Source organism: Malania oleifera, chromosome 8, assembly GCF_029873635.1.
Source record: "Malania oleifera isolate guangnan ecotype guangnan chromosome 8, ASM2987363v1, whole genome shotgun sequence".
NCBI lineage: Eukaryota > Viridiplantae > Streptophyta > Magnoliopsida > Santalales > Ximeniaceae > Malania > Malania oleifera.
Genome location: NC_080424.1, coordinates 74,488,636 through 74,560,724, shown reverse-complemented (window position 1 = coordinate 74,560,724; position 72,089 = coordinate 74,488,636). Strand labels below are relative to the sequence as shown.

The 72,089-nt window shown below is 33.9% G+C and overlaps 2 protein-coding genes and 1 non-coding gene across 3 annotated transcripts; 2 read left to right on the top strand and 1 right to left on the bottom strand.

The window, feature by feature from the left end:
- The first annotated feature begins 23,214 nt into the window (after nucleotides 1–23,214).
- LOC131161761 (LIM domain-containing protein WLIM1-like) lies at nucleotides 23,215–25,638 on the top strand. The gene is made up of 5 exons (XM_058117718.1): nucleotides 23,215–23,599; nucleotides 24,374–24,470; nucleotides 24,590–24,633; nucleotides 24,849–24,938; nucleotides 25,125–25,638. The coding sequence occupies exons 1-5, from the start codon at nucleotides 23,465–23,467 to the stop codon at nucleotides 25,350–25,352; spliced, it is 594 nt and encodes a 197-aa protein (XP_057973701.1). The 5' UTR covers nucleotides 23,215–23,464; the 3' UTR covers nucleotides 25,353–25,638.
- A 3,953-nt stretch (nucleotides 25,639–29,591) lies between these two features.
- On the bottom strand, nucleotides 29,592–36,804 carry LOC131161760 (F-box protein At3g12350). The gene is made up of 2 exons (XM_058117717.1): nucleotides 35,537–36,804; nucleotides 29,592–30,171 (listed from the first exon to the last, which is right to left on the bottom strand). Exons 1-2 carry the CDS (start codon nucleotides 36,509–36,511, stop codon nucleotides 29,701–29,703), a joined length of 1,446 nt encoding a protein of 481 aa, XP_057973700.1. The 5' UTR covers nucleotides 36,512–36,804; the 3' UTR covers nucleotides 29,592–29,700.
- A 96-nt stretch (nucleotides 36,805–36,900) lies between these two features.
- Nucleotides 36,901–36,973, top strand: TRNAR-UCU (transfer RNA arginine (anticodon UCU)). Its single transcript has one exon. It is a non-coding gene; the product is annotated as a tRNA-Arg (tRNA).
- The last annotated feature ends 35,116 nt before the right edge of the window (nucleotides 36,974–72,089 follow it).

Here is a 72,089-nt window from a genome sequence, read left to right as displayed (position 1 = left end):
AGAATATTTTTTGAGAATATTGCTTGCATTTCTCCCAGTTATTTCTTTGATAAAAATTTTTGGGAGAATTTATTTATTGCACAAATATTTTATTGAGTTTAACTCCTAGATTCTCCAAGTATTTCTCACTTGCATAAATCTTTGTTGGAGAACATAATATACATTTTTCATACACATTCTAGTTGTGCAAAAATCATTGAAAGAGCAAAACCCTAAGTTCTCCCATATTATTATTGAAATATATTTTTGGAGAAAACTTTTTATTTGGGTTTAAATATAATTAATCACCCTTACTCCCCTGAGCATTATTTCACATCATTGGAGTGCGTATTTGTATGACCTTAGTGTGTACATCCATGCTTATATTTAGAAGCTTCTTTATATGTACAATTTTTTTTTTAATGTAACGGTTGGGTTCAATCCGTCAATTGAATTGGGGAGTCTTAGCCCCGTAAGTGAGACCAGTTCGATTTAACCCGGAATTGAACTGAGGAGTTTCAGCCTTATAAGTGAAACTAGTTTGGCTCACCCTAGTAATTGAGCTAGGGTTTTCCTCGCCCTGTAAGGAGAGGATGTAAAAGGCTTTTGCTCTGCCCGGTTAAGTGAGAAGGTTTAGTGGTTTCCTTGGGAGTATGCCCAAGGTGGGGACGTAGGCTGGTTCTGGCCGAACATTGATAACAAATCGTGTCTCTCTCTCCCTATTTCATTTAAATTACTGCACTTTAAATTCGGTATGTGGATGCCTATTTATTTACTGTTATATTTAGTTGCATGCACACACTAACATTGAATGAGATACATGCATATGTATGAACCAATAGTTTAATCATTTTACATACACGCGTTTTATATTGAATGGGATATGATATGTGGTGAATCAGCGAAATGTTTTAAATTAGCCAAAAAGTTTTAAATGCCCAATTCACCCCCCTTCTTGGGATCACACCAATTCCAACAAGATCTCCACTAATATGATAAATAAATAAAATAAAATAAAAAATGCAACGTAATTTAGCTTAACTAGAGAATTTTGCTTGAAATGGGACATTTGAACTTGTCATCTAAAAACTTAAGTTTGTAAACCAAGTTTCATGAATTATCTTAAAATTTTTTGGTTAGTTTTCGAATCTTGTCTTTGGCCTAGCAAACAACAAAATATAAAAAAACATAAATAAAACTATATATTTCTTATTTTCTTATTTTATGGGAGAAGACCTTTCAAATCTAGTAATGTATATAGGCTAATGTCGTCTAAGATCTCTTAAACGTATCTTCTTTTAACTTATAAAAAAAGTGTACTATTGGAATTGGTGTAATCCCTAGAGAGGGGTGAATTGGGCTTTTAAAAATATTTTGACTAAATTAAGCATTTACGCCGTTTCGCCACATATCATATCCTATTTTAATTATGGTCATGTATATAAAACTGAATAAGCAATATGTGTAGACATACACGTGTATCTCATTTGAAATAAATGCGTGCATGCAATTAGTTATAATCATAAATGAACAAGCATACACATGATGAATTTAAAGCGCAAGAATTAAATGAGATAAGGAGAGAGAGACACGATATTTGTTATCGAGGTTCGGACAAACCAGCCTACGTCCCCGCCTTGTGCATACCCTCCAAGGATTTTACTAACCCTACTCACTTAACAGGTGGAGTAGAAACCATTTACAAACTCCTCTCCTTACTAGGCGAGGAATACTCCATGTCACATTACAAGACTAACCCCAACCTACACACCTCTCCTTACAGGGCGAGAAATACCCCAACTCAATTACCAAAGTGAGCTGAACTAGTCTCTCTTGCGGGGCGGAGACTCCCCAGTTCAATTACAGGCTAAACTCAATCGGTCTCCCTTACGGGGCAGAGACTCCCCAGTTTAATTTACCGGCTGAACCCAACTAGTCTTCCTTATGGGACAGAGACTCCCCAATTCAATTTACGGGTTAAACCCAACCAATACATTAAACATTTTGTACATAAAAAGATGCTTCTAAATACAAGCAGAGACGTACAACATTAAAGCTCTAATATGCACTCTATGATGATATGAAATATGTTCAATAGAATATGAGCGTTTTTCTCAAAATAATCTTTTCAATCTTTGAAGAAAATGTATAAAATAAATACTTCAAAGATTTGGACCCTAACAAAAATATTCTCCCAAAAAATACTTTTCAAAGAATAGCCGAAGAACCTTGGGTTTGCTCTTTAAATAGTTTTTTTACAAGTAAAATATATATGCATATATATATATATATATATATATCTGTGATAAATATGTTCTCCAATAAAGATTTTTGCAATAACAAATATTTGGAGAAGCTAGGGTTTATGTTCAAAAATATTTTTGCAATAAATAATTTCTCCCAAGAATATTTATCAAGAAAATAATCAGGAGAAACCTTAAAAACTACTCTAAAAATTGATTTTCAAAGATAAGGAATAGATGAAAGATATATGCTTTGAATAAACATTGAATGCCCAAAAAGAAAAGTGCTCTCTTTCAAAAATTGTTTGTCAAAAATAGAGAGTGAAAGAGATAAGAGAGATTAAAATATTTTGCCCCAAAGAAATGATTTTTGTAATAAAAATAGTTTGGGGGAACTTTGATTAACAAAATATTTTGAGAAGATTTTAACATTAATCAAAGTTACTAATTTTGGCTTATGAAGGGGTATATATAGAGTTTCAGAGAATTTTTATTTTTAAATTTATTTAATTAAAAATTAAACGTGTTTAAGCTCTTAAAAATACCTAAACCCGAGAGGTTTGGTCGACCGATACTTGGTGTTGATTGGCTGAACACTCACAAGAAATTTGAATTTAAAAGTGAGTTTGGTCGGCTGTGGGCAACGCTGGTCGACCGAGCCAAGGCGATTTCCAAACCTTCGTAGGTTCGATCAACTGAGGCTTAATGCTGGTCTAGAAATTCTTGAGGTTCAGGAGGCCGAGGCAAATTTGAACTGAAAGTTCAGTTGGCCGAGACAGGTGGAAAAAGTCAAGTCCAAGGTTTGGTCGACCGTGGAAGGTGAGTTCAAAAATGGTTGGTCGATCGGGCTAAGTCAAACCTTGACTTTTCCAAGGTTCGGTTGACTAAGTTGTTTACAGCATGAAGGGTCGGTCGATCTAGGACATTAAAAACCTAAGTTTAAGCCCTATTTTGACCTTAAAACATTTAAAACCTTTTGTATGATATAAGTAATTTTGAAAAAGGTTTTGGTATGAACGGTTAAGTCCCTAAGGTCAATCTATGGTCGTATGAGCTTAGCAATTCATATCATGTAGATGCATGCATTATTACAGATCAAAGATAAAAATTAAAATGCATTACAAATGAAAACATGTCTTCTTCTTCTTCTTCTTCTTCTTCTTCTTCTTTTTCTTTACTCTTTTGTCTTCATGGAATATGCCAGGAGTATGTGAGTTTTAAGTTCATTCTAACTGCCATTTTCCGTTCCCTTATGTGTGTATTCGAAGTATAAACATGTTCAAACACTTAACAACACACATAAGAGATTTGTGCTTTGTCAACATCAAAATAAGGATCAGATTCAAAAAATCAACATGTACCCTATATTGCTTATGACTAATTGTGTACATTAGATGATCAACTCTGTTTATTGATGAGTAAATTTAAACAACTAATTTTGATAAATATATACATAAGAAATTAAATTGTAAGGATAAAATGCGAAGGAAATAGACAATTAGTGTTATATAGAAAGGGGATGGGCTTGGATAGTATATAATTACTTATAAATTTTAACACAATTATATCAAAGATCATGAGAAATAATCACTTTGATTATGTTATACCATCCTGTTCATTTTTCTTTTGTAGATATATATATATATATATATATATATATATATATATATATATATAATTTCAATTGAAAGACAAATAAAAATACACTAAGTTTAGAATTGAATTCTTAGTAGAAAATTAGTAGTGAGTTAATTCCTAAAGGCTTGAGCATCACTTTATCTCTCCTCTCCTGAAAAAACATAAATACCATTCACTAATGCATTATAAAGGTCTCTTTAAGAGCATGGAAAACTCCCACATCAAAAAATTGACTTAGGATGAATGATTTATATACATAGTGAAATTTAATAATTGATGACTTAATATTTTTGACTAAGTTGATAGTTTTCTTTAAATGACTCTTTCAATGTTAATGAGTGATATTATAATATTATAATGTTAATGAGTGGTTACTTACCCTTGAGGACCTTTTTAGGTTAAGTTGGCTCAAGTATAGCTTAGAACTTGAGCCTTACAATAATTTCCAAAGGCTTTTTTTTTTTTTTTAAAGGTCAAGTCTACCTTTCAGTTTTGGAAGGAGCATGGAAAACTATATGAAATGGTTGGTGTTGGTTTTTTGAGTCCAATCCCTATTTTGATATTGAAAAAGTATTTGTATCTTATGTATGCACTTAGTGTGTCAATAGGTTTACATTTCAACATGGACATAAGATACGAGAAAATGGAAGCCTAATGGACTTAAAGATTATGCATTTCAGGTGAATTCCATGCAAAAGAGCAAAGAAGAAAGAAGGCTTTTGTTCATTTCAATTGTAAATTGCATTTAGGTTTTATAATTTGGTCTACAATAAATGCATACATCCTACATGATATGACTTAATGCTCAGATAGGCCATAGACAGACCTTAAGGCAGACTTCAATCGACCTTCGATCAACTAACGTTGGATTTTTGGGGTACTACAATAACCCTGGTCGACCGACCCATTTCAGTTATAAACACCTCGGTCGAACAAACACTCTGTTGGCTAAAAAGTCAAAATGTTGACTAAGCCTCAAGCGACCGAACGAAATTGAACTAATTGTCCACGGTCGACTAAACCTTAAAGTTGACTTTTTCAACCTGCCTTGGCTACCCAAACTTATAGTTTTAAATCACCCCGGGTGACCAAACCATTCATCGGGCGATCGAAACCACAAAAGTTTGGAAAATTGCCTGACTCAGACGATCGGTCGTTGCCCACGGTCAACCAAACCCAAAAATTCACTTTTACTCTTCGTGAGTGTTTGGATGACCGACCCTAAGGACTGGGTGACCGAACCTCTCGGGTTGCGGTATTTTTAAATGCTAAAATGGGTTTAAAATTAATTAAACATTTTAATAATACCCAATGTGTCCCTAACGGTCAAAAATTTTCAGACTCTATATATACCCCTTTCATAACTTAGATTAGTAACTTTGATTAGCAAATATTTTCTCTCAAATATTTTTAACTTCTTGTTAATCAAAGTTCTCCCAACTTATTTTTTTATTGCAAAAACTATTTCTTAGGACAAATCTTTTACTCTCCAAAACTCTCTTTCATTTATTATTGTAGATCATTTTTACAAGAGAGTATTTTATTTGGGCTTTTATTTTCTTTGATAAGCCCACACTCTCATCTTTTTATTTATTCTCGAAAATCATTCTTGAGAGAGTTTTCTTGATGTTTCTCCACTTGTTTCATCTTCATGAATTTTTTTTTTTTTGGAAAAACTTATTTTTAGCTTGCCAATATTTTTGCACACTATTTCTCAAACTAAAGATCATTCATATTCTTTTATGCAAAAATTTCTTTGAAAACAAACCCTAGGTTCTCCTGATTTTTATTGAAATATATTTTTGGAGAAAATTTCTTATTAGCGTTTAAATCTATTTAAGCACCCTTACTCTACTGAACATATTTCATATCATTAGAGAGTGCATTTGTTAGAGATTAAACGTGTACATCTTTACTTGTATTTTCAGAAACATATTATATGTACAAAAATATTTTTATTGTATCGATTGGGTTTAGCCCGGAATTGAACTGGGGAGTCTCAGCCCTGTAAGTAATACTAGGTCAGTTTAGTCCAAAAATAGAATTGGGGAGTCTTAGCCCCAGGCCCAGCCTTGTAATTGAGTTGGGATTTTCTTCACCCTGTAAGGAGAGGTTGTAATGACTTCTGTTCCACTCGTTTAAGTGAGCAGGGTTAGTGGAATCTTTGGGGGGTATGCCCAAGGTGGGGACGTAGGCTAGTTTGGCCAAACCTCGAGAACAAATATCATGTGTCTCTCTCTCTTTATCTTATTTACTTTCTGCACCTTAATTTCCATATATGTATGCTTATTTGAAAACTTAATTCACCCCCCCCCCTCTTGGGATCACACCAATTCCAACAATTGGTATCAGAGCTCGGTTGCAATAAGCTTAACTACTATTTGCATAAAATTGCAACGACTCATATTTCAGTGTATCCCTGTTTTGATGGTCAAGTCTTTGCAAATCCTCCCCTTGTTTTATTTTGTAGATTTTACAGTTTGAAATTTGAAAATGATTTTTGTAAAATCAATTGATTGGAGGATTTGGAAAGTGTTTGTCAAAGTTTTTCATATCCCATTGTAAATATTTTTAAAATGCAAAGTTCTCATTTTGGAAAATGAAATGAATTTGCATGACATGGTTTAATGCATATCATATGAGTGCCATGCATATCTCATATTGTGCCTTAGTAACTAATGCTTTTACAAAGTGTATATTTTTTAAGTGCTAAGGTTTTTGGGAACATTAAGAATTTTGAAAAACCGAGTGAGAGAGGAACGCCACCTTGAGCTCTAACGACTAAGAAGGAGTAAACTGATATGGTATATCTTCCTCCTCCTACTTTGTAGCTGATTCATATATTGATTCTTGTGCTATATCTTTTATTAACTTTATTTGTGAGTCATATGATGAATCTAGTGTTGAATTTATGTCATGATTTGTATGATATATCTTGAGTTAAATTTTTGTATGAATCATGATATTTTCTTTTATTGCATGATGTCTTATGAGATTTATCTCAAAGAAATTTTTATATGCTCATAAGATTTTAGGATACAATATAAAAGGGGTCTTAATGCTTTAAATGTCTAAATAGTGTTTTGTGCTTAAAATTTAAATTTTAGAATACACTATGGTTTTATTAAGAACCATACAAAAGCATGCCAATATGAAAACTAAAGTGATATGTCCAATCTATGCTTAATGTATATTATTATGATTGGTTTTTTTGGAAAATGCATGCTTGAGTGAATCCCCTTCATATGGACAAATTTTTTTAAATTGTTAAATATTTCTTAATGCTATATATGCTTAGAGTATAAATACTTTAAATGTAGCATACCTTTGTCCATCATTGAACTTAAAAGGTTTAAACATTTTCAAATGCATCTGTAGCTCATCCCTTGTTAGATATTATAGATTAGAGCTAAGCATAAAATGATGAAAATTAAGAGCATAAGTTAATAATGCTTAGGCTATTTAATTGAGGGGGAGTTCTTTAAAATTCATCCAATGAACATTTTCAATCTATGCTTATACTTTTTGGATGATCTTTATGAGCTGAATGCTACTATCCATTGATTGATAAATGCTTAATTGTTTGATGGATAGTCAATTTTTTATCATTGCACTGAATTCTTGATATCCATTCTACTTAATAACATATTATCTAATAAATGGATAATTTTCTTTTTAAACTGCTATGAGTTGAATGCTTATGTCCATTCTTATTTAAATGATTATATTTTCTGATGAATGGATAATTTTTTAAATAAATGCATATATCCATCCTTCACTTTAAGTTCAATTATATATGATGGATAACTTATTTGTACTTAATGCCACTATCCATTACTTGTCTAATGATTATATCTTTGTATGGATAGTCTATATTTTATTTGATATATTGATTATACTACTGAATGCATGCATATATTGAATGCCTCCTGCATGGCTGATGTAGTGATGTGAATTGCATGTTTGTAGTGGATATAGGTTCTCGCATACTTAAACTGAATAGCATCTGCATGATATAGATTATTGTGAACTGCCTGGTTGAATCTATTAGGTTTTAGTGCATAAAATTTTGGGAAATGTCCTATTTACAGACGACATGCTGCCGAAATTTCGTTAGACTTTCCTAACGTAATCAAAGACCGTGAATCATGCACTAAGATCAATGAAATAAAATGCATGCTACGATATTTTTGAAAGGATGAGTGAATCATAGAAGAATATTAAGTTTTCATCCTTAGTAGAAGATGCATGCACATAAACATATAGGGAAGACTGCACTAGTCGCATAATAAAATGCTTTAATTAATAACTAGTGTAGTTACGTTAAAATGGGTGCTTATACTGTCTGGTATACTTAGTGAAATTAATTTTTCATTAGTATAAGCAACACATTTACCTTCCTATGATGCACAGTAATTACATAGGTTAGATATTTTTTAAGACATGTACACATTTTTTGTGTTTTAAGATGAACTAGTTCATGGACACCATTTGGTCTCATCATGTCATAACATTCAAGTCCATGTAACTGGACAATTTGCATGACTTAGGGGGAGCTTTATAATTTGTACACACTCATTGTGTAGTTTGAGTTGTGTCACCTTTTTGAACCCCTTTTGCATAATCTTGAGTAATAGCCTTGACTGGCTATCTTGTTTTAAATTGAAATGCAATATGTCATGCACATAAGCTAAATGATCAATATTGCTACATACTGAAATCCCTTGAAAAAGGATGAATATTTGATGAGTTTCTTTTAATGACTATCATCCTTGAACTATAATGCAAGTGCGTGTGCATGTAAATATACAGGGGGACGTTAAGATAAGACCCACATTTAGGGAAAATGAATATAAGCTTAACGTCTGTTATTGGCTTTTTGAGTCTGATCTCTGTTTTAATGCTAACAAACACAAATATCTCTTATGTGTGTGTTTAAGTGCTGAACATATATAATTTAGGTCACACATATGATCAAGAGAACATGGAAGCCAAGACAAGGCTTAAAGCTCAAATTTGACGTATTCCATGAAGAGAAGAGCAAAGAAAAAAGAAGACATTTTTTTATTTCAATTGTAATTGCATTTGGTTTTCATACTTTGGTCTGTAATAATGCATGCATCTACATGATATGGATTGAATGCTTAGATGACCGTAGACTAACTTTAGGGATCACTTTCGATCAACCTTTAGTCGATCGACGCCAGATTTTTGGGTTAGCTCAAAAAGGCCTTAGAAAAGACCCTAGGTCCTTACACTTGCACTTAGGAAAGTCCCCATTATCATATATGCTATCAGGGGAAATCGATTTTAAAAAACATGACTTAGGTGTTAAAATATTAAGGATTCAGGTGACCGAACCTTGGCGTTGAAAATGTCTCGGCTAACCGAATATAGGAAAAGTCAGAACGTTGACCTGACTTTGGGCGACCGAACTGAAATAAACTTAGTGTTCATGGTCGATCAAACTCCTATTAAGGACTTTTCCAATAACTCGGGTGCCCAAACATTTACGTTCCAAATACCCTCGGGTGATCGAATGTTGAAGTTTGACAGACAAAACTTCTGATAAGGCGACCGAACCTCGAGCAGATTGGAAAATCGCCTAGTTCAACCACCCGAACCTATCCTCAGGCACCCAAACATGAAAAATAAACTTTTTTTCATGTGTTTGTTCGGGCGACCGAACCCAAGGTCCAGGCAACTGAATCTCTCGAATTTCCAATTTTTTTACCGGGATAATTAGGGTTGAAACTCAATTAAAACATTTCCAAAATTCCTAATAGGTCCCGAACGGTCATATTTTGTTGAAAAACTATAAATACCTTTTTCATAACTTAGATTAGCAACTTTGATTAGCCAACTTTTCTCTCTAGTTTTATCCTAATCAAAGTTCCCCCTACATACGTTTTTATTACCAAACTCTTCTCTTGGGGCAAATCTATTACTCTCCAAAACTCTCTTTCATTTATCTATAAATCATTTTTACAAGAGAATATCTTTATTTTAGGGCATTTATTTTTGCATCCATGCTATCACAGAAAAAAATTTATGTTGCAAAAAATTATTTGAAAAACCAAAACCCTAGGTTCTCCTATTTCTCATTGAAAATATTTATGGAGAAATATTCTATAAGGTTCAGATCTTTGAGCATTTTATCATGCACATCATTTTCTCAAAGATGAAAACACTGTTTTTAGAAAAACACCCTTACTCCACTGAGCATCATTTTATATCATTGGAGTGTGCATTTTAGAGCTTTAATATTGTACCTCTATGCTTGTATTTTGAAGCATTATTTTGTACAAAAATTATTTTTATTGTACCGGTTGGGTTCAGCCCGAAATTGAATTAGGAAGTCTCAGCCCCGTAAGTAAGACCGGTTCGGTTCAGCCTAGAAATTGAACTAGAGAGTCTCAGCCCCATAAGTGAGACCGGTTCGGTTTATTTCAGAAATTGAACTGAGGTTTTCCTTGTCCTATAAGGAGAGGATGTAAACAGCTTCTACTCCGCCCTTTTAAGTGAAGAGGGATAGTGCAATCCTTGGGAGTATGCCCAAGGCAGGGACGTAGGCTAGTTTGGCCAAACCTCGATAAAAAATCTGTGTGTCACTTTCTCTCTCTCTCTCTCTCTCTCTCTCTCTCTCTCTCTCTCTCTCTCTCTCTCTCTCTCTCTCTCTCTCTCTATGTCATTTATGTTTCTACACTTACATTTTTGCACGTGTATGCTTTTATTTATTGTTATAATTATTTGCATGCACACCTTTATTTTAAATGAGATATGTTCTATGTGTATGTCTACACTTATCACTTTATTAATTTACATACACGTTTATATTATGAATGAGATATAAACTATGGTGAGTCGGTGTAAATGTTTAAATTAGCCGAAATGTTTTTTAAAACCCAACTCACCCTCCCCTCTTGGGATCACATCAATTCCAACATCTATAATATCTTGCATGCTAAGTTTTGTTATGAAGGATGAACATGTAATGGATGTGCTTAAATGAGATTCATCCTTGAACATAAATACACTTATGTGTGCTTGAGACTATACCGGGGGACATAAGCTCCATCCTTAAGATAAGGATTATAACTCACCTGCCCTATGGACTCACACTATTATTGTTTCTAATTTTTGAGTCCAAATCCTTTTGAGGTACCATGAACATCATACCATGTCTTCATTGAATTATCTTTGATATAGATTGTTCTTGGTATGCATGAACACCGTGCATGAATTAGTGTTTGATCTTTAGCGTATGTATGTTCTAGGAAATATCTTATTGGTGGGACACAAATCGTTTAACATGTATTCAGTAAAATCGGTTTAGAATGAAAATAGTACTTATATTGTTCAAATTCTTAATGACTTTTCACAATCAATATCACTATAAGTAATTAACAAAATCTAAGTAGATATTCAAATTGGTAGGGGGATCACCTAGAAATTATTTTTCTATCTTACTGCGCTCACAACATTTTTAGCTTAGATTTGGTTTCTGAATTCATTGTGGCTTGTGCTTAATTGTAATGTCTTTATTGAATATTATAAATGAAAATATTTTGTTTGCCACAATGTCTTAGGTCTTGCCATATGATCCCTGTTCGTAAATTTTGTAGTATCTTTGGGATCTATGTGGTTAGCTTTTTCTGGTCATATTATGGATTGCACTTAAATGCCAAACTAGGAAAACTTTTACTTACTTGAACTTCATTTAAAGTTTCTTTTTCAGCAAGCATCGCCCCCTGTCTTTATCGAAAATCATAAGAGGATATATTTATATATACATTTTTTAAAAAGCAAGAATTGAACTTATATTGAATATATTTTATGTCTTACTTGTGTGTTTAAATGTTTTCATGACTTGTGCTATTCTATGTTAAAATTTTGTGTCGTGAATTTTCAAATTTTTAAAAGGTGTTGCACAACTGATTCATTGATCTTACATGAAATGCATATGAACTAGTTAGACTGCTTTTATGCTCAAACCTACATTTGCTATCATATGCCATGTGTATTGAACTCAATTCTTTTAAATGACCAGTTAAACTATTTTGTGTGCGATATTGCCAAATGTTGTTAAACAGTTTTAAATTTTTTTGTTGGCCTTAGAAGGCTTAAAATCTCATTTTGATGATAACAAATCAGAGGAACTTAACATATTTGGTTAAATGATGATATTTCAGGACTCAAGTATGTGAATACAAGATCAAGTGCTCAGAAGGATCATTGAAAACTTATACTTCAAAGAAAGATGATCAAATGAAGCTTAAAGAATATTAAGGCATGAATTCAAAGAGATCCAAAGATAGCTCAAGCAACATCAACATGAGTAAAGTGCGTAGAAATCTAAAGCTGACTCAAGCTCAAGTCAAAATAGGACACAAAGCAATATACCATGGAAGACTTCAAGCTTAGAGTTTTAGGCTTTAAGACCATGTTGTAAGTACTTCATATTAAAATATCTTATGGAAATATGTTGAAGCTTTTTAGGGGTTAATTATGGACTTTGATACCTTATTTAAAATCACGAAAAAAGTTTTATAAGTAATCAAAGCAAGAGAGCAAAAAGAACTTTTGAAAACTAAATTGAAAAACCAGAAAAGTGACTGCCCAGATGACTGAAGTGCAATTCTAGACGACTAAAGAATTGCCTCAAAAAACTGAAGTGTAACTTCAGTCTACTGAAGAATTTTCTCTGAAGACTAAAGAATAAGTTTAGTTTGTTGAAGAATTTCCTTTTGGAATACAGAAGAGGCAGTACACTCAGAAAACTGAACCCTTCACCCCAGTCGACTAACCCTGTATCCAGTTATATTTTTCAGAGTTTTAAAAGTACTTCAAAAGAATGAACTTGACACTTCAGTCTACTAAACATTGTTAACGGTTAGAAATTTTAAATGTTTAAAATTCAAACTAAGGTTTCTTGTGCCCCAAATTTTATGAAAACTTGGGAAATGCTCCAAGTAATCTTGCGCAACACAAAAATACTTTTATTAGCCTTGGTTTTAGCAAATCAAACATGCCAAGTAATTGAAAATCTATTTCAAAGATGAAAGTACTCTTGCTCTCTCAAAGATCTCTCTTGCTCTCACTCTTGCAAAACTGATTTGCTGAGAATTCTAAAGTGCTGAATCTTCCTTATTTGAGTTCTAAGCTACTGATTGCTAATCCTCATCTAAGAGAATAAACTTGGTGAAATCACTCTTGAACTTCAATCTTATTTCCTTTGATATTTGAATATTGAAGTATATTGTGCTTTAAATTGTACTAATCTACTCTTGTGAGAGTGTTATTGTACAAAGGGATTATTTCTTGTTTCCTTGTAGTGAATTGACAGTTCAGGTTGTTGGATCGTTGTACTAAGCGTGGGGTATCGCTCGTACTAATCTAACCTATTGAAGAAGTGACTAAGCATGGGGTATCACTTGGAGAGGGGGCTTTACCCTTAAGGAGGGATTTGTAAAGGTTAGCTCCAACCGAAAAGGAGTGTTCTAGTGGAATCCTTAGGTGGTATTGGCCTAAGGCGAGGACATAGGCTAGGGATAAGCTGAACGTTGTAAAAATCTCGGTGTCTCTCTTACTCTTCTCTTTATTTTTAGCGTATATATACATTGTGTTGTGTGTATGCAAAGTGCAGGTTGTTGAAATAAAAAATTGAGATTAAAGAAAACTCTTAATTAAGAAAGTACGTTTTGATTAAACTTTTGTGGAAACCCAAAAGGGATTACGTTGTTTAATCATTTGCGGAAATCTTAATTAAGAGAGTGCAAAAAAAATTCATTAACCACATGACTTACATATATTCACAAGGTTAGATACAACCAAATACCTTGAGTTATTGGAAAAGCTGAGAATTTCCAAAAATCTATCTTGATTGGGTATTTTGTTATTGATTACTTTAGTTGTTGATTGGTTGTTGGATTGTTCAAGGTTTGTTTACTTGTAGTGTTGGTTTGTGGATTGATAATTCAATTAAGATTTTATTGTATGTTTGATAAATTAACAAAAAGTTAAGAATTCATAAAAAGAACTAAAATTTTTAATAACCCAATTCACCCCCCCCCCCCCTCCCTTCTTGGGACTACACCTTAACTCTCATTTCTTTGTGCCCAAATCTTATGCTAAAAAGAGGAGAGTTTTTCCAAGAAAAATAAAAATTATTTTTAGAAGGGGAGTTCTCTTTTCTAAGCCTGCTTTAAATGATAAAATTATTTTACTTAACCCTTTTTACTAATGCCAAAAGGGGGAGAATTTTAATGAGCAAAATGTTAATGACCAAAAGGGGGGGTTTTAGGGGCAAATTTCTGAGCAGTTGTGCTTTAATGCAAAACTTAAATGCATATGTTTTGAAATGTCTTCTTTCGTGAATATGCTTAAGCTTTATTGTTTATATTTTTTCATTATGCATATTCTTAGGGAGAGCCTTTTCAAGCTATACCCATTTTACTATAATGCGTTTGTCATCATCAAAAAAGGGGAGATTGTTGGCTTTTTGAGTTTGATCCTATTTTGATGCTGACAAAGCATCTGTATCTTATGTGTGCACTTAGTGTGTCAACAGGTTTACATTTCAGCATGGACATAAGATACGAGAAGATGGAATATATTTAGTAAAATCGGTTAAGAATGAAAATAGTAGTTATAATATTCAAACTCTTAATGAATTTTCACAATCAATATCAGTATAAGTAATTAACAGAATCTAAGCACGTATTCAAATTGGTAGGGGGATCACCTAGAAATTATTTTTCTATCTTACTGCGCTCACAACATTTTTAGCTTAGATTTGGTTTCTGAATTCATTGTGGCTTGTGCTTAATTGTAATGTCTTTATTGAATATTATAAATGAAAATATTTTGTTTGCCACAATGTCTTAGGTCTTGCCATATGATCCCTGTTCGTAAATTTTGTAGTATCTTTGGGATTTATGTGGTTAGCTTTTTCTGGTCATATTATGGATTGCACTTAAATGCCAAACCAAGAAAACTTTTGCTTACTTGAACTTCATTTAAAGTTTCTTTTTCAGCAAGCATCGCCCCCTGTCTTTATCGAAAATCATAAGAGGATATATTTTTATACATATATATATATATATATAAATATATATACATTTTTAAAAAAGCAAGAATTGAACTTATATTGAATATATTTTATGTCTTACGTGTGTGTTGAAATGTCTTCATGACTTGTGCTATTCTATGTTAAAATTTTGTGTAGTGAATTTTCAAATTTTTAAAAGGTGTTGCACAACTGATTCATTGATCTTACATGAAATGCATATGAACTAGTTAGACCGCTTTTATGTTCAAACTTATATTTACTATCATATGCCATGTGTGTTGAACTCAAATTTTTAAATGACCATCTAAACTGTTTTGTGTGCGATATTGTCAAATGTTGTTAAACAGCTTTAAAATTTCTTTATGCCCAAATCTTATACCAAAAAAAGAGAGAGTTTTTCCAAGAAAAATAAAAATTATTTTTAGAAGGGGAGTTCTCTTTGCTAAGCCTACTTTAAATGATAAAATTATTTTACTTAACTCTTTTTGCTGATGTCAAAAGAGGGAGAATTTTAATGAGCAAAATGTTAATGACCAAAAGGGGGAAGTTTTTAGGGGCAAATTTCTAAGCAGTTGTGCTTTAATGCAAAACTTAAATGCATGTGTTTTTGAAATGTCTTCTTTCGTGAATATGCTTAAGTTTTATTGTTTATATGTTTTCATTATGCATATTCTTAAGGGGAGTCTTTTCAAGCTGTACCTATTTTACTCTGATGCGTTTGTCATCATCAAAAATGGGGAGATTGTTGACTTTTTTAGTCAAATCCCTATTTTGATGCTGACAAAGCATCTATATCTTATATATGCACTTAGTGTGTCAACAAGTTTACATTTCAGTACGGGCATAAAATACAAGAAGATTGAATATATTCAATAGAATAGGTTAAGAATGAAAATAGTACTTGTACTATTCAAACTCTTAATGAATTTTCATAATCAATATCAGTATAAGCAATTAACAGAATCTAAGCAGGTATTCAAATTGGTAGGGGGAGCACCTAGAAATTATTTTTCTATCTTACTGTGCTCACAACATTTCTAGCTTAGATTTGGTTTTTGATTTCATTGTGGCTTGTGCTTAATTGTAATGTTATTATTGAATATTATAAATGAAAATATTTTATTTACCACAATGTCTTAGGTCTTGCCATATGATCTCTGTTCGTAAATTTTCTAGTATCTTTGGAATTTATGTGGATGGCTTTTTCTGGTCATATTATGGATTGCACTCAAATGCCAAATCAGAAGAACTTTTGCTTGCTTGAACTTGACCTAAAGTTTCTTTTTCAACAAGCATCGCCCCCTATCTTTATCAAAAATCATAAGGGGATATCTATATATATATATATATACATTTTAAAAAAAGCAAGAATTGGATATATATACATTTAAAAAAAAGCAAGAATTGGACTTATATTAAATATATTTTATGTCTTGCTTGTGTGTTGAAATGTCTTTATGATTTGTGCTATTCTATGTTAAAATTTTGTGTCATGAATTTTCAAATTTTTAAAGGATGTTGCACAACTAGTTCATTGATCTTACATGAAATGCATACGAACTAGTTAAACCGCTTTTATGCTCAAACCTACATTTGCTATCATATGTCATGTGCATTGAACACAAATCTTTTAAATGACCAGTTAAACTGTTTTGTGTGCGATATTGTAAATGTTGTTAAATAGTTTTAAAATTTCTTCATGCCCAAATCTTATGGCAAAAAGAGAGAGAGTTTTCCCGAGAAAAAATAAAACTTATTTTTAGAAGGGGAGTTCTCTTTGCTAAGCCTGCTTTAAATGATAAAATTATTTTACTTAGCTTAGCCTTTTTTGCTGATGTCAAAAGGGGGAAAATTTTAATAAGCAAAATGTTAATAACCAAAAGAGGAAAGTTTTTAGGGGCAAATTTCTGAGGAGTTGTGCTTTAATGCAAAACTTAAATGCATATGTTTTGAAATGTATTCTTTCGTGAATATGCTTAAGCTTTATTGTTTACATTTTTCATTATGCATATTATTAGGGGGAGCCTTTTCAGACTGTACCCATTTTGTTCTAATGTGTTTGTCATCATAAAAATGGGAAGATTGTTGGCTTTTTGAGTCCGATCCCTATTTTGATCCTGACAAAACATCTGTATCTTATGTGTGCACTTAGTGTGTCAATAGGTTTACATTTCAGCAAGGACATAAGATATGAGAAAATGGAATATATTCAGTAAAATCGGTTAAGAATGAAAATAGTACTTATAATGTTCAAACTCTTAATGAATTTTCACAATCAATGTCAGTATAAGTAATTAATAGAATCTAAGCACGTATTCAGATTGGTAGGGGGATCACCTAGAAATTATTTTTTATGTTATTGTGCTCAAAACATTTCTAACTTAGATTTGGTTTTTGAATTCATTGTGGCTTGTGCTTAATTGTAATGTCTTTATTGAATATTATAAATGAAAATATTTTGTTTGCCACGGTGTCTTAGGTCTTTCCATATGATCCCTATTCGTAAATTTTCTAGTATCTTTGGGATCCATGTGGTTAGCTTTTTCTAGTCATATTATGGATTGCACTTAAATGTCAAACCGGAAAAACTTTTGCTTGCTTGAACTTCATTTAAAGTTTCTTTTTCAGCAAGCATCGCCACCTGTCTTTATTGAAAATCATAAGGAGATATATTTTATACATACAAACATACATATACTATATATATATATATATATATGTATGTATGTATATATATTTAAACAAGCAAGAATTGAACTTATATTGAATATATTTTATGTCTTGCTTGTGTGTTGAAATGTCTTCATAACTTGTGCTATTCTATGTTAAAATTTTGTGTCATGAATTTTCTAATTTTTAGAAGGTGTTGCACAAGTGGTTCATTGATCTTACATGGAATGCATATGAACTAGTTAAACTGCTTTTATGCTCAAACCTACATTTGCTACCATATGCCGTGTGTGTTGAACTCAAATCTTTTAAATGACTAGTTAAACTGTTTTGTGTGCGATATTGCCAAATTTTGTTAAACAAGTTTAAAATTTCTTTATGCCCAAATCTTATGCCAAAAAGATGGAGAGTTTTTCCAAGAAAAATAAAATTTATTTTTAAAAAGGGAGTTCTCTTTGCTAAGCCTACTTTAAATGATAAAATTATTTTACTTAACTTAACCCTTTTTGCTGATGCCAAAAGGGGGTGAATTTTAATGAGAAAAATGTTAATGACCAAAAAGGGGATGTAGAGATCCGAGAAAATATAATAATAAAAATAATTGAAAAAGGAGGAAATTCGGCTTCACCAAACCATCGATGGTTTGGTGAGGGGAGCAAAATACCGTCGACTGCTTTCTTTTTACTGAAAATAGGTAACAGATAAAATAGTAAAAAAGGATGGGTTGAAGCCCAAACCATCGGCGGTTTTGTGAGAGGTACAAAAAACTGTCGACGATTTTCTCTGCAATGAGAGTTATAAGAAAGTCTCAAGAGCTCATTTCTTTTAACAAAACAAAATTTTCTCTTTCTCTCTCTTGGAACCCTACGACTCTCTTTCCCTTCTCTCTTCGATTTCGGCTTCATTTTAGCCCAAATCAATGATCAGGAACCACCATGAGGATCTTGGAAGGATTCTCTACAACTTAAGCGAAGCAAATTTTCAATTTGGGGTTCCGGGGCACCACTCCAAAATTGAGGTAAGGGTGTTAAATATTAGTTTTAATTATTAAATTGGAACATTTGGGGCCTAGGGAATATTAAATGATAATATTCTAGAAGTCGAGTTGATTGATTTGGGGTTAATGCAATTTCATATTTTTGAATTGTAAACACCGAGGAGCGTAAGATTTAGGGTGTTAGTGGACCTCTCAATAAGTCAGGTAAGGGGAATAAATTATAACAGTATTTTTTGAAATTACTGGTTAAATGAATATGTGAAAAGGAAAATATGATATATTTACCTTCGAATATTATGATATGAATATTAGATGAAATTGTGTAACATATGAGTAATATTGAAATGTGATGTTTGTGATATGAAATATGATTATAGAAATGTTTTCTATAATGAATGGGGAAATATGGGAATATGTTATGTATTATTGGGAAATGTGGAAATTTCCGGAATGAGATATATACTATTATGAGAATGGAATGGGTATTGGAAAGATGAGAAAGAAACAGAAAATGATGTGAATAGTGAAATGTGATATATACTATTGTGATGAAATATGATTACTAGAAATGTGAATATGAAAATGTAAATATTGCAATGTAAATACTGCAATGAAAATGTTGAAATGTGAATACTGAAATGCGAGTATGAAAATGTGAATATTGCAACGTGAATGCTGTAATATGAATGTGAAATGCGAATACTGGAATGGTGAATATAGAAATGTGGAAAATTGGAATGCGAATACTGCAATTATGAATAGTGGAATGTGAATGAAAAATGTGAATGATGAAATGTGGAAATGAGAACCCTGATAGACGATTGTTGATATTGAGCCCGGTACCATTGCTAGTGGTGATTCCGTGCAATCACACGGACTCATGAAGCGTGTGGTGTGATAGTCGAATGAGCTAGGGAGAAGGGTAGTTTTGCCCCCTGGGTCTAGACCTGGGTTTATGGTAGGTCATTTATACTACAGACGAATATATGGATTGTTTATTTTGATCTAACCGAGTAGGCCAACCGCGATTAGATCCAGCCTTCAAGCTGTACAACCTTGACCATGGGTGGAAGCATGGCATGGAGAATATCCTCAAGGCAGCCATGAGTTACGGACACGGATGTACTAGTTACTGAGGACACTCATGTGCTAGATAATGAAAAAAAATTGAAAGTGAAAAGAAAGAGTGTGAGTTTAATAGCATAAATAATTACGGCGAAGTAAACTCTCCACTTGAGGGCTTACTGAGTAAGGTGAGTGCTCTGATAAGTATCAATTGTAGCCGAACCCATGTTAATCGGGTAAGGTTACAAATGATATCAAATCATAGGGGAGCTACATATATAAGCGTGTAATCTCCTTTATCCTCGAAAACTTTCGCTGATAAACATGGATTGCATATGAATGAGATTGAAAAAGGGAATTTAAGCTTTTAAAAGCTTGTGTTGTATATCTATATGATTATAAATGCGGAATTGGTGTATTTTTCTCAGAAGGTATTATCACTTAAATGAATATATGTTATGATATAATGAAACTCATACTGCCACGCACTATAAATAATTTATTCTGTATTACTGAGATGTGTCTCGCCCAAATATCTAAATATTTCAGGGGACTGTGACAGGCCTGGAGATAAAGCTCCGAGATAGAGGGGAGCTAATACCCCGATTAGATGCTGTGAGTGTTTTTGAGCTGGGATGTATGTTTCCCATAGAGTTTGATTAATTTTTGGGAGTATGTTGGAATTGTATATATGTATGGATGTTTAGTACTCTGAGTATTTGTATTCTGAATGGTTTATAAAGGATGACTTCCGCTGTTAGGGTTGTTTGCATGACATTTTACCCGGTATCCCACTTTAGGTCGGGTTATGTTGATACGGTATCAAAGATTCTTACATGGCTAATGTGATGGTTGAGTATATATGCATATGTTTTACTTATATTATATAAAAAAATATGGTATGAAAACTCGGGGCGTTATAGGGGAAGGTTTTAGGGGCAAATTTCTGAGCAGTTGTGCTTTAATACAAAACTTAAATGCATATGCTTTGAAATGTCTTCTTTCGTGAATATGTTTAAGTTTTATTGTTTATATTTTTCATTATGCATATTCTTAGGGGTAGCCTTTCAGGTTGTACCCATTTTGCTCTAATGCGTTTGTCATCATCAAAAAGGGGGGGATTGTTGGCTTTTTAAGTCTGATCTCTATTTCGATGCTGACAAAGCATATTTATCTTATGTGTGCACTTAGTGTGTCAACAGGTTTACATTTCAGCACGGACATAAGATACGAGAAAATGGAAGCCTAATGGACTTAAATATTATGCATTTCAGGCAAATTCCATGCAGAAGAGCAAAGAAGAAAGAAGACATTTGTTCATTTCAATTGAAATTGCATTTAGGTTTTATATTTTGGTCTGTAATAAATGTATACATCCTGCATGATATGACTTAATGTTCAGATAGGCCATAGAAAGACCTTATGGCAGATTTCGGTCGACCTTTGATCGACCGACGTTGAATTTTTGGGGTACTTTAATAGCCCCGATTGACCGACCTATTTCAGTTTTAAATACCTCAGTCGACCAATCACTTTGTTGGCCAAGAAGTCAAAATGTTGACTAAGCCTCGGGCGACTGAACGAAATTGAACTAATTGTTCATGGTCAACCGAACCTTAAAGCTGACTTTTTCTACTTGCCCTGTCCGCCCGAACTTATAGTTCTAAATCACCCCAAGCAACCGAATTGTGAGGTTCGGCAAACCGAACCATTCACCAAGCGGCCAACATTACGAAAGTTTGGAAAATCGCCTGACTTAGTTGACTAGTCGTTGCCTATGATCAACTGAACCCAAAAATTCACTTTTACTCTTTGTGAGTGTTCGGGCGACCGATCCTAAGGACTAGGCGACCAAACCTCTCAGGTTGCAGTATTTTTAAATACTAAGACAGGTTTAAAAATTAATTAAACTTTTTAATAATACCCAACGTGTCCCTGACGGTCAAAAATTTCTCATACTCTATATATACCCCTTTTATAGCTTAGATTAGTAATTTTGATTAATAAATATTTTCTCTCAAATATTTTTAACCTGTTGTTAATCAAAGTTCCCTCAACTTATTTTTTTTATTGCAAACACTATTTCTTGGGGTAAATTTTTTACTCTCTAAAACTCTCTTTCATTTGTTCTTATAAATCATTTTTACAAGAGAGTATTTTATTTGGGCTTTTATTTGTTTTGATAAGCAGACACTCTCATCTTTTTATTTATTCTTGAAAATCATTCTTGAGAGAGTTTGCTTGATGTTTCTCCACTTATTTCATCTTCATGAATTTTTTTTTTTTTTTGAAAAAACTCATTTTTATCTTGCCAATATTTTTGCACACTATTCTCAAACTAAAGATCATACATATCCTTTTGTGTAAAAATCTATTTGAAAACAAACCCTAGGTTCTCCTTATTTTCATTGAAATATATTTTTGGAGAAAATTTCTTATTATAGTTTAAATCTATTTAAGCACTCTTACTCTACTGAACATATTTCATATCATTAGAGAGTGCATTTGTTAGAATTTAAACTTGTACATTTTTACTTGTATTTTCAGAAGCATATTATATATACAAAAATATTTTTATTGTATTAGTTTGGTTCAGCCCGAAATTGAACTAGGGAGTCTCAGCCCCATAGGTGAGACCTATTCGGTTCAATTCGAAAATTGAATTAGGCAGTCCCAGTCCCGTAAGTGAGACAAGTACAAGTTTGGTTCAACCTTATAATTGAGTTGGAGTTTTCCTCGCCCCGTAAGGAGAGGTTTTAACGATTTTTGCTATGCCCGTTTAAGTAAGCAGGGTTAGTGGAATCCTTAGGGGGTATGCCCGAGGCAGAGACGTAAGCTAGTTTGGCCGAATTTCGATAACAAATATCGTGTATCTCTCTCTCTTTATCTCATTTACTTTCTACACCTTAATTTTCATATGTGTATGTTTATTTATTTACTGTTATAATTATTTACATGCACACATTTACGTTAAATGAGATATGTTGCACGTGTATGTTTAAACGTATAGTTTCATCATTTTTCATATATGTTATTATACTGAATGTGATATGAACTGTGGTGAATCTATATAAATGTTTAAACTAGTCAAAATATTTTAAAATTTTAATTCACCCCCTTCTTGAGATTACACAAATTCCAATAGTTGGTGCTACAATAAAGTTGTTACACATATGGCTTAATTTTTAGGTTTAAAAATTGAGAGGAAATGGTCCTCCGACGAAGACTTAAACTTATGGCATGTGAGTAAATCCTATACGGGTCAAACTAGTACACCTCATAAAAATGACCAACACTTAGATTTATGTGGTAAAAAGCTTTTCTATTACCTTTTTGCCATTCCTAAGTTCTTTTATGAATAAAAGCAACCAATTCCAACTCATCTAGTGACAAAAATAGTAGAGCAATGATTCTTAGATATAGGCATTTGTATTTTTACTTTTAAAATTAGTGGCTTTCCACGGCCAGAGGACGGGGAAAAATTATCAAAGCCAAGGAACAGGCCACGGGAAAAAATTATCTTTTCAAAGGTGGTTACGTGCTTCAAATTTGGACAACATGATTGTCAAATGCCACCCTTTTTTAATTATCTACAGCTCTGCTTTCGGTCTCCGCAATCCCCTGCAGCCCCACATCCCCCCCTTATCTCTACCACCTCCTCCTCAGCTCCCCTTCATTCCCATTTCCTTCTGCAGAAAAATTTACAGAGAGCTGAAACCAGCAGACACTCTGTTTTGTGATTTGTAATTTGGGATTTGGGGTTCGGCAAGAGTCTCTGTTCACTTGTTGAGAACTTGAGCCATGGCATTTGCAGGAACCACCCAGAAATGCATGGCCTGCGACAAAACTGTCTACCTTGTGGACAAGCTAACAGCGGATAACAGAGTCTACCACAAAGCCTGCTTCCGCTGTCATCACTGCAGAGGAACCCTCAAGGTATACGTGGATGCCATCTTCAACCATAAAGTCCATATCTCCGTGTCAGGATTTTTATTTTTTTGGTCTTCTTTTCTGGGTTCTCTTTGCATTTAAAGTGTAGCTGTTTTTATGACACACAATGATCTATTTAAGCTTGGAGATGAGGAAATTGTTCTTGCATTTACATGTTCTTCTTGTGGGTAATCGGATTTCGACAGGACAAGAGGCAAGTTGTCTGCATTAAAGCCATAAATGGTGTAGATTACACTCTATTCATTTTCTGAGTGCTCTTAGAATCCATATATTTGCTCATCTTGGGCCACATTTCATTGTCCAGAGTTTGGTGGGTGCAAGAATTTTTTTCAAGCTCAGGGATTAGGAGTCTGCAAAATTCTCAACAACTAAAAACTATTCTTTTCAAACAAGGAATTCTGGTTCTGGATTTGATAATGTAGGATTACAGATCACTTGATGAGATTTAGTTTTGGTATATTAAAAAAATCTCATCCGCCCGGCAGAACCATTTCAATTGATTTGGAACGGGGCCTCTTCATGAGATCCTCATGAAGTTCTTCCTTCTCTTTTTCTTCTTTCAGCTTGATATAAAGATTTCTTGTGCGCTGCGGAAAGTTGTCAAATGCTGATCCATTTCTCTGTGTTGTTCAAATTTCAAATCTAGAGCCAATGTTTGAAAGTTCATACCAACCAAATTAAGCAGATCTGTCACTCATGAGCTGTCTATTTCATTTATAAAAAATGCCATTCAACTAACTTTATTTTTGTTTTCTGCAGCTGGGCAACTACAATTCCTTTGAGGGGGTTCTGTACTGCAGGCCACACTTTGACCAACTCTTCAAGAGGACTGGCAGTCTGGAAAAGAGCTTTGAAGGTAACAAAGATTCCACTTCAGATGCAAATCCAGACAAGCCATAAAAAAAATGATGAAATCCCTTCTCTTGTTGGATTGAGCTGACAAGTCACAAATTTTTTTCATCAATTTTCTTTCAGGGACCCCAAAAATTGTTAAGCCAGAGAAACCTGCTGACAGTGAGGTAATATCCCTGAAATCAGGGTTGTGGGAGCGTGGTTTTCGGGTCTTATGTTTGTTTGGATTTGGACGAAACTCAATAAGATTCTCAATAGTGAATATGATTTTTATTTGTATTGTGTTTCGTTCAAATTGACAAAAATCCTAATCCAAGACTCGAAATCCGAGTTCCGTGATTTTGTAAGCATGCTGCTAATTTTGGTTATGGGCTTTGGACAGAAACCCATCGCAAATAAAGTCTCAAACATGTTTGGAGGAACCAGAGAAAAATGTGTTGGCTGTAACAAGACAGTGTATCCAACTGAAAGGGTAGGTTGCAACGATCTCTGAACTCAGCTTCCCACCAATCTAATACATTTGCAATCTTCGATACAGACAGACAAAGCACAGACACAATTATTTATTATATAGCATAAAACACACACACACATACACACACACACACACACAGAGTTGCAAGAATGCTAATAACATTATATTATCTTTTGCTAAAAGGTAACTGTGAATGGGACTGCTTACCACAAGAGCTGTTTCAAGTGCACTCATGGAGGGTGTGTGATAAGCCCATCCAACTATATAGCACACGAGGGCAAACTTTATTGCAAACACCACCACACCCAACTGATAAGGGAGAAGGGCAATCTAAGCCAGCTTGAGGGCGACCATGGGAAGGATCCAGTGAATGGGAAAGCTAATGCCAGAGAAGTTGCTGCTGAATCCTGAACTGCCGAAAGAACTATATATGTCTTTTGCATATCAGTTTTATCTGATGTTTCTTCTGACCACATTCACTTCTATGTTGCTGCCTCCCATGGGGTGTACTTCTCTTCCTGCACTTTGAAATGATTTTTCGCTGAGACGAAACTAGTGATGCTTCCAGTTCATGTGTGTGAGCATTTAGTTGTATTCTCCAAATTCTATATATGGTGATTTTGAAGCTAGCATAAGATATTGAAACCTATTTGATTATTGTTTAAATTGATTTTTGTACTAGTAATCCTTGGATCAAGAGAGAGTTGTCTTGTGGTTCTATTGACTCATGGCTTTACGGTTTTATCCTTTAAAGGTACCTTATATTGCCGCAGTGAACCCCGACCACATAAGCTAGAGTTTTTTCTCGCTTCTCAACCAACGTGGGATTTCTAGCCCTCCTTCCATGCATTGTCGATGCATTAGAGAATTAGTTTGTCAAATTGGCTGGGCACCCCAAACAATGGCTCCTACGGGATGGATCTCTACTGTCGAGATAGTTGAATGCTTAGCCAAGAAATATATGTCCTGCAAAAGAAAAGCAAGGGGGTGATTGGATCAGACCTCTAATAAAATCCTTTAATGCTCAACTCAATAGGGTTATCTAAGGTAGGAAGAAAGCACAAAAAATCTAGGATTCCGCTCTTGAGTGCTCCTTTATACCTTTATGGGAGAATGTTCACAACTGTTCTCTCGTCTAATCCCTATTTTTCATCTGCCTACACAGTTTATGTGCCCATCCTTGTTGATCATGGAGAGGTCATGCCATATTCTCTCCCAAACTATTTTGGCCTATTAATGAAAATGTTTGGGTTCAACTCACAATATTGACTTGATCTATAATCTAGGTGGCCATGCCCTTTTTCTGCTTTTGCCTCCACCAAATGTAAGTTGAAACAAGTTGAACTCAAACTATAAATCCAAAATTTTGACATGTAATTGCAAATTAAAATAAAAGAAGATAAAAACATTGATAAATAAACTTTTCTAGTGTAAGGTGTTAGGCTTTTGTGAAATCTAGTTGCATTCAATCTGAATGATGACTTGACTTTTTTTTTAGTGAAAGATTTCTGTCTTAAGGCTCAATCCATGGAGCGAAGGATTGGGTCATGAGGCCCAAGCCGCAGCGCTCATGGACTAAGCGGCTCAAGCCGTACTTGTGGGAAAATTTTTTTGGCCTGTTTTGTAGCCCATTCGAAATCCTGTGCGTAGCATATAAAATGATTGTTTTTGGGTGATTAGGGTAAGCGATCACACTTCGCAAGAGAGCGAGAGAGAGAGAGAGAGCATTGTACCGCCGCACTCTGTATTTTTTTCTTCCTGATAATAGTGAAATTCCTTACAACTCTGTGGACGTAGGAAAAATTGCTGAACCACGTAAATATTGTCTTGTGCGTGTGATTGATTTTTCTTTGGCATGTATTCTTTCTCTATTTTGTTTCTCACAGGTTTCTGGAATTTGTTGTTAATTCCCAACATCAAGGAATTGAATTAATAAAAATTACAAGACAATAAGAGTTTAGTCTGGATTAAATGAATTTTAATATTTAATTTTAGTATGAATAGAATGGTATTTTAGTTGTTTATATTGAATTTGGGTTTTCTTAAGAAGTATTAAGACATTAAAACTTTACCAAATTTGAATTTGTGAAACTGATGTTCCAAGAAAGTTCTTATTGCGACTAATTGATGTCAAGCTAGGATGATTAGTCAACAAGCCCTAAAACTATATGAACATATAACTAAACTAGAAATTAGTTGAAGAAGGATGCAAAAAATGACCCTCCTATACTTAAATATTTAGTAACTAGAAATTGAGGAAACAATGCAAAATTAGTTGGGATCTATCATGCATACCTTGTCATCAAGTGGCTTTAATCTAATTTAGTTCTTATGAAAAGGCACAAATTTTAAAAGTGAGGTGATCAAGATGGGGATGGATTTCCAAGTATAGTTGATGCATGTGATTATTGCTTATTAACCTTTAAGGTTTGCTTTGTTAAAAAGGCGTACCTGATGTTTCTTTAATAAGTCCCTTTGACTAGCTTAGTTAGAAAATTGGGAACTATTTGCACTTGAGTTGAATTTTAGTCTTTACTGGACATTTGAGTTCCATAAATATAAAATTTCAAATTTCCTTCCCATATGAAATTTAAAGCTCCTTATTTTTCTTCTTATACACTCTCTAACTCTAGTTTCTCTCACATTTTCCTCAAAGCACAAAGTTTTTCAAACTTGATTTGATATTTTTTGCTAGGATTGATCATCTCTTCTACTCTACTATGTATATTTCCATTCACTTTATATATTTTCTTTATTCTCTACCTTCTACTTTCATCTCTTGAGGAGGTCATTCCGTTGCTTTGTCTTCTCAACTTGCATTCTTCCATTTTTATGTTTCTTAGTCTTATAGATTCTTATTGAAAATAAATAAACCATGTATTTATGAGTATGGAGAGGCTAGTTCTGAGTAGCCCTCTAGGCTAGCCTCCAACCATACATAAGGAGGCCAAGAAAGAGGCAATCTCATCCTTTGTCAAGGGAACCATTGGCAGTAAAGTGGTAGCTCCTACCAACCAGTGGGATGCTTAGCAACACAACAAGCCACCACTTTTTTCTCATCATGCTTAGCAATGGGAGGTAATCAAGTTTGCTTTATGTGAAGAAGAAAGATTACAGCAAGTAGGTTTATTTTTGACAAATTTATGACTCCTTCATGATCATTGATTAGTTCCTTTTACAACTTTTGCCTATTTTTACCATGCTAACAAGTCATTAGAAGTGAGATTGTTTTACTATTTTGCAAAAATATTTGATTTGAAAGGAGAGGGCATAAAAGAAGGATAGAGAAAAAATGACTACCTAGGCACTCTAGAAAAGGATTCTAGTGTAATTAAGTTGCATGCCCCCTATTTTAACCATGTCACGAAGAGACAAGGGCCATGGACTTCGATAGTAGTTTTGGGTTTGCCAGCTCAAAAGAAAGACTAGTTTACAATGACCAATGCCCTTCCCCACATAACCCAACTGCTACTAATAACATCTTCCTATTATAGTGGATTTGTGGACTAGTAGCTCCGTCTTATAAAGCCACACCAATGTCAAGGCTGCCCTTTAGGCTTTAAGAGGTTCGTTTTGCCTAGGGACATGGAATCTAGATTGACAACAAAATCTTTGGCATCCAAGTATTATATATTTTGATTAATGTAGGTTTTCTATGTTATTAATTGATCAACCTTGTTCAATGAGCTTACTGATCTAGCATTTTGCTCCATAAAGTTATGTGAGGGAGGAGACACTAGCTACTTGGCCTTCAAATGGGAAAAGATAAAGAGCAGGCTAAACTAAAGGGTGAAAGACATTGAAGCCCGAGCTCATGTTGCCCAACTTGCGTAAATAATGCAAAGTCTAATCCACTTGAATGAGAAACTCAATAAGGAAGAAGCCACGTTGAAAGCCACAAAGGAGGTTCTGATGAGAAGGTAAAGGTAGCAAAGTCCAAACATAGGCCTTTGCACAAGAAGTTATTGCCAAAGGTGCGGTGGCTGAGAAGCTCTTCTCCAACTAGAAGATGGACTTAGCGAGCGTGGGGACTTTCACCTTTAGTGATACCTTTGAATTGTGCTTAACTAGATGGACTCCAAACTTATAAAGACTTTGCCCTGCCTGAACTACGACCTAGTGCACAGCAATGGTGTTGTTGAAAGGGAACATCCAAATAGACCTTGAGCCATTTGGATAAATAAGAAAGCCCTCTAAACAAATTGCAAGAAGACATACCAAATGATTTGAAATTGTGGCAAAAAAATTCAAGATACACCTATTTCTTCAGTAAACCAACAGTACACTGTCACCATTAATTGTTTTGTTATCCAAAACCTTTTTCAAGATTATTGATTCAATATTGTTTTTAAAAAACAGCTAATTATGTGTCAACATCCCAAGTAATGTGACGAATAGGCTATGGCAATTAATATTTTCCTAATTACTAAAACAATCTATAATGAGTAAACATGTACATAAAGCCACGAGCTGAAACAAGAAACAAGAAACTCATGTTTCATTTTAGAGACAACTCTCTTGCTTCCTCCCTGCTGTTCAAAAATACGCAACATAATCAAAAAATGAGGAAAGATACATATTCTCGGCATCTAATTGAACTTAGCAACCAATATAGACAGTGAACAACAATAAAAATAGAAGATATAAAAATGAAGGAATGGGTGAAGCTTGTGATTAATATGGTACACAATGCCATGTTGGATTGATGGCATCCAGCTACACAGCTGATTTATACATAAGACAATTCCCAACTAGAAATTCAGTCAGAATAAAGTACTGAAGTATCAAGAAGGCAACCATTTTGGGCAATATGCTTCAGGTCTATGATGAAATTGTCCCGCAGAAAACCAAACCCAAATGTCCCATTTCTGTACTGCCAAATCCTTCCCTCCACATGCCAAGGATTTGCAGTTCCTGCCAAATCTGGAATAACCAGATCATAACTTGAATTAATGTAGAGAATGCCTGAGACCTCTTCATTTTCTGTCAAAGCAGACCCACCATCAATGCAATTTGCAGCTTCAAGTGGCTGAAGATGTATGCGACTTTCATACAGATATACTTCTTCGCGAGAAAAAGGAGACTCGAGAAAAGTCGAGTCAGATGTCCAAAAAACTGGAGAATAGCCAGAAAATGGTTTATACGAGTCCCCCACCCTTCGACAAGCAATGCCCCCAATGTCATCATATGCGACAAGATAAAAGTCCAAGTTCATGCCTTCACAGATGCCCTGCAGTTGGGAGCAAGAGAATGCATCAACTCACTGATAATGATCTTCCAGCATCCACAAGCTATACTGGCATATTAGCCACCCAGTTTTATAGTTTAAAAGCTAGCACCTAATAACAATGCAAATTCCGGAAGAAAAAATTGAGAAGTTGATGCCAGAAATATCTTAACCATGCATAGCAGCATCTGGGCCCACCGATGATGGATCCCCACTAGTCATGAATGGTACTATATTACAACTTGATGCATCCATCGTCTGGAGAGGATCCAGAAGGAAATGAGAAAACAAAGCCAACTCCAAAATCAAGCAGAAACTGGAAATTAAAGTATAGAAAGAGATGCAGCTCTTCCTGTCTTCCAGTGGATATGAGGGAGCAATAGCAAAGCATAGTGACTAGATTATGAAGTGCAAGGTTCATGCATTCAGCTCTCAAATTGGCAGACTGGACGCACATTTCTACGATCCTTAACCTGTAAAATTCAGAGGCTATTTCCAGGCTACCTGCACATTCAATTAGATGCACTGTTGATAAATCTTACCCAACCCGGATTTTGACAGAGAAGTCTGAAAAACTACTGAAGCACGAATATTACTATTCTCGATTTAATCTTCCTTCTGCGAACATTGTATTTCGCATTCATGCATGACACTCAAAGACAAACAGAAGGACATACACATGCCATGCAGATACACAAGCACTGGATTTTGCAATCAATTAACAAACACTGCATGCCTGTTCAAAGTTCCAATCAGTAGAATATAACAAACAACAAAACCAAGCCTTAAGTCATACTAGGTGGGGTCGGTTATAAGAACCTTTTTCCGCCAATTTATGTTATCATAGACCATTTCTTTTGACAAATTCAAGGCTATTAAATCCTTACTCTCCTTCCAATTTATTTTAGGTTCACCCCTACCCCTTCTACTGCCCCTCCACCGTAATAACTCACTTTCCTCACTGGAGCACTATGTGGCCTACATTACAAGTGTCTATACCATCTGAGTCATCCCTCTCTTATCTTATCTTCTATAGAAGCTACACCTAATTTACCACAAATATGTTCATTCCTTAATTTATCTTTTAGTGTTATACCACTAATCCATCTAAACATTCTCATCTCGGGAACTTTTACTTTTTGGATATTATGTTTTTTCGTCGCCCAACATTCTGATTCATATAGCATAATTGGTCTTATAGCCGTCCTATATAACTTCCTTTTAATTTTAAGGGTATTCTACGATCACAAAGCACACTTGAAGCACTTCTCCATTTTACCCAACCTACTTTTAACACTATGCATTACATCATATTCAATTTCTCCTTCAGCTTGCATAATGGATCCAAGGTATCGAAATCTATAGAAATTATGATGTATTTCCAAAAGGGGGGTGAATTGGGTTATTAGAATTTTAATTGCAGAATTTTTATCTACTTTAACCCTTAGTTATTTTCAACTTCAACTATTACACAAACAATATATCCATGCAGCGACCGTACTATACCAATCCGGAGTCCTAGATATGAATATGAATTTGTATATGAAATCCAAACTTATAATACAAAATCAAACTTCAAGAGATTCAGTTAATCAATTTGTAGAGTTTGATTTTCAGAAAAATTCTCAATGATATATTCATGAAAACAAATTCAGTGATTCAACCTTGAATATTTTGCAACTGATGCTTCAATAATATAATCAATATCAAAATCCAATTTTCAGCAATGGACAATGTTTTCCTTAAAAATAATTTCAGTAAAATAACTTATTTTACTTCAGCACTTAAGCATTAATCAGAAAATCAATTACCACTATTTTACCTCAGCTTATTCACTCAAGAATTCAGAATTGTGTATGCTTGTCTGAATTTTCAATTTAACAACTCAATCAAAATAAGTATGGATTCAGTCACAACCAAAAATTATGTTCAGCAAGTTCGAATATTCAGCAAGTTCACAATATTCAGCAAGATTCCTCTTTTCAGCAAGTTCTCAAATATTCAGCACATCATCAAATATTCAGTGAGTACTCAATGAGATTAAAACATGCATGCAGGTTATATCTTGCAGAAATTAAAAGAGTAAGGGAAGAAGAGCTGAACACCGAATTTTTACAAGATTCGGCCACAGCCTACGTCCTTGCCTCAAGCAACCCACCTTGAGGATTCCTTTACCACTTCGTTACCAGGTGAAGCAAACCTCTCTCCATTCAAGGTGGAGCTCGCCTCTCTACAGAGAACAATCCTCTCACTAGGCAACGATTCAAAATCCCTGAATCGTCAAAAACAACACAAACAAAGCAAGATTGCTTGTACAAAAGAATACTCCTCAATAGAGCAGATTAGTACACGTTAGAATCACAATACTTCAAATAAATCAATATAGAAGTTGAAACTCAAAAGTATATCACCAGAAATCTGATTAGAGAAAGTGAGTTTCAGAATCAAATCAAATTTTCGTGAGTTTTTCAGCAAGCACACAGCAGCCTCTTCAGAAAAGTATTTTAGCAGTATAACCAAAAAGTTTGAATTGAATATGTGTCGTGCCGTATTCTAATGTGTGATAATATAAAGTTTAAATAGTGCATTAGGGTTTCAAAAAGTTTCCCTCAAGTTTTCTCTCAATTTGGAAACCAATCATGCAAGTTTTGGAAACAATATCAGCGCTATTAATCGTTTAAACATACACATCAATCGAACACATCAATCGATTGGACACAAAGGGTCAGTCGCCTGTGCTCTGTTAAAAATAATGCATTCTAAAAGTCAGAATTGGATCAGTTGACTGGTCTCGATAGGTCAAACGCCTATTCCTATTCTTTTTGCATATTTTCGAAGTCAGTAGAACTTCAATCGCCTAATGACATATCATCAGTCACCTGACCTTTCAGCAACACTTAGTTTTTCAATGTTTTGGTTCCAAACTTAAATTCATACTTTGGAAAACTTAATTTGGACTTCGAGAAAATATTTTCCATGTAAAGAACCAGGTCTCTACGTCCATGATATATCCTAGGAGCTTCAATCATTAGTATTGAAATTTGAAGTACTTACATGAGACTTTTACAATATGGATCTATTTAAGTTCCTAAGTCCTCATGTGATGAAGCTTCCAATATCCTTCTGAGCTTTAAGCAAATTTTCAAGAATCTTCATATCCTTTATGACTTGAAACTTTATATCCATTATGGCTCATAGCTTTAAGTGTAACTTTAATTCAAACTCTTTAAGCATGCTTACTTGATTTCATAAGAATCACTTAAGCCCTGAAACTTAACTTAAAACAAACATGTTGAGTAACCTTGATTTGTTATCATCAAAATGAGATTAAGTCTTGTTAGACCAACATCTATAAGTGCTATTTATTTCTTTATCATCAAGTTTAATTTTGTCTCCAATATTCCTCCTACTATTACTAAAATTACATTTCATATATTCTGTCTTTTTTCTACTTATCCTAAAGCCTAGATTTCAAAGTTTCTCTCCGTAATTCTAACTCAATCTCTACTCCGCCTCTAGTTTCATCAATTAATATAATATCATCTGCAAACAAAATACACTATGGAACCTCATTTTGAATACTCTTAGTCAGTTAGTCCATCACTAAAGCAAAAAAATAAGGGCTCAAAGCAAATTTTTGAGGTACAACTATGGTGATACCATACAACTTCCTATCATATGCTTTCTCTAGGTCAATAAATACCATATGCAAATCCTTCTTCTATTTCCAAAATTTTTGCATTAATCTTCTTAAAAGATATATAGCTTATGTGGTAGATCTCCCAAACATAAAACCAAATTGATTTTCTGAGACCTTCGTTTCTAACCTTAATTTTTGTTAAACTACCATTTCCCATAGTTTCATCGTATGATTTTTGTTAAACTACCATTTCCCATAGTTTCATCGTATGACTCATGAGTTTAATTCCACGATAGTTATTACAATTTTGAATATCTCCCTTATTTTTGTATATAGGTATTAAAGCGTTTTTCCTCCATTCATTTAACATTTTCTTAGTTTTTATAATTGTATTAAATAAATTAGTTATCCATATAATTCCGTTATCATCTGCATTTCCAAACTTCAATTGGGATGTTATCCAGTCCTATAACTTTCCCATTTTTCATCTTTTTTAGTGCAAACTTAATTTTGTTAACACTAATTTTGCGAATAAATTTCATATTTTTAGTCTTTTCCTCATTTGTCAAATCTAAGTTTAAGTCTTCTATTTAGTTTTCAATAAACAACTTACTAAAGTAACTTCGCCATCTTTCTTTAATGTCTTTGTCCTTAACCAAGACAATATCATCCTTATTATTTTATACACTTTACATTTTCTACGTCCTTACTCTTCTTTTTTCCAACTTTAGCAAGTTTAAATATATCTCTTCCCTCTTCTTTTGTATTTAATCTATCATCCAATCAGTAAAATGCTTGATTGAAAAAGGCAAAAACAGGTGTCGCAGAAATATGATCAAAATAAATAACTCATAAGAAGCTCGCAGAGAATCAACAAAATAATTAGCAGCACAGCAATAGAAAATTAGAAATATTATAGACATTGGGAGCAGATAAAATGTGAAAAATTAAATGGTGAGAAAAAACACAGCTCCAGTTAACTACCGTTTCTGGTTAGCAGTAATATTCAGTAGTTTTCTCGACCAAACAATCGTGCAAAAAAAGATCATATTATCGAATGGTATGTTTTTCTTTCTTTTTTCTTCTTTAGCAAGAGTTAAAAGACACTTTGGTCACCGTACTTCTTAAAAATACCAAGTTAATTTGTATCAACAGAATTTTTCAGTTGATTTTTAAATGCTGCTAATGAAATTGCTGAGATAGGAGAAAAAGGATCAGTTGCTCATCGTGTGCAGACGCAGCACATAACTCAAATATTAACACCTACATTCAAAGGGTTATTGGTTTACAAAATTTTACAAAAAGATGGGAACACTAAATTATTTATTATTTGAATCTTTTTAACAATTTTGCAATCTCTTAGATAAGTGTCTACCTTAGCAAGTTCATTGTCCCTAGTAAGTTCATGTACGATAGGTGCCTACCACAGCAATTTCCTTAACAGCATTAGAAAGGAAGGAAGGAAAATTCAACCGGCACAGATTAAGTAGTGGTGTGTAAATTGGTACAAGAAAAAACACAGTAGACAACTTGATATTTGCTTAAAATACAGTGACCAAAAGTCTGTTTAGCTCTTTTTGGCAATGCATCAAACAGTTTTTTCACTGTCTCAAATTTTTCTGCACTTAGGTATAATAACCTTCTCAATAAGTATACAAAACTAACATTATTAAGTCCATAAGGATATACAAAAATCAAAGAAGATTTTAAAGTTAAACAAAAAATCACCTTCCATAGGCCCTGCAAGGGTCGCGAAGGTGTGGGAGAACAATTTTCGATCTTCACATAATGCTCCAGCTCCCATTTCCTACTCCATTGCCTTTCCTTCTCCCGCTTCCTCTGCCTCCTCGATGCTCTCTCACTGCCTGGACTCGTCCTGTTCGCAAAGTGCTGATAAATCTCAGACATAAGTCGGTCCGGCAAACTTCCAGGCGATCCACTCTCTACCCCAATCACATCTTCCCCAATGCCCCCATCCTCTCCCCGCAGACTTGCTGAGCTCGAACTCCTCTGAAACCCAGCTCTTCTTTGCTCGGGGGAACACGAAAAACCAAAGCTTCGAGTCTCTTCGACAACCAGATGACTCTTCCCCATAAAGCTAACGCTAACAGGAACCAAATCCGCGTCAAAAAACTCCAACTGGTCTGAATTCACAAAATCCCCAGACAAGTCGATTCGACAATCGGGGTCGAGATAATTCACCACTTCGCCGTGCGCCGAGAGACTCATCCACAAAAATGGTGCCTTTATCACCTGATACGTGCCAGACTTGGATGGCGAAACTTTGGAACCAGTGACGAAGGATGGACCCCACTCGAAGAACACCAAGGGCGGAGGTGGAGGCGAAGTGACGCCGCCGGGCAGACTTCCTTGGCCGCTCCGGCGCCAGAAGCCCATCAAATTCTCCCACTCGTCGAGGGTTCTGTAGAGCTGCTTGTAGGCGATCTTACCGCCACCCCATTTCCTGATCTGGGTCTTGCAACCCCATCGCCGGTCGCACATGGCGTACCAGAGCTTGCTGTCGCTGCGACAGAGTGTCACGAATCGCTTCGAGGTGCAGGCGAAGGCGGAGACGTCCGAGGGCGAAAGGAATGAGAGGATGCACAGCAGAACGTCCTCAGGAAAATAAGAAAACGAGAGTGAATAATCAGAAGAGAAGACTTGTTCCTGAATTGGGAGATTTGAGTGTTGGAGATTCTCCATTTTTCTGGAGCTTCGAACCGCAGAATTCTAGGGTTTGAAGAGGAATAGATGGAGAGTCTGAACCTGTGGATGTGGAAAATGAAGGTGGGGGAGATGGGTTTGGTGGATTTTTTGGGGGGGGAGAGGGGGGAGGGAGGGAGGAATAACCTGTTGAATGGGACACGGCTGATGAAGAAATGGTTGGAGGCTACATGGAAGCTTCAGAGGTCAGAGCAGTTCTCCGCTACAGAGATAGGGGTGCAACTGTAATTTGATCATTTTTGATCGAGTGTGTAGAGGGGTAGGAATGCAATGGTACGATGTGTATCACATATCACATTGGGGAACTAGACAGGTTATACAATGTAAATGATACTTTATAAGATGACAGTGGAAGAATGGAGCGTCATGCGCCCGTGGCCTAATGGATAAGGCGTCTGACTTCTAATCAGGCGATTGTGGGTTCGAGTCCCACCGGGCGTGTTTGATTTGGTTTTTTCATTTTTAAGATTCTGGTTTTGGGTACAATTTTGTATTTAAATAAATAGTTTTAAAATATGTTATCATTCATTCTCACATAATTTAGAATCTGAATTCATTTTGAATATATATGTATATATCATATGCCTTTTTTTTTTCCAGGTTAAATTTATTGTGATAAATTAAGTGATTTTTAAGAAGACAAAGTTTATAGAACATCACCCAACCATGATAAGGATAATATTAACCATCTCAAATTATGTATAAATATTTAGGTCGAAGCTATAAAATTATGAACAAATATTAAAATGGGCATAGGCCATTAAATTGCCTAAATGGAGGAGACAGACTTAGAAGTGAGCATTCGGTTGATTTGGTTAATTAACCGAATTAATCAAAAAAATTAGGTTAAAAGGTTTCATTAACCAAACTAACTAAAATTCCATATTTAACCAAACTCAAAACCAATCAAACTAAATTTTGGTTAAATTGGTTAACCTATTTAATATTTCAATATATATATATATAGTATATATAAAATTTAAAAATATATAATATATAAAAAATAAATAAAATTTTAGTATATATAATATATGAAATATTTTAATGTATAATATATATAATTATTTATTATTAGTTTATACTATTTGGTTTATTTGGTTAATTGAACCCAAAAATTGAACAAAAAAACTGAAAATTGAAATTCAACGAAATGAAAATCGAACCAAATCAAATAAAATTTTAGTCGAACCAAATTGATCAAATTTGCTTGATTAAATCAATTTTAACCGAATTATGCTCATCCCTAGACAGACCACTAAGCTGAAGCTTCAATTTATAATAAATTTTCATAGAAAGCAACCATACTTCTACACTCACATAGGTAAATTTGTTAAGTGTGTAATTACAATTAACACACCATCTAACAAAATATATGAATTTATTAAAAAATAAGTGAACTTAATCCAACAACCATTCTAGTTGCACTATTCTAACACCATAGAGATTATCAAATTAAGTAATAGTGCTTGTCAAATTATCTAATGACTTGTTGTTATCCATTGAACCTAATTTATAGGATTTATAATCACATAAGTTAAGTTACCATCATTACTAGTTTATTCGAAGGGCTAAAAACACGTCCTCCTAGATGTTTTTCATTATTTTTTTTTCCCCTTAACTTTCTAACTAGTCCTTTAGTTAAGAAGTTCATTAAATAGCAGTTATTTCTCAATTTTTATATTTCAACCATATTTGGGCTACATACCTCCACATTTTTTAGATCACTCTCTAATGATAGTCTAATTTGATTATTCAACCAATTAGTTAGCTCACAGATTCACTATCTAATGTCAATATTACAGCTATAAGTCTTCTATTCACTTTTACAATGCCTCACATTTTTACACATCTATGTGTATTAATTATCATACTCCAATTAATTTTTTTGTGTCATTTATGACTTATGAAATTAGGTGACTTCATCACCACACTAGTGCTCCCAAGCAAAAGTTGTGTCTCATTTGTGCCTATATTACTTTGTAAAAATATTAATAATAATTACAAAACATATTAATTTAGTTGCATATGTTAGCGTTGAAGGAGTCCATGGGTAGACTTTACACACATGGTGAGCACCAACTTGACCCAAAAGGTTAAGCTTATTAGGTCTTGGATTAAACCATGCATATAAGCAATCATCTTACACTCTATTTTTCCAATATAGGACAAACTCAAAAGTAGAATTCTCAACAATATATGTAACGACCCGAAAAATAATGATATTTAAATATTAAGAGAGAGGAAAATGAAAACAGAAACGGAAGGAGGCAGTGGGCTTCGCGTTCGTCAAAAACTTTGCATTTTGGGGAAAAATAATCCAAAAGATTTTCCACAGGGTTCATCGACGAATATAGGGGATTCGTCGACGAGCGCATAAGGGAACTCGTCGACGAAGCTACACCTCGCCGACGAGAAAATACCGAGAGAGGTTTTTGATCAGTCTGAATTTCGTCAACAATGAGTGGATTTCGTCGACAAAATTATTGACGGACTCGTCGACGAGATGAAGTGGCTCGTCGATGAATTCAGTCCTATAAATAGCTAAAACTCATATTTTTATCCATTTTTAACGCCGCTCTCTCCTCTCTCTCTCTCTCTCTCTCTCTCTCTCTCTCTCTCTCTCTCTCTCTTTACGTCTCTCTCTCACTTCTCTCTTTGTTTCCGGGCCTGTTCCTCGTTGGATCGAAGATCTGAGGCTACCACGACGCTCTTGGAAAAGTTCTCTACAAATCTGCCAGAGCTTATCGTTGGAAAAGTTGGGTTGGATTTCGTCCCAATCTCAGGGTAAGGCATTTTATTCAGTATTTGTCTTTTCCTCAGTTATAAGAAATGTTGTAAGTAAGAAAATACTGATATTTTGTTTTGGGGAATTTTCTTTTTAGGATGTTGAGTTAGGAACCCTGCGGGTATAGAGTCAGAATTTTATAGGAATTTTTCAGAATTAAGGTAAGGGAAATATGCTATGTTAGGAACTTTATTTATGTTATCAGAAATTTTATATATATATTCATGTATGCCAGATATTATACAAAATGTGAATTTTCAAAGTATGTGTGGCCTAAGTACATGATATTGATATGCAGTTTTTCAGTATTTCAAGTGATACGGATATTGTTAGATAATTGCAGATTTTATATAGACAGAATTTGAATACATATACAGTTTTATTCAGATGATTGCACAGACAGATATGAATATATATACTAGTATACAGATATTTATTCATAACAGTATATTCAGTGTATATAGATAGTTGTGTTTTCCTAAATGCCATAACACTCAGATTATAAAGAAAGAAAGATTTCAGACAGATTATACAGAAAGAAAGTACAGATAGATTACACAGTTATAGCATCAAGATGCTATAGATATTACAGTATTTACAGTACAACAATATAGTGTTATGGTTATTTTGGAAATATAATGAAAACAGTATAAAGAGTATAGTATGTATATATATAGTATCAGATCCCTGTGGAAAGATTTCAGACAGATACAGTATAGATATAGATTACAAAGCACGGTACTGTTGCTAAATACAGATAGATTGCAACCACATATCTCAGATAGTATGTGGGTACCATCGACCGTGCTCGGAGAGTATGCAGCTCCCCGGTTCACTGGGTGGAGGGGGCCGATTTGATGAGGTAGCAGCCAGTCCCGAGCTTAGGAGTGTATGCAGTTTGGCCGAACTGGAGTAGTGTAGAGAATCTTGACTTATCTGGAGGGCTAACCAGATGAAGTCCAGCCTACGGGCCGCACAACCCTGTCATGAGGGGTCAAATCATGACATACAGAGTCTCAGGGATAAAATACAGTTATGTATATGTATACAGTTTTACAGTATATGATGAGTATAGTATGATATTATCAGTATGAAAAGTAAAAAGTACAGATGATACAGTTATATTTTAAATTGTGAAAGAAAGATATGTTTTACAAATTGTTTATTGCATTACAGTTTAGTTACTATTTAAAAAGTGTTCTTAACTTAATTGCCACACACTAGTAATAACATATTTCCACTTACTGATCGTTGACTCACCCCATTACTTTAATATTTTTCAGGTGAGCCAGTTAGGCGAACAGATTAGGCTTGCGGATAGAGAGTAGTTTGATTACCCTGGTGATAGGGTGAGTTTCGACAGAGTTGTGTGTGTTTTTATTTGGGTAGATGATGCTGGAAGGGTTATTTTTTTGTATGGCTCTGGTTTGTATATACTGGATTCTGGTATTGTATGTATATATGTGAATGGTTGTATGATATGTGTTACGGCTGCTTAGGTATAGATGTAGATACACAAATATATATATATGACAAGATTTTGAGGATGTTACAATATCACCCTCATTTATGCTCTATTTTCCTAATGCGGGACAAACTCACAAGTAAAACTCTCAATGATCTCCATGGGTGAATTTTATACATATGGTAAGCATCAACTTGACTCAAAAGCCTAAGCCTATTGGGTTTTGGATTCAACCATGCATATAAGCAACCATCTTACACTCTATTTTCCTAATGTAGGACAAACTTACAAGTAAAATTCTCAACAATCTCCCCCTCACTTATACTCTATTTTTCCAATGTATGACAAACTCACAAGTGGAATTCTCAACAATCTCCTCTTCACTTGTGAGTTCCAACCATTCCCCCTTAAACAAAAATTGCCTCCCTCATGGGAGTAAGTCCAATTCTCCAATAGTTGCTCAATTGGGTCTTAGCTCAATGTCTTATGTGTCATGGATTAGCCTCGGTCACACACTTGATCCTTTAACTATTAGCATGTTAGGAGAATTAATTTTATACATCAACTTTACAATGTCGCTCGCCCAAAATTACGAACCGTTGACTCTGGTACCAACGGTTAGCACTGAAGGAGTCAACGGGTGGACTTGATACACACGATGAACACTAACTTAACCCAAAAGCTTGAGTCTATGGGGTCTTGGGCTCAACTATGCATATAAGTACCCATCTTACTCTCTATTTTTTTCCAATGTGGCACAAAATGACAAGTAGAATTCTCAACAACATATATATACACCATCATTTATTTCACATATGAATAAAATATTTTTTTATTGGTAAATTTAAATTATATTGATAAAAAAATTGATATGTACAGAAACTCAAAGCATACCCGAGAGAAGGAAGACCAATGCTCCCCATCAAACAAAAACAATGCAAATACACTAAACCTGGGCATACCTAGGGGCACTAGGCCTTCAAAAACTAATATAGAAAACTAACGACATCAAAAGTAAGTAAACTCATGTAAAGCACAATATAAAGGTACCTTTTGAAAAACTCTAACCATCACTGAAAAGAAAATCCAGAGGTTGAAAAGGAAGGTGTATTCCCAAGAGGGGATGAATTGGGTTTTTAAAATTTCTTTATACCTTCTTTAATTGATTCTTTCTCAACTTGTTTTAAGTTCAGCAACCACACATACAAGATTGATTTTCAATCACAAGTTCAGCGGAAATTTATTTGAATATCCTTTTCAACAATTTAATTCAATCCAACCAAGATAATTCATAATATATAATGAATTCAGCAATGCTTCAAAGACTTAGCATTTGAGTAACTCAAAGTAGAGTTTAAGAATATAACTGATAAAATCCCTGCATTAGTGAACTTGATTTCTCATTATGAAACATAATGTAAATTTCCAACACTCTTCCAAAAACTCAGATTTTAAATAAATTTTCAATTAATAAGTCTTGAGTGTTAACCAATCAACGTACTCCCTTATGGTTTCCGCAATTTGTATTTGATCAACCAATGTACTCCCTTTTTGGTTTCCACAATCCCAAAGTCAAATTAATCTTTGGTTTATTTAATATCCAATCCACGTAATTATTTTGATATGAAAATTAAAATCCAACCACGCAGTTTATATGAACGGAAAATTAAATGAGAGTAGGGAAGAGAGTTCCACTATACCACTCCTTTACGGGTAGGAGCAACCTTACACACTCCTTTGCGGGCAAGAGCAGCATTTACAATCTCTCCTTCAATTGGCTAGAGTTTGCCTCTCCAAACGATAACCCACGCTTGGTTCAACAACAATTCAAAGACCTGAACCGTCTACAAAACAAGAAACAAATTTGGTGTACAATGACACTCTTAACAAGAGCTTATTAGTACAATAATTAAGCACTACAATATACTTCAATTCAAAATAACAATTGAAAGAATTTGAAACCTTAGAAGTATATCACCTTTCTTTCTAGATTGAAAGAATTCAAAGTAGGCTCAAAAATTTTGTGAGAGATTCTTAGCAAAACTCAGTAAGGAACTTCAGAAAGTTTGAGAGCAAGAGAGCTTTGAGAGTATTGAGAGCAAGAGAGCCTTGAATGTTGTGTATTTGCTTGGTGTCTTGAATCCTTAGCCTTGGGGAGTATTTATAGATGTTTAAATAAGAGTATTTCTTGTTCCCCAAGTGACTTGGAGTGTTTCCCAAGTTTTCATAACATTTAGAATTCAAAAAAAAAAAAAAAAACAAATTTGGAAACTTCCCGTTATATTTAAAATTTGAAATTTCGAAGAGTCAGTCAACTAGGAAGAAAAAGTTAATCGCCTAGACTCATTAAAACACTGAAAATTTCAAAGTCGGCAAGGAGTCAGTTGACTGGGAATAAAGAGTTAGTCGCTTGGGTCCTCTCAGGTTGTTTCAAAATCAGTTTATTTATTTGTCAGTCGTCTGGATTGAATTTGTCAGTCGCCTGGAAAGACCAAAAATGTAATTTTTTTTTATTTTCTTTTCAATTTCTTTTTGCTCTTTTGCTTTCCCCAAAATAATTTAAGACTTTTGAAAAATATTTTTTGGGGTTTTTCAAAATTTGGTCTCTAAGTTAATGAGTTTCCTAATGAGCTTCAAATTCAATCAAAATTATCATTTGAATGAAGTACTTACATAGAGACTCTCTTTAAGATTTAATTCTATTCTAAGCTTGGAGTTTTCATGCTTCTTATTTGTGTAGTCCATCTTGCCTCTAAACTTGAATTCTCTAAGCTTCCATCAATTCTCTAAGCTTTTATCAAGGTGTCTTTGGAATATGTTCTTTGAGCTTTCATTTCTTTTTCATGTATTCTTGCAATGAACTTTGTGATAACTTTGAACTTGAACTTAAACACCTGTTTCCTGAAGTATCATCACTTTCAACAAAACATGTTAAATTGCCTTTTATTTATTATCATCAAAACAAGATTAGTAAGTCATGTTAGGCCAACAGGAGCCATAACTATCGTCGGAAATGAGTAAACCAATGACGCCCCGATTTCATACCATTTTTTTTTTCATTTTTGTCTCCAATAAATAATAAATATTAATCAAACATCTGCCATGTCAAAAACTCTGATACCATTCTAACATAACCTAACCCGAAATGGGTACTGGGTAAACAGTATATCTCATACAAACAAACCAAACAACGAAAGTCAATATTTACAAACCATTCAAAATACAAATAACTAGAGTTCTATACATCCATACATATCCCAAAAATCTATAACATACCCTAGGGGATTACACAAACATATCCCCAACACAAAAAACTTACCTCGTCTACCAGGGTACCAGCTCCCCTCTATCTCGGAGCTCTATCTACTAATCTGTCGCAATTTCCTAAAATGTTTAGATGTTTGGGTGAGACATCTCTCAATAAGACAGAATAAATTATTTACAGTGTGTGGCAGTATGAGTTTAGTTATATCATAATATACTTATTTAAGTGATTACATCATCTGAGAAAATATACCGATATGTACTCATGATCATATAGATAATAAATATAATTTCATAAGCTATGTTATCATTTCTTATACTTACACATATACAACCAATATTTTGTAATGCCCTGAACCCACCACGCGAGGCCTGGGTGCCATGTGTTCTATTACCTTTACCTGGCTCTATATTAGTTACGCAACGGAAATAATAACAATTCTTCCATATTATACCAGAGTTTCTACATATATATATATATATATACATTTCAAAAACATAACCAAACATCCAGTATTCACAACATTTACAATTCTGAAAACATAAATATATTACAAACCCAAAAATTATAACCAAAGTTTATACCCTCGCTCTATTTCAAAAATGCTACACGAGCCTCGAGCTCACTAGGCTCGATCACGCTAAGGTACTGAAAAAGATAAAATTCTATATCGGGTGAGACATATCTCAGTAAGTCAAAATAGATTAACACCAATGTGCGGCTATCATGAGGTTTGTGTACATATATATATAATATCCATTTATAAACATATCACAATTATGAAAACATTCTTCATCCCTACTCATATACATGCAGTGTATTTTAATAAAACGAGAGTTCCTAAGGATTGAGGTGATTACCCACCCATACAAATAGCACCCCTCTGCTCTGATACCTTATGCAACTCATGGCTACAACTGAAGCATATCAGGGCACTTATCTTACTTAGTAAGCCCTCAGGTGGATAATTTATCTCACACTCACACACACATTCAAACAAAAGTTTACTGGTAGAAGTTCCCGAGAATAAGGACGATTACCCACCCATACAAGTAGCTTTCCTCTACCCTAATATGTTATGTAACCCGATATGGCTACATCTGATACTTATCAGGGCACTCGCCTTTCTCAGTAAACCCTCAAGCGGAGTGTATACTTCGCCCCAATATACATATAAATATGATACTACAATATACAATTCATTCTTACTAACTCCATATCTGTTATCTCTGTATAATACAACTTTTCATGTTCTCAATAGTTCATATTACAGAGTTGACTTTCATAGTTCACATTACTTGAATCTCATATATAGTCCACATTACGTGGATCTCGTGTAAATTTCACATTACGTGGATCTCATGTAAAGTCCACCTTACATGGATCTCATGTATAGTCCACCTCACATGGATCTCATGTCATATACATAATCTATAACAGTTCACATCACCTGAATCTCATGTCATATACATTCTCTGTAACAATTCACATCACGTGAATCTCATCGCATATTTAACAATACACATGCAATACATATTCTTATCCCATTTCAGTACTCCCAACATCTCATAAATATACATATCATAATTCATCACAGTATTTACATTTTACTCATGCCACACTATTTAAATAGTCCGTATAATTATATCATTTAAAATAACAAAAGTCAACCCATGTTCATCATTCAGTTTACTCAAAATACACATTTAATATTCTTCACATATATCTAGAAAATTCATTACCTTCCAGATTTCATTTTCACAAATAATATCTACACAACCCTAGGCTCAAAATCGTAGTTCAAACGGTTGGCATTTCTTTTAAAACTCTCTTGATAATCATATACATTTATATACTCTTATATTTTCCATTTAAACAGTTAAATCCATAGAAACTACTGGCTTAATCTATTCCCCTTACCTGGTTTCCTGAATTACATCGGCAGGAACCCCAAAATGATACCTACGGTGCTTACTCAAATCCTCATTCCTAGTTTAATCAGATAAACCCAAAATAACCTATTATTTCAACACTTTCTCAATCCATAAACCTCAAATAAATGTTTAAAAACTCAAAAATTAGGAATCCAAGCCCTTACCTCAACTTTGGAGTCTTTCCTGAAAAAGCCAGTTTAGAAATCTGCTCTGCTAGATGTGTAGAGAATCTTCCCTAAAACACTGTAGCAGTTTCCGTTTGTTGATTCGGGCTGAATCCAGGACGGAATCTTAGAGAGAAGGTAGGGGAAACTGTTTTAGAAAGAGAAAAATGAAAGCGAATGATTTCTTCGCTTAGAAGCTTCCTTAAATCTTTTTATACACAATGTTGCCACGTGGCTTCGTTGATGAGAAGATAAGATTCGTCGACGAACCACAGAAGGTAATTCGTCGACGAGAGGATACATTCGTTGATGATACTTAAAATCTTAAATTCATTCACTCGGGATCTTTTCGTCGACGAGGGAGTGAACTTCGTCGACCATCCCTAGAAGAACACTCGTCGACGAAGACAAAAGATTCGTCAACGACGTCTGCTGTTCTTTCTTTCAAAATTTTTCATTTTCCCCCTTATTATTTATTTATCTACTCTATTTATTATCTTTCCTAATTATTTTAATAGTTATAATTTTTTGGGTCTTTACATATTTATCAACAAAAGTTCCCGAAGATAGGGGAGATTACACACATATACATGTAGCACTCCTCTGCTTTGTTGTTGTTTGTAACCTTACCTGATTAACTCGGGTGCGGCTACAACTGATCTTATCAGGGCACTCACCTTACTCAGTAGGCCCTCAGGTGGAGAGTTTTACTTCGCCCTAATTATTTATGCAATTAAACTCACACTCTTCCATTTCTCATTTTCATTTCACAAACTAGCTCGTGAGTGTCCACCAACAAATACACATTCTGTCTATAACTCATGGCTAGCCTGAGGATATTCACATCGTCATGCTTCCCCCCATGACCGAGTTGTGCAGCCCGAAGGCTGGACCTAACCGCGGTTGGCCTACCCGGTTAGATCAAAACAAAGAAACTATCTATTTGTAGTACGATTGGCCTACCCACTCCTGGTTCGGACGCCAGGTGGCAAAACTACCCTTCTCACTGGCTCAATCGACTGTCACGCCACACTCTCCACGAGACTGTGTGGTTGCACTAACACCTCGCTAACAACGGTACCTTACTCTCTATCCAACTCCAGTCCATCAGGGTTCTCATTTCCACATTTCAATATTTGCATTTTAGTAATCACATTTCAGTATTCACATTTCAGTGTGTTGGTACATTTCATCACATCAGAAATATTCTCACCATTTTCTGTTTCATTCTCATCATATCAGTACACATTCCATCTCATAATAGCATATATCTCATTTCACGTATCTCAACATTTCTTAATAAAACATATTGATATTTCTTATTTCCTTGTTTATCATAGAAAACATTTCTATGATATATATATATATCCTATTCCATCATTTTCCAGTAAAATACCCATTAGCATATCACAATTCATCGTTCTCAATAAAACAATTTTGTATTCTACTTTTCATCATTTCCCATATTTCAAATCTCATATCATCACCATTCAGTATATAAAACATAATTGGTTTCCATTATCTTCATTTCTGCATAAAACATTTCAACATATATATCAAAGTCTCTTTATTCTTAGTGCAAATCACATAACCTAGTTTCAAACACATTTCCAGTATAAATCATATGCCACACAATTTTATTTGATATTCGTATCATAATAATTTCAAGAAAAATATCATATTTTCTTTTTCACATATTTATCCAACCAGTAATTTTTAAAAATAACTGTTATAATTTATTCCCCTTACCTGCTTACTAAAAGGCCTACTAAAATTCCTAAATCCACGCCTGTGGCATTCGGAACTCAAAATTCTGAAATCACATTTTCCCCAATTCAATTAACTTAACCCCAGAATTATAATTATTTTAACATTTTCTAGGCCTACACACTCCCAATACTAATTAAACTTTAAAAATAATTAATGAATATAATTCCACTATTCTTAACCTAGCCTTGGAGTGCTACCTAGAAAACTCAAATTAAAAATTTGTTCCGATTAAAATGACGAGGATTGGAGTTAGGACCCTGTGATGGTATCCGATTGTCAATTTGACTAAAGATTTAAGGAAAAATTAAGGAGAGAGATTACCTTATTCTAGGAGTGGTGCTTACGAAGCTCCTATGACAAATCCACTCCGGTTAAAATGTCGGTGGTGGAAAATGAAACTCAAGGGTATTTTTCATTCTCCAATCAGTGCATATTTGGCTGAGAAAATCAATGAGAGAGAGGGAAGACGTGAGGAGAGAGAAGAGAGACGAAGATTATACATCAGGAAGATAAGATTACAAAGAGGCGTCTCTCTCCCTGTATTAATAATAATAATTTATTATTTAATTAATTAAATATATATTTTTTATTTTGTTTACATTTCCATGCATATTATTTTTGGGGTCGTTACAAAACTGTCCACGGAATGCATGTAACTTTCGCTGGATTTTATGACGTCAACGATGGAAATCCACGAAAACATGTCCAAAATTAGCTCAAAGCCGACGCCAGAAAACCAAAAAATCATCGCTAGAAAAACTAGAGAACCATTGCTAGAAAACCAGAAAAATCATTGTCGGAAAACCAGCCACCATTGCCGGAAAAGCACTTTTAATAACCCCCACAACTAAAGATAATCAATTTACGAGCCTTGTGAAAATCATATAATCGTATAATTGAAAAAAAATATTTTTATTTATTAGTGAAATAGAATAACAAAATATTAAAATGTTATCTACTAGAATAGTAGAAATTAATAGAGTTTTTCTCATTTATGGCATATGCATCTCGACCATTTAAACAAACAACTGAAGACCAACAATAGAAAGTGAACAAAAAGCTTCTACATTAAATTGCTCAAGTCACAATTTTTATACTTGAGTCCAATATAATAAATCTCAAATAATGTTATAGCTATTACAACATTATGACCCACACTTTGATATATTTTTTTAAATCTAACAATATTTAAATAAGTTCGGTAAAATATTGTTATGCAAATGGCATCTCTAACATAATTATACCAAAGACAAGAAATTTGACAAATAAATAAATAAATCTAAAATACACAATACTTAACACGTGCACTCACCTTGTAAGGAAGTAAGAATAACATCAAAACTTGTGTAACTTAGAAAAGGTAAGAACATAGAATCAATTTTTTTTAATTGCAAATTAGGACTTTAACTATAATTATAGGCCTTTATGCAAAATGTTCTCAATATAGGAATTTGAACAATTGTAAATTTCAATAATATATATTGTGACTGCATCAATAACAAAGATAATAATAATAATAATAATAATAATAATAAGAACAACAACAACAACAAAACTTAGAAGCATCATGACTTTTTCAACTTTATAAACCCTTGTTAAAAATTGAAATAATGTTTTTCAAGTTTATAAGTTCAAATTTTAAAAATATGTCTTCAAAATCAAAGAATAACAGTTGATTTGTGAATCAATTAATTATCAACTTGGAAAGCATCAATTAAAAATTTCAAAGGTCAACAATAAATTTTAGTAGGTTTGGCAATAAAAGATTATTTATCTTCATTTCATAATTTTATTGTTGATGAAGTTTTTATAACGCATGATTATTGCCAGTCAAATAAATTATTTGCATTTAAAATTGAAATAAAATATTTTTAAAAAATTTTATACCCAGAAATTAACAAAAACCGTATCAATATCAATAAAAACATCATACTTCAAAAACATTTTGAAGTCAATTTTGACAAAGTGACTTTAGATTTTATCAAAATAATTTATTCTTTTAGATTTTTTTATTTTTTTTATTTTTGTTAAATGAAGGTATTGGTAAAGACGAACTTGGCTACTCTGGCAAAGCTTGGCAAAGTTAGGCATTGAATAAATAAATTGAGACAAATGAACTACATTGCTAAAGGTCAATAAAGGCTTGTGAGGGCCCCCAGGGCTGAGCTCAGTTGGCAAGGGCGGACTCCGGGATTTCCTTTCACGAGGTGAGCCTAATCCTGGCATCCCGGGTTCGATTCTTGCAGCGGGCGCCTGAATTACTTCTCTGTGGTGGGTGGGGCTCCTGCTACAGGGCGTGGGATTAGTCACATGCCGGTGCGTGCGGACCGTAAAACGGACGCGCGTTGACAGCTGTGGATACCCGGCGTTACCCAAAAATAAAAATAAATAAATAAAGGCTTGTGAGGGACGGATTTTCATAGGCTGCTTGACGGAGAGGTTGAGAGTTTGAATCTTGCCATACCGAGTGCACATCTGCGATTTACTCCTGCACATGTGGAGGGCGTCGTGCATGCAGAAGTGAGATTAGTCTCTATTGCCGGTCCCACCATGCTATGTGCCAGATTGTGTGCCTCGAAGGGGAGTGCTCGCTGGTGGTGATAGGGATGAGAGAACCCGACGTAATTAAAAAAAAATAAAGACTTGTAAGGGTATGAATAAGAGAACTCTAAGAAAACTAAACTAAATATTACTACAGCAATGAATAAAGATTAGAATAATATAAAAAAGTTAAAACACTCCATATGTTTCACATCATTTCATTTATTTCTTATTGATAAAGCTTTTAAATTCATGTCTACTACGCTAGATATATTATATTACATCTAAAATTCAATTGATACATTTCAAGAATTCTTGGCTAAAAAAAAAAAAAACAGCAAAACATATCAATTAAAATCCCATCAATACTAAGAAAAGATATCACACTTCAAAAAAATTTTAGAAGTCAATATTGTTATTTCATAAAAAATGATGCGATTGAATTTGGTTGCTTTAAAAAATTAATTCAACATAAAAGTCACATTATGAAAATCATGTATCATGAACTTTAAATAATATAATACAATAATATCAAATTTAAATATTTAAATAATATTAAATAAATAAATGGAGACATGCTGGTGTTTATTGCAAATATAATGTAGTATCAATAATTCCAACCAACCTTAATGGAATCACAATTTTTAAAAAAAAAAAAAATTTCAATATATGCAATTTATATTTTTCCCCTTCCAAAATAGAAAATAATGTTCCGCTTTAAGATTGTTGGAAAAACAATGGAAGGAAAAAAATAAATATTAATAAAATTAATAATAAAAAAACTTATCAAAAGTTAAGACATGGAATGATCACTGTCCTTAAAAGTTAATTTCATGTTTATGGAGAAAATATCTCGATACATATAGTCACTACACATACAACCTTTAGGATTGTAGACACTCCAATTTTAATCAGACCATTTTCGAGAAGACCCGGCGTAACTAGAATTGACTTTACATCCCGGGAATGGGAGGATCCGATTGAGTCTCATTTTGTTTCAAATCAAGTCCTATTTTATTTTAAATTGGAGTCCTGTTTTAAAACCGAGTCCTAGTTATTTTCAAAAATGAGTTCAGGATATTTTTAAAATAGAGTCCTTTTAAGTTTTTAAATCGAGTCTTTTAATTTGGAAATTGAGTTTTTAACTAAGGTTCTGTTAATCTTAAATTGAGTCTTGAAATTTTCGAGTTGAGTCTTTTAATTTTAAATTGAGTCCTTCAATTTTTAATTGAGTGTGAATTTTTGAACTGAGTTTTTCAAATTTTTGAATGAAGTTTCTAAATTTTAAATTGAGTCGATCTGTGAGTTCCCAAATGGAGTCTTTTTAATTTTAAATTGGGTCTTTTAATTTTAAAATTGAGTATTTTATTTAAGTTATTTTTTTTTTGAGTCCAGGTCCTCTTAATTAGGGGCGAGCATAATTCAGGAAAAACCAAATTAACTGAATTGATTGATTGAAATTTGTCGCTTCGGTTCAGTTAAAAAAACTGGTTCGGTTATGCCTTCCAACATTTCAGTGAATTGGGTTTCGGTTCGGTGAATAGAAAATATTAATTCGGTTAATCGATTAACCGATTTAATAATTAATTAAATTTAAATATAAATTTTTATATGTTAATTCGTTAGAGGTGCAGGCGGGATGGGGAAAAAAGACAGAGCTGGTGGACTGCGTCACTCTAGGCATTCTTCTGCACCGGAACGCCATCGCTGCCTCCAACAACAAGCATATTTTCATCCCCAAGATGAAACAGAATGTTGTTTCCCACGATAAAGAAAACATAGTGCCCAACAATGGTTCCTCTGCTGCCGCGCCCAAACAATTCCTGGACATGAGATCTTCGTCCACTAGCAGGGTTCTGAAGCCTTGTTCGCTCCAACTGTGCATGCAACTCAACGAGCTTAATTCGAATTTTGGGTCTCAAATGAAAGAACCCACCAGCTCAGAAAACAAGAATTCTGTCAATGTTTGGGACTACTCTGATTCTGATACTGTACCTACCTCCTCTTGGTCCACATTGTTAATTTAGGTTAAATTCGGTTAACCGAATTACCTAAAAATTAAATTCGGTTGGGTTCGGTTCGATGAGGCTCAACGGTTCGATCGGTTAGGTTAACAGTATTCTTTAACCAAAAATTTCGGTTAATTCGGTTAATAAATCGAATTTGTCCGAACTGATCGTTTGCTCACCCCTACTCTTAATTGTCAGGATCAAGTTTTAATTTTTAAACGTGGGACTTTCTTTTGGAAGACAAAAAATTGGCCAACAAATATGTAAGAAGTTCAAAAAAAAGAAAAAAAAGAAAGGCATGTGCGTAGTTGGGGAAATTATTCTCTCCCAAACCCCATTAACTGAACCACACACGCATAAGGGAGGAATATTTTCTGTTGGGATTTCCATTTGCCCCCTGCGGGGCCATGCGTGTAACGACCTGCTATTTAAATGAGTTATTTATTTATTTTTATACTATGACATTTAACATGCTCTGATACCATACTGGATTAAACTCAATCATCAACCTAAGTAGTAAGAAGCAGAAATCAAATAAACATAACCATACGTAGTTATATACAATACCAGAGTGCTAAAGTGTTTTCCAAAATATACATATATGTCTGTTTTCCAAAATACCCTCAACTGGTTAGGGCTATACAAAAATACTCACACTATTGTCAGGGCAATACTAAGGCCCCTTTATCTGCGAGTCTGATCTGCTCGTCTACCTGGATCACCTAAAAAATGTTAAAGTAATTGGGATGAGCCAACACCCAGTAAGACGAAATATGTTATTGCTAATGTGTGACAAATGAGTTACAATATTGTGAAAACCTATTACTATATAGTCATGTATCACTGAATCTGTAAAGTACAATACTAGTAATATAATCTTCATCTTTTACCTGTTGCTTAACATTTCTATGCTTTAGGTTTCTACTCAAAATACTGCTAATATATATATATATACACACATATTTTCTATTTCTGTAAACCTGTATAAATATAGTAATAACTGTAAACTTTCCTGTGGATAACTGCGTATCATGATTTAACCCCTCATGACAGGGTTGTGCGGTCCGTAGGCGGGATTTACCTTGGCTGGTCAACCAGGAATAAATCACTATATTCCATAGTTTGATCAGCCCTCCTCAACCCATATCTGATGGGGAGCCTATCCACTCGTGGGCTTTTTGCGATCGACCTTTATACCACGTATTATCTGAATAGGTGGTTGCACTCTATATACAGTATGTAGCTACGGTACTGTGCTCTGTAATTGTATGGTCCAACAGGGTCTGATACTATATAATACATCTCTATATATAACTATCTGTTTTACCATGATTCTGTAATAACTGTATAACCATGACGTTGTAGAAAACTATATCTATATCAACTGTGTTTTTGTAATTAACTGTAAATTTGTATGTCATGGTACTGTAAAACTGTATAATCATGATATTTCTGTAATTGTTGTAAAATACATTCACTGTCTATATATTTTGTAAAACACATCTCTGAAAAATGTTGTAAAGCATGTTTCTATACTATATCTATATTCTCAAGCCACACAGTAATTTTAAAACATTTTAATCATACTTGATAAACTGTATAAATCTCTACTGTTAATAATACTCTGGTGGAACATTTATAATTTTATACTGAAATCATACTCAAATAACCTAGCATAACATATTTCTTGTAAAAACCCAAAAAGAGATATAAAAGATTAGTGGATTGATTTCCAAAAAAAAAAAATTAATCGGATTTAAAAGAAAAAGAAAAAAAATTAATTAAAATTTATTTTTATTTTTTTAGTAAAATATATTATTATTAATATTAATTAAATATGTGTTTTTTATTATTATTATTATTATTATTATTATTATTATTATTATTATATATATATGGATATTAAATCACCTGAAGCTTCAAAGAAGTTTCAGGTGACTTCTGATATAAATGATTCACGCCCCCTATATTCTGTCTTCTTCTTCTTCTTCTTCTTCTTCTTCTTCTTTATTTATTTCTTTGTTTTTTTTTTTTTGTCCTGCAACTCTCTATAATCTCTCTCTCTCCTCACGTTCTCTCTCCCTCTCTCCTCGATTTTGTGACGGATTTTCGCCCGATCGAAAATCCGAAGATACCATTGGTCTCCATTCACCGCTGCCGTTATTTCTACCGGAGCGGATCGATGGTAGGAGTGGTGTAAGCGTATTCCCTGGGGTAAGTTATTTTCCCTTTTTTCTTTAATTTCTTGCAAAATATAAGCCCAATTGACGAACGGACACCACCACGAGAATCTAGAGATAATTCTCTACAAGTCTAGTGGGACGGAATTCTCGTGGGGGTGTCGGGCCAAAACCCAAAATTTGGGGTGCGGCGATTATTAAGGGGCTTATTTTTAATTAATTAGCATTAATTTAGAAATGCTAAAATATTAAACATCTGAGACTGAAGTAGGATTTCTGAAATTTAGGGCTCAGGTGAGCGCCGCGGGTATAATTTTGGGACCCGCAGGCAAAATTTGAAAAATTAAGTAGGGATATTAAATAATAGTTTAAATATTAATTTGAGGTATATGGAACCTAAGGAATGCTAGATGAGTATTATTTTGGAGAAATAGATTAATTAATCTGGGGAAAAATGTAAATTTCAGGAGTTGAATTTTGGGCGCTAAGGGCGTAGGATTTGGGTCCTAAGGAATTTTTCAATAGCCAGGTAAGGGAATAAACTAAAACAGTAATTTTTCATACAAATTATTATTGATTATGAGTAAATTTATTTTCAGAAAAGCATATGTTATATTGTGTATTACGCATGAAATGTACGATTGGGAAAATACTGTTATGATGATTAAAATGTATATGTATGTATGAGATGTAAGTAATTCACGATTTTAGAATATGAAGTATGACTTTTAACAGCATATGTGTGGCATGAATATTATTTTATGTAAAATGTATTATGATGTGAAAGATTTTACGAACAAAGTATGATTTCAGGTATTATGAAAATATGAGTTATGTTGTGATGGTTTTGACGATTATGTGATAAATGATGTATTTTCAGAATATATATACCTGAAACAATTTTGGCGCGAGGCCATATATTTATATTATCGACACGAGGCCGTATTTATGTTATTGGCGCGAGGCCATGTATTTATGTTATCAGCACGAGACTGTATTTATGTTATCGGCACGAGGCCGTATTTATGTTATTGGCGCGAGGCCACTTATTTATGTTTTCGGCACGAGGCCGTAATTACTATATTTTCGGCACGAGGCCGTAATGATGTTATATATATGATCATGTATTATATGTTATCATCACCAGGATGTTAGTTTACAGTTCAGGGGCTCGGTACCGTAGCTATATGTGTAGATCAGATATCTACGTCAGATTAGTGCTAACCATCCCACGAGGGGATGGGAGATGGATAGTCGATGTGGCTTTCAGTAGAGTGTGGACGTCCACCTGACAATCCGGACCAGGGTGTGGCGGGCTCATCGTACTTACAGACATATTTGATTCGGCAGTGGTCGGCCAGCCATTGTCGGGTCTAGCCTTCGGGCTGCACAACCCGTCATGGGGGGTAATACATGATACCAACTAGTTAGTCATCCTGGGTTTGTTTTCAGTACTACAGTTATAATAGATGATTTTATGTATGTTATGATTTATTAACAGATGTGAAAATATATGTTTACCCAGTACGATATGATGATGTTTATAGAATTATGAAATGTACTGTATACGTACAAATGCATTAAATATTCATGTTGCCACACAGCTGTATTTAGTTTATTTTCCCTTACTGAGAAGTGTCTCACCCCCAAACTTAATTAATTTTTCAGGAACCCCTGAGAGATCGGCGGGTCAGGGCCGTCATTGAGCTAGTGAGATTATCCTGTGAGAAGGGTAAGATTTTGTAATAGGGTCAGAGTTATTTTGTGTTTGACCCTATAGATATTTTGATGTATGTGAGGATGTATAGAATGATCTGGTATTATATTTTATGATTGGATGTTTGAGATTTGATGTTTACTGCTGCTAGGTTTTCCGCTGTATTTGATAGGTGTCCCCGCTACCCAGGGGTTTGGGTTGACCATTTTATTTATTATATGATATTTTATGTTAAGAAATTGAGGGACGTTACATTTCTCTTACCTGTTTCCTGCTAAAAATCCCCTACTATAATGGGTCCAACACCCACAGGGTTCTCCATTCAATACCCTGTAAACCATAAATGCCAAAACAAAACATTACTATTTCTACGTCTATCACATTTCTTACAACTGCTGGAAACTAAAATTCCGAATAAAAGACCTTACCTTGGATTTGGGATGAATTCCAACTTCGTTCCACCAACGATCCACTCCGGTAGACTTGAAGAGAACTCCGCTAGGAGCGTTGTGGTGACCTTAGATCGTCGATCCGACGACTGACGGGACCGAAATTGAAAAGAGATAGAAGAGGGGCCATAAGAGAGAGAGTAGCGCTATATTTCTGAATTAATCCGAAGTTTTGTACTATTATACTGTGGGATTCACCGACGAGCCATGTCACCTCGTCGACGAGTCCTGTAGAAAGTTCGTCGACGAATCTGCACCCTCGTCAACGAATTTCAGACTTCCCAAAATTCCTCTCTCGGTATCTTCTCAACGAGACGGGACCACGTCAACGAGGTCCTGAAGAACCCTCATCGACAAAACCCCTGTGTTTGTCAATGAGGCCTGGGGAAATTTTTTGGAATTATCACCTCCAAAATGCAATGTCATTGACGAACACGAATTCGGCTGCCTCCTTTTGTTACTGATTCCATTTCTCTCCCTCTTTATTATTTAAATACCATTATTACTCGAGTCGTTACAATGTGCACCAATTTGCACCACTCATAGCCTTATAAAGCACACGATTCTCGCACACACGGGGAGGGAGGTCTCCATTTTTCTCCCACTATTGCTCGCTCCCTTACCTGAATCTCTCCATTCTCCCATTGCCCCTCTCTCTTTACCGCACCACCACGTAACACTAGCACGAGCAACAAATCCCTCACGCACCAGCCTCCGTCCTCGTTCTCTAACTCTCACCTACAGCCCCTATAACCACCATAGTCAACCTCCAGAGCCACCTTCCACGTCCATCTTTCCATCACCCACTGTTGGTTCCTGCCATCTCGCACGCCCCTATAGATTTACACCAGCTCCAGCCTCCCTTCGTGTCACCCTCAGAGCCTTTCTCCCCCTCTTCGCTCATCTCTTCGTCCTCGCCACCATCATCTCCACACCATACCCATCCTTTATTCCACCTTCTGCTCCCTCTGAAACCAACCATAGCCGAACCGCGAGCTCCACCGCTATCATTTCGGCCATATGCAGACCCGCTGTTCTTCTGCTTCAGCTTCGCCCCCCACACCAAATGAGACCCAGCACCTCCATCGCCTGTAACGCCCTGACCCTCTACGTGGGCTCGGAGTGCTACTAATCCATTTATTTACCTGATCATCCACATACTAATATCATATACACAACGGAAAACATAAATATAATCCCCACAAATATAATACCAGAGTTTACTATCCCTATCTACCAACCATAATAAATTAATGATCCAACTATATTCAACATATATAAATATCCCCAAAAACATTTAGTATTCACAATCATTCCTATCTCAGAAAACTCAAAACATAGAACAAAAAAGAACATAAATTTATACAGCTAAAAATTAACATAAAAATATATACCCTTCTCTCTTTCTATTTTCCAAAAATGTTACAAAACCTCGAGCTCTCTAAGCTCGATCTCGAGGAAATCCTAAAAAAGATAAATTCATATTCGGGTGAGACACATCTCAGTAAGGGAAAAAACAATATATTAAAACAGTGTGTGACCAACATGAGTCTATATAACAACATAATATTTAACATTTTAAAATCATTAACATAATTTTTGAAATCATTCTTTGATCCTAACCAAATACATGCAAAAGATTTAACCCACGAGATTACCCAAGGATAGGGGTGATTACCCGCCCATACAAGTAGCATTCCTTTGCTCTGATACTTAGGCAACCCGAAGGTCATAATTGAAGCATACCAGGGCACTCACCTTACTCAGTAAGCCCTCAAGTATAAGATTGATCTTGTACTTAGACAATTCAACAATAGCTTACCGGTAAAGGCCCTAAGAATAGGGAAATCTACCCGCCCATACAAGTAGGTTCCCTCTGCCCTAATACGTTATGCAGCTACTGCCACATCTGAAACTACTAGTGCACTTGTCTTACTCAGTAAGTCCTCAGGCGAAGAGTGCGCCTCGCCCAAACGCAACATGTTCTACATACATAAATACTTCTAATATCATAATACATTATTCTTTCTGTCATTATTTAATCATACACATATGTTCATGTTTATAGCTTAAACATTGCATTACTTTTTGCTTTACGTGATCTTCTACATTACATCGTTCACATTTGTCATTTTCATTCCATTGTCATTGCATAACATTTTCATTTCATTTCCTTCGTACTATAGTTGGTCTTTAGCCATCATCAGTTAGTTTACAGCTCCTTTCAGCTGTCATCAGTCTACACAGAAGTGTGCTAGAATCTGTTAACATGGTTGTCTTACAATTGTCTTACATTTATATGGTTGCATTTAACATACACAAGCAACATAGTCCATAACATATTTTATTCTCAATACTTTACTTACTTAGCCTGCATTTCATACATTTAACATATATTTGCACATAATCTCATGCCACATAATTTAACAGTAAAATTCATACATATTCCTGTAAAATAGGACAACCCACATTTAACATTTAATTACTGAAATACAATTTACATTTCTTACATAATTATCCATAAAATTCCTTCCATGTTCTTCAGTTCATTTCTACAAATACATAACTAAATAAGTGGTCCTAGACTCAAAAATCATAGTTTTACATGGTTGTCATTTTAATAATTCACACCAAAACACACATATAATATAACACAAATTATTACCTTTAATTTCATAAAATCTGATTTAATGTATAATTTCTCCTTACTTGGTTTCTTAAACTACGCCAACAGGGACCTAGAAAAATACCTGCGGTGCTCACCCAAACCCTCAATCAAAAATCCAAATTCCATTAAATTAATCATAAATAAAATACTATTTTAATATTTCCTAAACTCTTAAATACCAAATAAACATTTATACCCTAAAATATAACCAATTTGCCTAATTTCCCAAATTTCACTCTCACTTTGGAGTGAGGTCTAGAAAATGCCAATTAGAAATTTACTCATGTCAAAATGACGACGATCACGACTAGAATCCTGTGGTGGTGCCTGATCATCAATTTAACGGTATATTTAATGAGAAATTGAGAAATTAGGGGAAAGTTGACTTATCCTAGGAATAGTGCTTACGCCACTCTCACGACAAATTCGCTCTAGTAGAAATGTCGGTGGTGGAATTAGGAATCCAACGACACCTTCTGTTTCTCGATCGACGTTTGTTAAGCCGACGAAATTGAGGAAAGAGAGAGAAAGAGGCAGAGACGGAGATGATAGAGAGACAGAGAGTAGGAGAGGTGGACCTTTCAGTTTCAATTTGGGCATAAATTTCAATTGAAATCCGCGCGTAAGCTTTCTTTATTCTTTGTTTTTCTTTTTCTTTTTTTCTTTTTTATTTATTTACTTACTTTAACTTATCATATACTTATATATATATATATATAATATTATTTATTCAAAAAAATCAAATTTAACAAAACTTAATTAATTAATTGATTAATAACAAATAATTTTAATTTAATTTTTTTATTATTCCTTTTATATGTTTATTTAATACATTAATTTAATAATATTTAATTAATTAGTTGATTGATAATTTTAATTAACTAATTTTTTTTAATTAATTTTTTTCTGGGTTATTACACCGTCCATTGCCGGTCATCCACCAGAATCCCTCATCCTCAAGAATCCCATCCAGGGACCAGGGGCGGCTCTACCTTTAGGCCATTGAGGCACCCACCTAGGGCCCCCAAATTTTTGGGGCCCCTCAATTTTTTTTTTAATATAATAATATATTTTTTGGGCCTTGATTTTTTTAATTAAATAATATTAATATTATTTATTATGCTTTATTCCCATAATTGACTTCCTAACTAACAAATAAATAAAATTATATTTTAAAATATAAAATAAATACAATTTAATTTTTTTTTTCAAGTCTTATACTTCCCAACTAACATCTTTATTGTATGTCAAATTATCTATTACTCTCATCTCTCTCTTTTAGTCTCTCTAAAAAATTTTTTATATCTCTCACACTCTCTCACTCTCATCTTTTGGTCTTTCTATGATTTTTGCTCCTACTATTGTGTTTATTATCTTCAGGCCTCCGATTCTCTGTAATTTTCTTCAACTCTAATTTTGATTTCAATTTTGTATATTATTTTCACTTAGAATTTTTTTTTTCTATTTTTTCTTAGATTTTGAAAGTTTTGATGTTAGAGCGTTGTATCAGGCAAGAATCCAATATCTCTAAAGTCTCGATCGCCGATCGATTTGCAATAATAATAATAATCAGGTTATATTGTTTCAATCTACTATTTTTATAGATTTATTAAATTTATTTTTATTTGTTTACATAATTTATCAATTTGTAGTGTTAATTTTGAAATTTAACTATGTCAACGAGAAAATATGAATCTGAATATAAAGAACGAAGAAAGAAAAAAAAATAGAAGAATTAGTGTCATCTCAAAAGGGAGCTCTTGATAAATTTATTTTTAGTTCTAAGTAAAATATAAATGAGCCCGCTCCAATTCTCTTACGAAACTATGTCACAAGAAAGATCAAATGGATTGACTATGTTATCAATAGAAAAAGAAATGCTTAAAAATCTTGAATATAAAACTTTAATTAGTAATTTTGCATCTCAAAAAGTTAGAAAAATTAATTTTAAATAAAAATAAAAATTTTAAAAAAATATTAAAAGTTTTTGATTAAATCAACCCCCTGTGAGGAGCCGGCCCTGCACCTCCACGCCCAGCCTCCTTCGCCACTGAAGCCACCACCAGTACACCCAGCCCCTTACGTACAGCAAGAACAGCAGCATGACTAGAACATACGGCTGGAGGGAAGAGACCAAGAGCATCACGGCAGCCCACCATCTTTCCAATCCAACGCCGGGGGAGGAGAACAGCCTCTCAGCTGCGGGAGAACGACGATCGTCATCTTCGGCAGACCAAGGGAGAAAAGGAAGGCCGAAAGAGCAGGAGAGGCCTGTTTTGGGTCTTCTTCATCAACCGGTGAGACCGAACACAGGGTTGGTCTTCCTCTCCGGCACCTGGTTCGTCATTTATGGCATGGAGTAGCAGCAGCAGCAGCATCGAACGGAGTAGGAGCAGCGTCGGAGGTCTTCGTCGGCGGAGCAGAGCAGGCAACGTGTTTGGATTCCCTTCCCACCGGCGTCGAGCTCACCTAGCACCTTCACGACACCGTCGGTGCCCCCTCGGCATCGTGGGATCCTTCGGCAGCATCACCTTCATTCTCGCTTCGTCCCTCCAGCATCTTCCCCGGCCGTGAGCAACTCCATTCTACAGGTATATTCCAGTTTGCCACCTCTGTTCCCACTCTTTCTTCACCTCACTGGCAGGTAGGCTCGATGGCACTCTCCATCTTCTCACAGCCACCCTCTGCAAGCACCATCGAATCCACAAGGTCCCAGCAGCAGTTTTCTCGCTCTCCAAATTTCGGTGCCATGGCCGACGGCAAACTCGTCTAACGTAAAAAAAATTGCTGGCTTAAATGCAGTTAACGTGTTTGAGGAATTGTCTGAGAGTCATGTTTTGATTCAAAGACGTCTCTTTTTGGAACCCTCCGACTGATGGGTAGTGGTTTAATATAGCCATATACAAACTGAGTGATCTTTGGGAACATGTGAAGACAATTTGGCTGAGGGGAAGAAAATTCATGCACACACAAAAATACACACATAACACTCACCCACACACACTGCACACACAACACTCACACACTAACGCACACTAACTGCAGCACAAAGCACACACTAAAACACACCCACGCACACACCGCTACACACACTCGTGCACGGACCTCCGACGCCCACTTTTACACACACACACACACACTAAAACATACACTAACTCACGCACACTAACACCCTCTCGCACACACTGTTTGGATGTTCAAAACACACTCTGTTCGCACACACTGTTTCACGCACTCAAACACACACATATAAACACACACACACACAGTTTTACGCACATAAACACACACATACACAGTTTCATGCACTCAAACACACACACACACACACACACATGCACAACACACACCAACTCACTCACTCATGCATGTCCTTACCACTCATGCACGTACACACCCGTGCACAACACACACTAACTCACCCACTCATGCCCGTACCCACTCACGAGCACACACACACCACAGATGCATGCACACACCGCTCACACACACATTAGCACCTACCATTTGTTTGATAAAATACTGAACTAGATTTGTCTAATTATGTTTCTTTGGTATCTATAGTGTTTGACATTCTCGATATTTGTGCTTGAGAATTTGTCCAATGCATGCAAACTATTTGATGAAATGTCAGAGAGAAATGTTGAGTTGTGGAGTAGAGTTTGGCACCACTTACACACACATGCACACCCTAGTATTTACACAGGGCCAACTCTTCACAATATGGGACCCTAAGCGAATGATTTAATAAAAAACCCTTAATATTTTGTTTAATTTTTATTTTTATTTAAAATTAATTTTTCTAACTTTTTGAGATGCAAAATCACTAATTAAAGTTTTATATTCAAGATTTTCAAGTATTTCTTTTTCTATTGATAACATAGCCAATTCATTTAATCTTTCTTATGATATAGTTGATCGCAAATAATTTTTTATAAGTTTAAGTTTTGAAAAACTTCTTTCTGCAGAAGCTACTGTCACAGGTATTGTTAATAAAATTCTATAAGCAATAAATGCATTTGGAAAACAATCTACATTTTTTATAAAGTTCAATATTTCAATTGGTGTACTCGTTTCTTCGAAACTTTCTTTTAAAATTCTCAATTCTGAAAATAAATCAAAACCATTAATATCTGAATGTGTTTTACATTTTAAAATATTCTCAAGTGTCAAACATTTTTGTTTCAAATTATTCTCATCTAATGATTTTAATATTTTTAAATCATATAAAAAACCAAAAATATTCTCATATGTTTGAAATTGTTCAAATCTACTCTCAAATAAAATAATAGCTTGATCTATTATGTATAAGAAAAAATTAATCCTAAATGAGTGTTCAGTTGTGTGTCGTATCATCATTAGTATTCTCATCAAATTATTTTTTCCTATTAATTACACGTTTTTTACAAAATATAGGTTCAATATTCATTTCAAGTGCAATCTCTTTTACTGAAATCATAGAAGATATAAATCCATTCTCCCTATAATTTTTTAGAAAAACAATAAGACCTTTTAATTGATTAATGGCGACATCAATACACATATCTTTTGATTGTAAATTTTTACTAACACAATTAACAGCAAATAGTATGTCATACCAAATAATCACTCCTAGTAAGAATTCAAAATTTTCCATTTCATAAGTTACCATACAATAAGATTCACTCTTTGTTTTTGGATCATCATTAGTTTTTTCTAATTGAAGTAAAGCATCTCTAATTTGAGAAACTTGAAACCTTATTACCTTAACACTCTCTATTCGAATTTTCCAACGTGTTTGTGATAATGATTTTATAGTTAAATTTGGTACATATTCGGTTAAAATTTTCCATCGTTTTGTAGAAGAAGAAAATAATGTATATATTCATTATACTACTCCAAAAAAAGTTATAGCTTTAGAACAACAATTAGCCATATCACAAAGTACTAGATTAAGACTATGACAACCACACGGAGTATAAAATGCTCTAAGATTTATATTTAATAGTCTCTTTTGTACACCTTGTTATTTTCCTTTCATATTAGATCCATTATCATATCCTTGCCCTCTTATATTCTCAATACCAAGTTCAAATTTTTGTATGACATTTATTAATTCATTAAAGAGTCCTTCTCCTGACGTATCATCTACTTTTAGAAATTTTATAAAATGTTCTTCTATTTTAATTGGACTTGTAGAAAGATTCAAATATCGTATTATTAAAAACATTTGTTCTTAATGACTTACATCCGGAGTACAATCGAGTATGATTGAATAATATTTTGTTTCATTGATTTGCTTCATAATTTTATTTTTAATATTAAGAGTTAATGAATTTATCAATTCATTTTGTATATTATGACCAAGATAATGATTATAAATTTCACCATGTTGAAAACGTCAAATATGTTCTTTCATTATTGGATCAAATTCTGCAATCATTTCAATTAAACTTAAAAAAAATTCCATTATACTCTTGATAATTTCGTTCATTTTTCTCACGAAATGCCAAATTATTTTTAGCAAGAGTTTTCACAACAGAAATAATTCTCCATAATACTTTTTTCTAGTGTTCTTTTTCTTTGTTAATTTGTTCTTCTATATTTTTATCAATTGTTGTATTTTTTAACAATCTTAACTCTAAATCAGTTCATTTACTCATATTGAAAATATGTTCTTCACTAATTTCGTGACTTTTAAGTTTAGTATTAAGATTTTTCCAATCTTTACACCCTTCATTAGCTAGTTGTTGATTATTTAATTTTTGGCCAAATAACTTACAACAAAAACAAAATACTCTATCTAAATCTTTAGAATATATAAGCCATTTTCTATCATGTTTCTCTCCATTTGATAATTTTCGAATATAATATATATTTGAAAAATGTCTTGAATTTTCATTTTTTGGAAAAATTAAATCATTTTCCCTAATAGGACCTTTTTCAACTAGTAAATTTTGTAATTTGGTATCTATATTTTCCCAATATTTTAAATCATAAATATTATCATCATTGTTTATTTATTTTTTTCTTCTATATTGTTAAAATGTCTTTTAAAAGAAATATCATTAGTGAACATTTCCTGTATATCAATGTTATCTTTATCACTATCACTATTATCATTATTATTATTATTATTATTATTATTATTATTATTATTAGATTCTAATTCCATCTCTGGAATTGATTGCTCGTTTCTTGGAGAATTTTCATCTTACTCATTTATATTTTGCTTAGAACTAAAAATAAATTTATCAAGAGCTTTCTTTTGAGATGACACTAATTCTTCTATTTTTTTTTTCTTTCTTTATTTTTCATATCCGGATTCATATTTTCTCATTGACATAATTAAATTTCAAAATTAACACTATAAATTGACAAATTATGTAAACAAATAAAAATAAATTTAATAAATCTATAGAAATAGTAGATTGAAACAATATAACCTGATTATTATTATTATTGCAAATCGATCGGCGAGCGAGACTTTAGAGATATCGAATTCTTGCCGGATATAACGCTCTAACCTCAAAGCTTCCAAAATCTAAGAAAAAATAGGAAAAAAGAAATTCAGAGTGAAAATAATAAAAAAATAATATACAAACATTGAAATCAAAATTAGAGTTGAAGAAAATTACAGAGAATCGGATGCCCAAAGATGATGAATACAATAGTTGGAGCAAAAAACATAGAGACCAAAATATGAGAGAGAGAGTGTGAGAGATGAAAATTTTTTTTAGAGAGACTAAGAGAGAGAGATGGGAATAATAGATAATTTGAAATACAATAAAGTTGTTAGTTGGGAAGTATAAGACTTGAAAAAAAAAAAGAATTAAATTGTATTTATTTTATATTTTAAAATATAATTTCATTTATTTGTTAGTTAGGAAGTCAATTATAGGAATAGAGCATGATAAATAATATTAATTAAAAAAATTTTTGGGGCCCAAAAACTATATTATTATATTAAGAAAAAATTGAGGGACTCCAAAAATTTGGGGGCCCTAGGCGAGTGCCTCAATTGTCTAAAGGCAGAGCCGCCCCTGTATTTACACACAGTGATGTACACATTTACACTAACATCCATACACACTTTTACATACCCACACGTATATATACATACATCCATGCATGCGCACATGTATCATCATCATCATGTCATTATTCATTCATGCTTGCATGCATATGCATGCCCATTCTCATACCATGCACGTATGTCCATTCGTATCCATGCATACACATGTTCATGCATTACATCATCACCTATGTCATTCTTCATTCATACATGCATGCATATGCTTGCCCATTCATATGCCTTACATGCATGTTCATTCTTATCCATGCATTCATCATTATACATAAACCATGCATCACCCACGCAAATGGCAATGCGTGTTGACTTGATGGTCTTGACCAGACCTTAAACAGGTTGAGCCTTCCCCTTTGACTGGTTTTTTCCCCGAATAGGTTGGGTCCTCAGAACTAGTATGAAATCGATTTAGCCTTATATTTTATTTTATTTTATATTTAAACTTTTGAAAACCCATAAAAATTCATAAAAATTTCAAAAAAAATCACAAAAACTTTAGAAAATCCATGTGAAAATTCTAAAAATATTTTGACTTGATTTTTGTTGCTTTTGCTTAATTGTCTTTTTGTTATTTAATTCAAAATTCAGAAAAATTTGAAAAATTTAGAAAAATAAAGAAAAAATTAGGAAAAATATTTTAAAACTTTAAAATCATTTTGACACTCTTTTCTATTCTGAATAAATCCAAAAAATCTCATGGAATATTATTTTTCATCCTTAGAAAATCCTATAAAGATTTCAAAAACCTCGGGAGTGTATTTTGTACCCTATTTTCTTAATTTTCCAATCCCTATAATTTAAAAGGGAGGCATTGAGCTCTTCAGAGTATGGTATGCTCTATTTATGAGGGAATGCTTATATAGTAATTTATTTTGTGCATTCTTTTTTATTTTTGAAAGAGAGTAATTTTCAAAGGCTTATTAAATTTATTTTGGAATAATTTTCAATTAATTAGGTACCATTCATAAGAACAGACACGTAGGGGTGCTGATACCTTTCCCTCGCGTAACCAAACTCTCGAGCCCAACTTTGGTAAAGCAGACCGATTCTACCCTTAATTGGGTAGTAATCAAGTATTCTAACCAAACTTTAAAAGGTTAGTGGCGACTCCATCACACATTGTTTTTCACGAAAATCACATTTTCAAAATCCATACACTTTATTTCATCATTTCATTTATCATTTTTGAGTCGTCCCAAGTTCGCATCCGTGAATGTCGCGACAAGGATTGTTCAGCATACTTAGTGTTGTGTGTATCACAAATACTCTAGAGTTATATGATTTATAGCATTGTTTAATTACTCAACAAAGTGTAAATCATAAGAAAGAGTAGAAAATAGTATTGTTTTTTATAGTATTGTTTTTAAGAAAAAATGTTCTATGGTTCGAGACTAGATCACGCCTAATATAAACAACCATAAGAGCAACCCCCTGCCTTAATAAATATGAAAACATAAATAATATGAATTTAAAATTTTAATTAAAACAAATATAATCATTGAAATTAAAATCAGTTATGTAATTAAATACACAACTATTTAATAACTCATATTTATCTCACGTGCAATATATATATATATATATTAATTTGTAACATCAAATACTAATAAAGCTTTGAGTATTGGAAGACTTAAATTGTTATTTTGTTCGTAATTTAATTGTTTATAATGTTTTACCTTACTCCACAGGCAAAACTCTCTCTATTTAAGTCATTAAAGTCATCAAACACTTGATTTTACCATTGAGTCAAGTAACTCTTGTGGAAAATTTTTATGATATTTTGAAATCTCTTCAAATCTTCATAAAAAACATTTGATTAACTTGTTCCATATATTAAAAAAATTCTTCAAATTTCAAGTTTCCATTAGCAATTTGGTCAACTTAAATTTATAACTAAATAATTGGATGAACTAGATTACATAAATGTAGAGACAAGTTTTTAATTAATTAAAATTTTTAAAATGCACAAAATCTATTTTTGCACACTTTGAATGCCAATTTTTAACATTTTATTGTTCACAGTTGGAGATGTTTCAAATTCTGACAATTTTTTCTGGTTTATTCTATGATTAATGGGAGTAATTTTTCTTGATATTATTTAGAATTTTTTATTTTTTAATTTCCTACAATAACTAGATTTTAATTGTGGTGTCTGAACAATCAAATGCCATTATTCTTTTGTGATAATCAGGGCTAGAAGTTACTCTTCTATGTAGCCTATAAATAGACTACCTTTAGTCCTATCCAAAACACAACTAGTGCACATCTCTATTCTCTTTCTTACATACTCATTATCTTCATCATCTAATAGTAGTCTATGCTCTCTACTAGATATTTTTCTATTTTTTTGTCATCTTATCTATGTTTCTTTTTCTTCCTCTACATTAGGTAATTGAATACTATAACTCCTAAAGCTCTAAATTTGTGAGTGCACACAAACCCAGGCCTCACTGAGTATTCCAAAAGACCTTGCTTATTGTGAATATTTGCACCAAGAGATTTTCTCCATAGGCGTAAAATCGATTTTAAGGATAATAGTCCTACCACACCTCAATTTCTCTATAGTAATTGTTTTTACTAGTTTAATTTAGATATTATCTAATTACATCTTAATTTCTTCTTGTTGTTTTGGTGGCTCATTTCTTGAGTAGGTAGCATACACAAGGAGGAGAAACATAGTTAATATCAGCAATCTAGGGGAAACCGTCGATGATTTCTCTATACCATCGATGGTTTGGCTGAATTCCAAATTTCTTATGACGCCCTCGAAATTCATACTATTTTTTTCCTTATATATATAGACTGATAATCCTTTTAATCTGATACCCTTGTTGTGACGACTTGCTTAATTTCCACATAAATTTTTTTTCCCATAATATAAATAAAATCATTATAACAAATTTAGCAGATCATAATCAACTTGTACCTGTGGGTAACAGGGATACGTCAGAAACACATCACGGAAGCCTATGCAGTAGGAAACATAAATCATAAATACCTCATTATACCATACATCACAATACTAGAGTTACTACTACCACTGTATTTATATATACACAATACACAACCCAAAAGATGTATTAGGGTCATTTCCACAAAATACATCCAACCCTATCAAAACACTTACCCTTCTGGAAGGGCAAACCAGTTGTACTATCTCAGTGGAGCTTTATCCGCTCTCCTATCAAGGGCTCCTGAAAAGTTTATAAAGTTCGGGGTGAGACACCTCTCAGTAAGCGAAATAAACTAATACTAGTGTGTGACAATACGGCATTTCTGTGGTATACATATAATCATAAACATAACCAGTAGAGCTGTATATATATCATTTATGGGAAAAACATGTATAATCAAAACATGGCAGAACATAATGATTTACATAGTATATTTCATCTCATATAAATAGTAATACAAAAACAAACATCCCTAGAAGGTTAGCTGACTATTGTCATGTATTACCCTCACATGATTGGGTTATGTGACCCGAAGGCAGAACCTAACAGTGGATGGCCGACCACTGCCAAGTCAAAAGTATAGTCTGTAAGTTCGATGGGTCTGCCAAACCTGGTCCGTACACTAGGAGCGCTCACACACTTCTTAAAACCACATCGACCATCCAATCTCACACCACTCCGTACAGCGGCGTTAACACAGATATCATGATAAATCATGAACACATAGCATCGTTACTATGTAAGTGCTAGCCTAGACCAAGCCAACCAGGTTCTGATAGCATATAACATATACTGAAACCGTGATACGTGGATATTTCATACCATTAATTATCAAATCAATTATATCATTTCGCATATATACGTATATCATGAAAATCATCGGCCCGTATGTCGGTATTTCACATTTTACCATAGCTCGACGCGTACACCGGCAAATCATATCTATAGCTCAGCTCGCACACTGGAAAATCATATCCATAGCTTGGCTCGTACGCTAACAAATCATATCCATAGCTTGGCCCGTATGCCGGCAAATCATGTACATAGCACGGCCCATACGCCGGTAAAACATATTGTTGGCCTTACAAGGCTTAACATCTTGTTTTGATGCTAATAAACAAGTAGAACTTAACATGCTTTGTTTGATGTATTTTCAAGACTCAATGATGAATGCAAGGTTAAAGAATTCATAAAAACTTGTGCTTCAAATAAGGATGATTATATCAAAGCTTGAGGCATGGATTAAAACTTGAAGTTCATGAAAACATTGATATTAAAGAAAAAGCTTCAAGAATGAAAGCCCAAGTGATCAACATGGAAAGCTCAAAGAAAGATGAAGCAAGCATAAAGACCTCAAGGAATTCAAGAATTAAAATTTGAAAGAGTTTAGGAAATTTCATGTAAGTACTTCAAATAATTTCAATATGGATACATGGAGCTCTTAGGTTAATTTATTGGACCTAGATACCTTTTAATATAATTGGAAAATATTTTTATAAGGTCAAAAATTATTTCAAAAAGGTTAGAATCATTTTTGGAATGAAAAACATCAAAAAGAGGATTTTCAAAATGTTGTTAATTTTTCTACATCTATATTGAGGTGTATTTTTCTCTATTAAAAACTCTTTATTTTAAAAAATGTTCAACATGAAAGTTGTAGGATTTTCTCTTAGCTTTCATTTGAAACCAAGAAAATCAAATTTAGAGTTACAAAGAAAACGTTATGATTGAAAAACAGAAGGATACTCGAAGCTGACAGCAACCAGTAGACTGCCTGAACTAGGACAGGCGCCTAGGTGGTCAAGCCAGGTGACTAGCTGTGTCCTAGTAGGCAACTACCACCCTACTGCCCCTGCTGCTCCTTTAAAAATAACATGGCAGGCGACTGGTGGATTGGGGCAGGCAATTGCCACGAATAGATTTTTAAATAAACCTCAACGAAAACATTTTTTAAATGGTTTGCTTAGGGCTCAAACTTTGTGAAAACTTGGGGGGTACTCCAAGTCACTTGGGGACCAAGTTACATACCTTTTAAAGTCTATAAAAAATCCTCAAAGATCATTGAATCAATACACTAAGAATTCAAATTCAGCAAAAATTCAAATTCTTTCTCAATTGCTCTCAAATTCTTAAGGCTCTCTCTTGCTCTCAACTTGCATGAATTCAACTGAGATTTTGTTGATCTTCTTCCACCGGAATTGTGCTACGAATTCTAAATATTTAAAACATTGAAAGAATTAATTGGTGATATACTTCATTGAGCTTCAAGTTAATTTCCATATTGTTATTTACTTTGAAGTATATTAGTTTCTAAATTGTTGTACTAATCAGCTCTTTGTGTGAGCAAGTTTTTGTACACATCTATTTGATTTTTATCTTGTAGATTGACGATTCCAAGGATTGTTTGGATCGTTGGCTAAACAAAGGGATATTGCTTAGAGAGGCGGGCTTTAGCCTATTTAAGGAGTGACCGAACGAGGGGACATCGTTTGGAGAGGCGGGCTCTAGCCTAGTGAAGGAGTGTTTGAGCGTGGGGTATCGCTTGTAAAGGTTTTGTTCCACCCATCAATGGAACAGGTTTAGTGAA

Bases quoted from the DNA above. Each gene is read 5' to 3' on its own strand.
- LOC131161760 (XM_058117717.1), bottom strand. From the start codon at position 36,511: ATGGAGAATCTCCAACACTCAAATCTCCCAATTCAGGAACAAGTCTTC. The intron at 30,172-35,536 runs GTGATTTTTTGT...TCCCAACTGCAG, and splicing joins CCTTGCAGGGCCTATGGAAG to GGCATCTGTGAAGGCATGAA.
- LOC131161761 (XM_058117718.1), top strand. From the start codon at position 23,465: ATGGCATTTGCAGGAACCACCCAGAAATGCATGGCCTGCGACAAAACT. The intron at 23,600-24,373 runs GTATACGTGGAT...TGTTTTCTGCAG, and splicing joins ACTGCAGAGGAACCCTCAAG to CTGGGCAACTACAATTCCTT. The intron at 24,471-24,589 runs GTAACAAAGATT...ATTTTCTTTCAG, and splicing joins TCTGGAAAAGAGCTTTGAAG to GGACCCCAAAAATTGTTAAG.